The sequence below is a fragment of the Hyperoodon ampullatus genome, assembly GCF_949752795.1.
Source record: "Hyperoodon ampullatus genome assembly, chromosome: 6".
NCBI classification, from domain to species: Eukaryota; Metazoa; Chordata; class Mammalia; order Artiodactyla; family Ziphiidae; genus Hyperoodon; species Hyperoodon ampullatus.
This window is the reverse complement of record NC_136919.1, coordinates 90,039,825-90,111,913: the sequence shown is the minus strand read 5'-3', so window position 1 is coordinate 90,111,913 and position 72,089 is coordinate 90,039,825. Positions and strand designations below refer to the sequence as shown.

Genomic DNA, 72,089 nt, shown 5'->3' with positions numbered 1-72,089 from the left:
TAGCTGTTGGGTGCATAAGTTATAGCCGAATTTTCTTCAACAGTTAAATCTTGACCCTACACGTGAGTATATATGATACTGGCAAGAAAATCTGTTGGAGATTGTGTACAACCTGCTCTGGCCTTCTTAAAAGTCTTTCTCAAAGGTTACAAGAGTTTGCTCTGAAAAATCATGTAATTAAATGAGAATTTCTTTTCTATGATGTCTTTGAACTATCTTAAAACTATCTGTACACATGCAGAGTTTGTTTAGTTACTATACAAAAAACATATCACAAAAAGAAGTCTTTAATCTACTTTTAATTTAAAAATCATTGATTTTTACCTACCTACCCTGCTACCTAAACTTCAAACACAAAGATAAACCAATCATCGTTTTCCAGTCTCTCTGTTTTATGCGGATAGACCAAAAAATATCACACTAAAGCAAAATTATAGAGATTTTCTTACAAATTTTCTTCAATACATTTCCCCTTTAAAACAAAATGTTGTTGACATCTTCAATTTCAACATTTCAACAGTTAAAACCCTTTGAGACATCATCTCATTCAATGATGCCTGGGGTGTATTTTCCACAAGGTAGAAGTTTCCTGAGATACTCTCCACTTCATTGCTTCCCCAGAAACCTGCAGAAAATTTTAATTACTTTTTCATTTGATTTTCTAAAGAATCGAAGGGTGATTTTCTGGAATGTGATTTTAAAAAGAAGGTAGCGGGGCTTCCCTGGTGGCGCAGTGGTTGAGAGTCCACCTGCCGATGCAGGGGACACGGGTTCATGCCCCGGTCCGGGAGGATCCCACATGCCGCAGAGCGGCTGGGCCCATGAGCCATGGCCGCTGGGCCTGCACGTCCGGAGCCTGTGCTCCGCAATGGGAGAGGCTGCAGCAGTGAGAGGCCCGCGTACTGCAAAAAAAAAAAAAAAAAAAGGAGGTAGCCAAAAATCCTATTAAAATCTTTTTCACACTATACCAGGATCATTTTCCCTGAAAACTAGTCCACTTTTGTGCTCCCAGAGCTACAGCCCGCTAAAAGAGCAAACAACCTTCAGATCTGCAAACACTATCTCCTGAAGAAATCTGACCTCAACCCCTCAGGAGATCCAAGAAAAGAAAAGTCAGTCTTTGGGACTTCCCTGGTTGCGCAGTGGTTAAGACTCCACGCTTCCAACGCAGAGGGCCCAGGTTTGATCCCTGGTCAGGGAACTAGATCCCATATGCATGCCGCAACTAAGAGTTTGCATGCCACAACCAAGACCCAGCACAACCAAATACATAAATTAATTAATTAATAACAAAAAAAAGTCAGTCTTCTCTTAATTGAGTCACCACTTAACTCACTGGTTCATCAGATAAGGAAAAAGCTCAGTGAGCTGTGTATTTACATTTATCTCAATTTACATTTTTCATCCCAAAACTTCACTGGTTTCCAGTTCTGGTTCCCTGAAGTATGAGCTACCCTCTCTCACCTGTGTGGATAACATCCCTTTTGGGCAGTACAACTGGCTTAAAAGCTACTAAACAAAACAGAAATAAATGCTGAATGGTTTCTTTAAATGCAAGTGGTACTAAAGAAGGAGCCATAATAAAGTTATTACAATAATCTGCTTGAGTGGACAAGGAGAACCCACAAAGCAGTAGTATCTGTTTACCTCCATATACAGTTTTTGTAGTATTTTCCTAAGACTCAGAAAAAAAAGAGCATTAAAGATAATCTCAATGACCAACCATTGGGCTGGGAGCCCAAGACACAGGTGCAAGCCCATATCTTGCTTATGGCTTCATATCAGCATAAGACTATGTCCACTCTTGGCTAGACGCCTACTTCTCACATGTATTTATAATATTATAAATCCATGTTTTGTGTTTACTTTTCTAAATGACATAATTTCTACAAAGATAATTTAGAATTACAGTGTCTGCTTTGGGGAACGTTCAAAATGAACAAAAGGGGGAAAGGAGTTAAAATATACATAAAAACAGAAAAGGAATAAAACTGCAAAAAATACCAATTTCAAAATGATGGCAGCACTCCAGTCATCTGAAACTCACATATCTGGCACCATGAAGAATCCAAAAGAAGATTGAAAGTCAGGAAAGGATGAACAGCACCCTGTGAGACACCCCTCCTTGGCACAGGACTACATTCAAGGGGGTTTAAAACTCAATTCTAGTATATCTGATCATTTTGCTTTCTGAGTCTTCAGCAAACGAAGGTACTCAGGAAGGAAGGAAGGAAGGAAGAACCAACAATAAGTAAATTGTAACCTGGCAGCCTGACAGCAAAACCAAAAAATGCACACAGGAACTCAAAAAGCCAAGCTGAACTACCATCCCCCAAATCCTGAGGATATCACTATACTACAGTCCAGGATGAAACTCGGCTTCATAATGATGACCCTGAGTTAGCAAGGAAAGCTGAAGGTATTTTGCAAACAGTTATTAAAAGCAAGGCATTGGGTGACTCCATATGCTTACCAAAAGACATGTGACAGACTGCCCATGGTGGCACTCTACGTGACAGCCACAAAGTAGAAAGTACCCAAATGGCCATTAATAGTAAAACGGATAAATGAATTGTGATATCTTCACACAGTGAATACTCTACAGCAGTGGAAATGACAGATCTACGACAACAAGCTCACAAGCATAATGGTGTGTGCAAGAAGCCAAACCCGTGTATAGTAAGGAAAAGAACAGGCAAGAGATCATGCCTGGGGGTCAGGGAGGGGCTGTAGGGATTGGTTGGAAGGGAGCACGAGAGCTTCTAAGTAACATGCTGTTTCCTGATCTGGATGCTGAATATGCGAGCATTCCATCTGGAAAGATCCAGCAAGCTGTACACCAAGCTCTGTGCCCTTTTCTGTATGTGTATTTGTCTCTGAAGAACACATTCACAAAATATTACACAATATACTTGATGAAGTATAAATTTCTTATCTTCGTGGTAAATCCAATCATGAACACTTCACAATTCAGATTTCAAGTAACCAGAGGCAACCCCAGGCAAAATTTGAAGCACATGATGTTTATCTTTCCTCCCCCAGTTCCACATTCTTTCTGGGGCTTTTCTATCTTTTGAAAAGCAACTCCCCCCCCACCACCCTGAGCAAGCGTGGTCACACACCACGCCCTCCCCATTTCTCATTTCCTCAGCAGAGTTTAATACACACACAAATCTTCCAGGGATCCCGTTAAAATGCAGATGCCTCAGTAGGTCTGTGGTGGGACCTAGAGCCTGCATTTCTAGAAAAACTCCCAGGTGTGGCCAATGCTCCTTGAGTGAGGCCTCGAGCTGCAAAGCCTGAGAAAAGACGTGATTTAAAATTAGTGCCTGCCAAGCTCCTGGGTGCTGAGGAACGCCTCATCCCGGGAATATGAGCATGGAAGTTTTAGGACCAATGTCTGGTGGAACATTCTTGGCTTCCCAATGCCTCTCAAATTGCATCCCTATTAGCTCTACCAACTCAGGAACAAAAACTAGTCGTTGGGGACAGTAAAGTAAAAACCTGCTCCTACTCTAGGGAGTTTTGCTCTGTTTCTCATGAAAACTTCACCTTTGGACTTGTTAGCATAGTGCCTTTCCCATAGCACTTACAGGAGGGAGGGAGGGAGGGAGGGAGGGAGAAGAAGGGAAAGAAAGAAAGGAAGTGAGCAAGCAAGCAGTTAGTTTGCCTGGGAAAGTGCAGCAATGTAAAGTGCTGGTGTGACTTGCCAGATGGCTGAGAGGCTGCTTAAATCCAAGATGTCTCTTCCATGAGGGGCTCAGTTTGCAGTTACGAATATTTTCATGAAGAGTAAGGTTGTAGGGTGAGAATGGAGGGGTAGACACCAGGGTGAGTAAGCCCTCTTCTCCCAGGGCATCTCAGAGCCATGAACACAGATAGGGCAAGCCTTTTCCTGGCAGATAGAAAAATGTTAATAACTTTAAAGCCTCCCCAGAAACTTGGTATGTGGTTTTGAAGTGTTTAGGAATTTGGAAGGGATACAAGGGGAATATAACATATGTATAGGGATTTTTCCCAGATTCAAATAAATATTTGAAAATTTTCTGGTGTGTATTTTATAAGATGGAAGCAATAAAAAAGAAAGAAAGAAAGAAATGCTCTCTGATCTCTCCAAAACATTCTCGTAACATAGGGAATCTCGAAAACAGAGTATCTGAAGAACATTTTATTTAGTAGCTGCAATGGTTAATTTTACGTGTCAACTTGGCTAGGCTGCAGTGCTTACGTATTTGGTTGTACGTGTCTGGACGGTGCTGTGAAGGTCTTTTGTACATGAGATTAATAAAACAGATTACCCTCCATAATGTGGGCAGGCCTCTTCCAGTGAGTTGAAGACCTTTAAATGAAAACTTATCATCCCCAAGAAAGAGGCAATTTTGCCAGCCCACTGCCTTCCCTGAGTCTCCAGCCTACCAGCCCAGCCTGCAGATTTCAGACTTGCTAGCCTCCACAATTGTGTGAGCTAATTCCTTAAAATAAATCCACCCCCAGCCTCTATACACTCACACACACACACACACACACACACACACACACACACACTCACATCTTACTGGTTCTGTTTCTCTGGAGAACCCCAACTAACATAATGGGTTATGTCATTGTACTTTCATTGGAGTTAATCACATAAACAAATACACCAGCTTCACAGTGAATAAATGTTAGCACTGCTTAAAAGAGTTGAGTAAGATTATTCAGCTTACTTGGCTGAATAAGTTGAACTCAAGAAGAACTGAATTCTTATTCAGCTGCTGAATGAGAACTTTAATTTTGAATATCATTCAGCAGAATAGGTCACTTTTTAAGGGCCCAAATGCTCACATAATATAACATTTTAATTCTCACAGGGCTCATTAGGATTGTAACAGCCTGTCTAATAGATCAGAGGACTTCTGTGGACAGATTTTATTAGTCCAAAGACAGCTTATTCACTGTCATCTTTTAGGAGAGAGGCAATACATTATCTTTTTAGACCAATATAAAACCTCCAGATCTGTACACATGGAATCAATCGAACGCTCATTTCTGGCTCAGTGCCTTCCTTTAGCCTCCCATGAATTTGTCCTCAAGACTAGGACTGCTCAGACAGAGTGCATGTTCCTAGAGCCTCAATTAGCTCGTCCCCTCGGTCAATAGGTGAGAGATGCAGCAGTGGAAGCTGCATTTCCCAGCATGTCAGTGCTCTGTGCCCAAGTAACAGCCACCAAACGCAAGCCTATTACCGCCACTGAAGGCAGCCAGCTGCAAGTGAACCCAGTGCTAGGCACAGTGCCCACTCCCCGGGGGATTCCTGCTGGCACAGACATTCCACATGCTTTGTGTTTGTTCATTTTGTCCTTGCTCCCGTAACTTGGTAGCCACAACCCATATACCTCCATCCATCAAGTTACCTTCACCGTAAAAAAATAAATAAATAAACTGCAAAACCCTATATTTTCACTGTTTAAAACATCTACAGTTTATCCTGGACTGATATTCTGGACTGCTGCATGTCTCTGTCTATTAAGAACGTAACGTGGGTTTTTTTGGGGAGGGCTAATATCTTATTAGGATTGTTACTGTTTTTGAGTATTCTGGCTGCAAAGCTGTACAGATATGGAGAGGTCGGCCCCATTCCTACTTCTTTTTTAATATGTCTTGTGTGTGTTTGCAGAATATTAGGTTTTTCTGGAATGCACATACTACGTTAGAGCAGAAATGCATGCGCTATTATTCATTCATTAACATCCCCAAGCTACTCATACCTGCCAGACTGAAGTACAGGCTATGCCAACAGATCCCCAAGGAGGAAAAGAAAAAGTATTTGCATCACCAACACTAACACTAGTTTACGGCATATCTGTCAGAAAACATGACATACAAATGTCCTAAAACACGGATTTTCTAAGCAAATGTCAGTTGACTCCTCAGAAATTCTTCTGCCTCAGCCAGAGCAGACTGTGACTCTGCTCTATAGGAGCAAGAATTACAGCGTGACTGTGTCACATCAGGGGATGCACTGTGCGGCCACCACGCCTAAGGAGATGGGCAACAAGCCAGCACATGCTGCCTCAACACCCCTGACCCTCCACCTCGGGACCAGGCAGCCACAGGTGGCTCACAGCAGGGGAGACTTTCACCACTGCATTCAGGTTTCAAAATGAATAACTCACTTGCACTTTTTGTTTTCTAGCCAGACATTAAAACAAACAAACAAACAAAAACACTCTAGGTCAGAGATACTATTATGACAAAATGGCCACTTGAGCATGCTCCATAACTGTGTAGTTGTAAATGATCACAAGTGGGTATCATGGCTGAACATTCCCCAGAATGTCCCCCCAAAATTTTTAAAAATTGAAATAAAAAAAAATGAAATTGAAGAGAGTGGTTGCCATCAGTGTGGGGCGGTGGCAGGGGGCGGGGACGGAGCTCTCAGAATCTCTTTACCTGGAGTGTTTCTGCCTGGTCACCTGAAAAGGACAGGTATGAGGACATTTAAGGGGAAACTCTTGATGGAGCCTGTATTTGGGGCTGACAAAAATTACAAGACACAGAGCTTTTGTAGCTATCCAAATTTCTTATCTCTATAAAAAAGAAATTTGATATTTCCATAGTTTTTCTTTTCTTGTGGTTAAGAAACATGTAACGTGAAACCTACCTTCTTGACAAACTTGTAAGTGTGCAGTACTGTCACCTACATGCACACTGTTGCAGAGCAGATCTCTAGAGCTTGTTCATGTTGAACGACTGAAACTCTCTAACCCACTAACCCAGCCAGCGACTCTTCATTTCCCAATCCCCCAACCCCTTCCAACCACCATTCTACTTTCTAAGAGTTGGCTATTTTGATACCTCATGGAAGTGGAATTATACATTATTGGCCCTTCTGTGACTGGTTTATTTCACTTAGCATAATGTCCTCAAGGTTCACCCATGCTGTCACATACTGCAGAAGTTCCTTCTTTTTTTTAAAGCTGAGTGATATTCCACTGTATGTATACACCCCATTTTCTTTATTCATTCATCTGTCAATGGACACTTCAGCTGTTTCCAACTCTTAGCTATTGTGAATAGTGTTGCAATGATCACGGGAGTGCAGATATCTCTTCAAGATCCTGATTTCAATCCTTTTGGACATACATGCAGAAGTGGGATTGCTGGATCATATGGTAGTTCTATCTTCAATTTTTTGGAGGAAACTGCATACTGTTTTCCATAGTGGCTGCACCACTTTACATTCCCACCAACAGTGTACAGGTTCCCAATTTCTCCACATTCTAACTAGCACTTATTACCTTCTCTGTTTTTAATAACAGCCATCATAACAGGTATGAGGCAATATTTCACTGTGGTTTTGATCTGCATTCCTCTGATGATTAGCGATGTTGAGCATCTTTTCATCTCCTCAAAAATTTTTTTGCCTGAAGGACAAAATATTCCAGCAATGAAAGGGAACACCATTGCGGTACCAGAAAATATGACCTCTCATCACTAAATTCCCTTATTTTTGATCAGAAATCATTCCATTCCAATTGATTTTTTACCTGTCTTAAAACTGTGACAGACAAGTACTTCCAGCTTCAAATGAAGAGAAGGAAAGACATCAGGGGAAGAGGTGTTCTGGATATCTCAGTGCTTTCAGAGCTCAGCCCACCTCCCCCAAGGACACACCTATCAGGGCAGCATAACCTGGAGGTAGAAAATATTGTACAGCACCACCTGTTGAGCCTGAACAAGGTAACTCTGAAATGACAAGAATATCCTAGAGCAAAAAAGAGAGTAAAGATAGACTAGCTTTGGATCAAAATACGATCCCACAAACTTGAAAGGGGAAGAAGTAACATGATTAAAGGTCTAAGGGCACCATGGAACCACATGTTCACGGATCTTCAAAGCAGGATCACAACTGACACTTGAATTTACCAGGGCATATTCGCAGGTAGGAAACTGGAAATGGTATCTTTCCCACCTCACGGAGTATGCAAAATTAGAAATTTCTACTTAAAAGCCGATGTTTCACCATCCTTTATAAGCTGGCATCGCAGGCAACACTGGGCCTACATCATGCCTGTCAGCATCTGTCCGTCCCCCCAGCAGATAAAGCAGAGGCTGCTACTGGACCCCAACTCCATTCTATCGGGTCAGTGTCTGCCTTGTCGCGGAGGCCTCTGAGTATGTGAGCCCCTCTCCATGACATCAGTCACAGGCCACGGGATGGTGAAGATGGGAACCTGAAGATAATCTGACCAGGACCTAGAATCTCTCTTGTTGAAACTGTATCATCACCACACAAGATAAGTGGAGATAAAGTCTCTACTGAAGAGAGAAAAAAACTGCCTGAATTTAGTAGGTGTGCTTGATTTCCGACCCCCAGTGAGACCTGGACCCAGACCATCCACCTCATGATTCTTCCCATTCATTACACTCACTGGTGCCTCTGGAGAGAGAGCAGCTGGCCAAGAAACTTGGATTTTTGACTGGATATGATTTTTAAGCACCCAGTTCCTAGCACAGTCCCAGGCACATGTGGATACAAAAAAAATCTTTTTTAAATGAAGTAATTAAAATGAATGACATAGGAAAAAAGCAAGAAGAGTTTCTTCTGTGGGCAAATGACAAACATGATCCTTAAGACTGGGACCAATTTAAGATGAACTTCTTCCACAATATTTTTGCCCTCAATTTAAATGATGGACAAGATCAATAAGCAATGAAAAATGGAGAAACTAATGTTTTCAATCTTTTATAGTTCTTGAGGAGTTCAAGTCCCTTTAGAACAGTATTTCTCACACTTGACTAACATGTAGACCTTACTAAAGAAAATATCTCCTATGGATTGCAGAGTTGACGTAAATATTGTCTATATCATGTTACGAACTATGAACAAACATAAACAGGTATAAACTGATTATACTTATAGTTCCAAAACATTAATGTGCCCAACACACGTTTGAAAATCAATGGAATGATAATTAACAACATTCATTTAATCCAACAAGGGATGCACTTCCACTGAAACTACATCCCAACAGCTAATGTCAGTAGGCACTGGCAGCTTGTGTGCTGCACTTTTGAGTTACATTTACAAGATCAAAACCCCATTCCCCATCACTTTTCCATTGAGAACACAAGAGACTCCAACACTCTATGTTGTCAATCAGTTTCATTTTACACGGACACATCACTTACACTAAGCCCACTGCTGTGCCTTCCTCATCAGCCCAATGACAAGTGGTGCTGTGGGTGCCGCATAACCAGTCTGAAACAAAGAGGCAGGTTTTGAAATGCTGTAGCCAAATCTGTCATGCAACGGTCATCCAGGTGATTGCAAATGTGCTCCAAATAATTTGTTTTATATTATCATATAATGATAACATAAAATGAAAACAAAAATGTTAAGTCTTCTAAGACTCCCAAGCATACAAGACCCAAAGGGCCCCTGATTGGAGAAACATTCTTGACATGAAATGTCCATAGTCCGAGGATGTGACCAGAGGTATGTTTCCATTTATTATACTGCATCCCAGGTCCTTCAGGTGTTAGAAATTCCTAGGGTTTTTTTTTTTTTTTTTTGCGGTACGCAGGCCTCTCACTGTTGTGGCCTCTCCTGTTGCGGAGCACAGGCTCCGGATGCGGAGGCCCCGCAGCCATGGCTCACGGGCCCAGCCGCTCCACGTCACGTGGGATCCTCCCGGACCGGGGCACAAAGCCGTGTCCCCTGCAGTGGCAGGCGGACTCTCAACCACCGCGCCACCAGGGAAGCCCTACTCCTAGGTATTTTAAAAGGTGAAACAATAAGCTTCTTGAAGGTCAGGGTCACTCTAGTGCCTGGGACACTGGCAGGCACATGAACACTGAGGGAATTAAAGAAACATGTCTGAGCTACTGCATCTATATATCCTTATAAGACATACAAACGAAGGCCTTAAGGTTTAAAATTCACTTTCCTCTTTTTATAATTACTCTGACAAAAGCAATTATAATTTGGAAGACCCCAAACACTTACCAGTTGAAGCAATGAAACTGTTTTTCTTGTTTGTTTGTTTGTTTTTTAAATTTTTGGCCGGGCCGTGTGGCATGTCGGATCTTAGTTCCCCAACCAGGAATCGAACCCTGCCCCCTGCATTGGAAGCATGGAGTCTTAACCACTGGACCACCAGGGAAGTCCCATGAAACTTTTTTTGAGGAACTAATTTCAATGAAATCATATGTGTCATACCACCATTACAACTTTCCTCTGGGAAATAGTGTTTACTTCCCATTTTACAACATGGTATGAGACTAATAGTCAGATAGGAGAAGCCTGAGTACCATGATAAATAATCTCTTCCCATTTCTTCCTTCTAACAATATACCGCAGTCAGGCCCTACCTAAGCTTTACCAAGCTACACATGAAGCAAGAAGGTATATTGTATATACCCTCTTAGGAGAAGAAAGCAGACATCTGAATCACTACAGCATCCTAACCTTTCCCATCATCTAAAAGCTCTCTCCGCCATCAGCCTCTAAGCTTCCATTCACAGCACATTAGCCTGTTTCAACTACTTCCATTTTACAAATGAAATAAGATCATGTAACCTGGGAAGAAACTGAGAAACAGGTAAAGATGTTTACATGCTCAAAGTGACAGGAGTAGTAAAACTGTGAATTTGAACAGTGATACAGGATAGGAGTAAACGAAAACTTCAGGTGAAAAGACAAGCCAGAGAAGAGTCTGCGCTCTTAGAGCACAGTCTTCCAATGATACCTCATTTTCAGCCTTTCTCTTTTTTTTTTTGCGGCACGCGGGCCTCTCACTGCAGTGGCCTCTCCCGTTGCGGAGCACAGGCTCCGGACGCGCAGGCTCAGCGGCCATGGCTCACAAGCCCAGCCGCTCTGCGGCATGTGGGATCTTCCCGGACCGGGGCACGACCGCGTGTCCCCTGCATCGGCAGGCGGACTCTCAACCACTGCGCCACCAGGGAAGCCCCTAAGCCTTTCTCTTTTTGTCCACACCATAAGGCAGAGTAAACAAGCTCTCATCAAAATCTGACAGCAAAGCTCGTAACAAACAGTGAGATCTGAGGGTAAGAGCAGGCCACTGTCCCAATAGCCAACACTGGTAGTCCTCTAAGGATGGGAAAGCCAGAATACCTTTCTGGGGCCAGGAGGTCAAAAAGAAATTACTATCTTGAGATGAAACTCAAATATCAGAACCAGAAGGGGTCACCACCAGCAAGCAGAGCTCAGAAAAACTAAGCCACACACAGATTCCTACCAGGCCCAGGCACACGGTTTGGAAGGTTCAAGGGAGGCTGTGGTTTTCACAGACAGGTAGGCTTCTCCCACTCAGCAGTAATGACACACATAATTGTGACAGAGGATATACTGAAGGGAAAAAACAAAAAGCAACAAGCCAGCAACAATTAGAAAATAAAGATATATATAGACAGATACAGATAAAGATATAGATAGATAGATGGACAGATCTTTATGCATCTGTCTCTATATATCTCCAGTTCTGAATGCATAAAAGGCAGAGAATCTCTGGAAAGCCTGTGGCTAGCACACTGATAGGCCCCAAAGCCAGTGCCAAAGGAAAGCATTACACTCAGTCAAAAACACTCGGTGGAGCAGTGGTTAAGAATCCGCCTGCCAATGCAGGGAACAGGGGTTCAAGCCCTGGTCCGGGAAGATCCCACATGCCACGGAGCAGCACAGCTACTGAGCCTGCGCTCTAGAGCCCACGAGCCACAACTACTGAGCCCGCGTGCCACAGCTACTGAGCCTGTGCTCCGCAACAACAGAAGCCACAACAATGAGAAGCCACCACAAGGAGAAGCCCGTGCATCACAACGAAGATTAGCTCCCTCTTGCCACAACTAGAGAAAGCCCGAGTGCAGCAACAAAGATGCAATGCAGTCAAAAATAAATACATTTTTAAAATAAATAAATAAATACTGTATTAAAAAAAAAAAAACACTCTTCCAGGACCGAGGCTCAACCCACCATCATGCCTCAAGGCTGAAACAAATCTTTATCTCCTTGGAGAGCACAAGATATTACTGGCCATAAGAGTGAAAAAAATATATTTATCTTCAAACACTACAAACACAGTCCAAAGCACCCAGATGCTCACATTTGGAAGATACTCAAGAGCTGAGATCAACCAGAGAAGAGCTGATTTAACTCTCGCATCTCAAGCTGCCTCGGGGCCGTTCTCATTGAGTGGGAAGAGAGGGGAAACTGAGGCACTATCTAATCAATCAGTCAGTGTCTCTCAGGCGTCTTCTGCCGCCTCTCACCCTGTCCCTCTCCCTCTGTGTCTCCAGATCACTCTCTGTGTTTATTTCTCTCTTTGCGTCCACCTCTCCTCTCTTCCGTTCTCATCTTGCAAAGCACCACATCATGTAGGTAAAGTGGGTTTATGAAGCAACTGCACTATTACAAAAGAAGATGATCAGAGGGAAAAGCCCTAAAGTGGAACCCAAGAAAGGGAAATGTAAAGGAAACGCTGACCAATGCTGAAACCATGCCTCTGTGTACTTGTAGCTATGTGTTTTAAAAAATCTAGTGAAGTGGGATTGGTGTTCAACTGTTGCTCTTTTCCTCTCCATTTTAGCCATCATCTTTATAGTTGTACAGACATGCTGAAGTAAACCATTTTGACAACCCATATACAGGTCACACATGGGTAGTTTTGGTTCCTTCTCCATTAAATTTCTTGCTTCTAAATTATTCAACAAAAGAGTCCTCTTCAACACTGTGTATGTAGAAAAGGTGCAAATCACATGAAACAGCTGACAGCATGGGTCCAATTTTGGCACCTGAACGAATCCCACCCTAGCCCTGTCTGGCAGGTCACCAATCACACTAACCCCTGCTACACTAGATGCACCCACCCTGGGTCTGTCCCTGGTCTGGCTATTGTGGCACAACCAGTGCCCATGTACAAACCCAGTGTGGTTCCAGTGCCAGCTGGACCCTTGTGTTTCTGTTTCTAAGAATGCGGGGTTCTAAGTTAATTTATCAACGTGAATCAGTCCACAAATGACACTCGCTATCACTACAAATGGAACTGAGAAAACTCTGAAAAGCTTCAGCTCTGATTAGAGGGGAGAGATGAATTCCTGTTATGCCCTTGCCTCAGTCAAATGCTCAACGTGTGCGTGCGCATACATTTCTCCATCAACTTCTCCAGCAACCAGAGATAAGAAAGTCTACGACCCTGTTTAATTCTGAAAATCAAACAAATGAGCTTGTAAAGTAGTAGGCATCAATGAATATTTGTGTGCAGCAATATAAATGCACAACAATGTCTTGTTTTCTATGTAGTAGCAGGAAAACAGGGAGTACAAAAACTGCTATAGCGAAAGCCAAACTGTCTAACAGCCCGGGTCACGGCTCAGGTGTCGCTCAGGTGCATCCAGGAGGCCTGGAGTACAAGGTGCCGTAATCAAGTCGTTGAGAAGTGGGAGCGCTCCTAAATCAGTGTCTGGGAAGATTCTCCGGACGCTGCGGATTTCACTTTGGCCTGTATAACTAACAAAGTGCCCTTTGCAGGGCTCAGATATGAGCAAGTAAAACTTTCTCCCCAAACTCTGACTCTGAACGCATTCCCTTTCCTTAACGCTAGGGCATCTCGTCTTGGGGAAGTTAAAGCCAGTCGGTGAAGGGAGAAAAAGGAACTCAGAGAGAGACTAGGCGGGCTGCACACTCCACAGTGTAAGAAGGAGAGATGGCAGCGCCCCTGGGAGGACAGGAAACACCACCACCACCTCCCGCCCTCCAAACTACACACGCACCTGGGGATGAACTTGGCCTCGTCCCAGAGTCGTGCCTGGAAGTCCTGCCAAGCCTAGCCAGGGCTCGCCACGTCCCAGGAGGCGGCCAGAGCCGCCGCCGCGTCCTTGTCGCCCTCGTCCTCCTCGCTGTCCTCGGGGTCGGACCCCGCCTGGTTCTTGCGGCCCCCAGCCAAGGCGCCGTCCCCCGCGGCCGGCCCAGCGGAAGCCGAGAGCAAACTCCTGGAAGGTGAGGCGCAGTCGCGGTCGGCTTCCAGCCTCCGGAGCCGGCCTCGGCGTCGGCCGAGAGCACGCGCAGCTCCGCCCACAGCGTGCTGAACTACTTGCGCTCCAGCTGCCCTGAGCGGTTCGCAGGCGACGAAGACGGAGCGCAGCCCGGTCAGCTCTTCCAGGTCCCCGTCCGCCTCCGTCCCGCCTGGTGGGGCCAACCGAAAGGGCTCCGCGGCGCGACGGGGCACGCGGTCCGCCCTGGCTGTGGCGACAGCGGGGAGTCCGCAGCCACCTGCTGCCCCTGGGAGCCGCGGCAAGTTCGGCGACTCGGGCTGGTTTGGCCACTGGCGGGAACCTCCGGGCGGGGCGAGGCGCCTGGGTGGGTCGTAATGGCGCGCTCCGACGCGGCTTCGCGTTCTGCCAGCCCTGGAGCGGTGCCAGCGCGCCCCTGACCCCGCGCAAAAATGCCCGCCCGCGACTGAGACCCCGGCGCGGCCGCACGCGCCTTCCTGGCGGGGCCTGGCTCTGCCCAGCCTGGGAGAAGGAGCGCCCAGCTCCGGTTCCCACGCCTCCGGGATCCCGGCTGTGCTTCCCGTGCAGAGCTCTGGAGCCTGGGTTTGGGGCTCTTGGAGTTGGGGGACCCCGCCGGAGCTGGGAGTGAGGCAGTAGGCTCTTCGGCGTAAACAGTATTTACTCGGGTCAATCAAGAGCTGGCAGGAGCGTAGGGAGCTAACTAACTGGACAGAAAGGGGAAAGGAAAGTAGGGGTAGGATTCCAAATTGGTTAACGTTATGTGTATTTTATTCTTTTCCGATTCCGGAAAATTGGTAAACTTCTGTATATACAAGATTTACCAGAAGACCCCCATTCTCTGATTTTACTGGCTTTCTTTAAACATTAAGATCCAACTAGTTAATGCACATTAGGAATCATAGATCTTCCAGATCCTCAAATCCAAATAATTTTTCACAGTTCTTGTCTCCAAAACCTGAGAAAATTAATAACCAAAATCCTTGAGAGGCAGCAATATTTAAACAAGGACTGAGGTAGCTTTTAAACAAATCTTATGGAAATTATATGTGCAGATGTATGTTACCCTTTGATCTTAATTTCAACAGTACTGTTGTTTCCTTAATACTGGCTGCTTAATGGGTATAAGATCTTTAAAATTCATCCATTTTTATCCTTTTTTTTAAAAAAAAAAACTCGTCTTATTTTCAAGAGACCCTCACTTTGTCCTATGACTTATGTATATGTTCCCTTTGGTGATTCTCATAGCTTGTGAAAATGCATTTGGGTTATTTTTACTTTATCACATCAGTTCCCTCCACTTTTTAGACTTTTTTTATTTATTTCCATTTCTTTTAGTAATGACTCTGTATTCCATTTATTCTCATTCTGAATCCTCTCTATTGCTTATTACTTTGTTTTCAGTGTCATAAAAATAGAGGATTTGACTGACACATTTCTTCAAGCTGATGTTCTTAAACAGAAAGCTAAATGCTACACATCCGAAGAACTGTTTCTTCTTGAATAGTACAATAAATAAGGTCAACACTCACAGCACCCATCAAGCTGTAAATGCCACTGATATTCGCCATCTGTAAATTTAACTAGTAAATTATGAGAGGCATTCTATTTTTTTTTTTTTTTTTGCGGTACGCGGGCCTCTCACTGTTGTGGCCTCTCCCGTTGCGGAGCACAGGCTCTGGACGACGCACAGGCTCAGCGGCCATGGCTCACGGGCCTGGCCGCTCCGCGGCATGTGGGATCTTCCCGGACCGGGGCACGAACCCGTGTCCCCTGCATCGGCAGGCGGACTCTCAACCACTGCGCCACCAGGGAAGCCTGATGTCTGTATTACTGATCAATCTATGACTCAAAATACTGAATAAAATAAGGTTACTTCAAAAAATCTTATATCTTATTTTAATTGGGAAAATTTCTGGGCATATTTAAGTATATTTTCAAAGTCTTTGTTGCTAGAAATGCTATTTTCCTGAAAACATTAGCAGGTAAGGGCAGACGTGTTGTGAAATACTTTGACCCTTTCGTAAGCTTCTTTTATTTTGCACAGGTCAGAAGTGATGGTACAGCTGCAAAGATGGAGAATCTTCAATATAAAAAAAGAAAAGACAAGGCCATAGATTATGTGGAGGAGATACAGTTGAGCCTAGATTCTAAGCATGTTAAATGCATGGAAAGTCTTTAAAGTAACCTTGACTTGTACTTTGTTTCTCAAAGGAGATGCCATCAAACTTGAGAAAACAGATATATATATATATATATATTTTTTTTTTTCGGTACGAGGGACTCTCACTGTTGCGGCCTCTCCCGTTGCGGAGCACAGGCTCCGGATGCGCAGGCTCAGCGGCCATGGCTCATGGGCCCAGCCGCTCTGCGGCATGTGGGATCTTCCTGGACCGGGGCACGAACCCGCGTCCCCTGCATCGGCAGGCGGACTCTCAACCACTGCGCCACCGGGGAAGCCCCAGATATATTTTTAAAAATCTGTCCCATAAGTGAAGGAATAGTGAGAATGTCTGAAGTTAAAGACCACCTGTGTTCCAAAGGAAAGGGTATTAGGCCCTGCTGTGAGAGAGAATCACTGTCCATAAATAAAGATTTTTTCAAACACAGTCTTGCCGATTCACTTTCACGCTACAGGAGCACAGCTGAGCAGCTGCAACAGATACATATGACCTGAAAAGCCTAAAATATTTATTCCCTGGCACTTTACAGAGAAAGTTTGCTAACCTGCTCTGTTTGAAGATGTGAAGGAAGATAATGCATTGGCAAAGAATCGTCTTAATTTCAAACCATTCTTCTACCCTGAAGGTAGCTTCGGTGCCTCTAAAAACTCTTCAAACCCAATAAAAACATAATAATTCAACTTACAGGAGAAGAATTAAAGTCATCACAAGGGAATGGTGATAGGATAAAGGAAGAATGCACAAATTTTATTAATGGTAACTTATTTAACATTTTTTAAAATAAGAAAATACCAACAGACCCGAATCTTGTGCAATTTTGTCTGGTTGTTACGTTTTTCGGTTCCTCAGCAATTTAGAAGAATCCTATGATAAATTCTGCTTAGAATTTATTAACTTTCCCTTTAATGAAGAGTTGCCAAGCCTCCTTTTAGAAGGCAAAAAGGACCAAGGTTTCATGATGTTTCCCATCTTATTTCCCTGCCAGTGATTTCAGCTTACGTTTAGTGTTAAACTGAGGGACTCAGTTTGACCTTGGTTCCATTTCTGCTCTTTCTCTAGTTGGTTTCTGATCAAATTTTTTTTTGTATAATTGTGAATTGCTCAGCTGTATGTACGTATGTGTGTGTGTGTGTGTGTGTGTGTGTGTGTGTGTGTAACCATAAAAAGTCCCAAAGCCTTTTTGACAGTAGGCAGGATTTATAAATTATAAATAATTATAAACAACTATTAGGCAGCTATGTTCATTTTAATCTCAATAATATTGGAATGATAATTATGTCAATATTTCCTTGTTAGCAATTTACTAATTATTGTAGAGCTGCTCAGGACACACTCAACTTTTTCCAAAACTTGTATTCTAACAGTAGGCAGATCATGTCCTAAGACCACAATGAATTTTTTCCTAAGGAAGCCTATGAATTTTATCTCAAATACTCAAAAATTACTTTTAGCTCTAGGGAATGCAGTGTGTGCACTGTTAGATCAGAGATATATTTATATTCATGCAAAATAATGGAGAATGTACATTTCTGTGTGACATGAAAGTTGTTCCCAATTCTATATAAGATGTTAAAATATTAATCCCTTTTTTTAGACCAAAAAAGATTAAAGCTCCTATTCCCAGAAGTACAAAATGAGACAAAAGATCAGTCAGAAAGAGATCTATAAAATTCTAAAACCATTCCTATTCCTCTGGAAAGCATTATATAATTCAGAATTCAAAGGATGAGATATTCAAATAAGGCTCTTTTCACCAATACCCAAGAGACTCGGCTTAGCAATGAACTAAGATACTCATCTTTTACTAATGTAGTAATTAGAAATACAGAATAAGAATTTCTAATGTTGATACATGTATTCCTTAATTTGTAAGTCTTTAATGTTATAGAAGATGCGTGAATAAAATGAAAAGTTAGCTTTATAAAAAGAAAAAGAGGTCACCTTTCCACCATACAATGAGATAGAATTCTTGCCCACCAACACATTTGTTGAGAATGCCATACCTTTAGAGATGATTTTTTAAAATAATGTATATTTCATTGTCTTTTAAGCTCTCATTCGTCTTCCAGTAATAAACAAATTATTAGTTAATTTTTATAAGATATTTACAATTGGCAAAAGGGATTTCCAATATTCCAGACTATTCCAACATGTTGTTTGTTTTGAAACCTAAAAAGTTCCAGGGCCCCACATACAAGTATTTGTTCTATGTATTCCCCTATTTGTTCTATGGATTCCCCCATTTCATGAAAGATTATTACAAAAATATTTGATTTCATTCAAAGAGCTCAGATTTCAGGGCTTCCCTGGTGGCGCAGTGGTTGAGAGTCCGCCTGCCGATGCAGAGGACACGGGTTCGTGCCCCGGTCTGGGAAGATCCCACATGCCGCGGAGCGGCTGGGCCCGTGAGCCATGGCCGCTGAGCCTGCGTGACTGGAGCCTGTGCTCCGCGACGGGAGAGGCCACAATGGTGAGAGGCCCGCGTACCACACACACACACAAAAACCCCAAAGAGCTCAGATCTCAGAGAGTAGACTAGGACTAATAAAATAATTCTTGAAATATGGAACACTTGAAATGGTAGCTTCAACTCCGGTGACTCCTGAAATCTTTTTATTTCCTTAGCTTGTATAATTCTCGTAAATGGTGTTCCAAGGACAGAGGCCAAAATAACTGAAAGGTATTTCATTTAAGTTTTCCAAATATTTTTTCTGAACTTTCTATGAATTCCAAAGTACATTTGAGATGTCATGAAAGCTTGGTTTCGTCTTTTTTTTTGTCTTTTTTTCAGGGCCTAGGTACATGTATTGGTTTGTTTACAAAATTTACTGAGCCCAACCCAATCCTAGCCACTGGGTTCCTCCAGGGCAGCAGCCAAGCCTACATGCCCCATATAACCTGAGCAGCCCAGGAAGGAGGCAAGTGGGAGCTAGGACCAAGGGAGGGGAAGCCACAGCGGTCTGCTATGAGTCACCTTGGTTTAGTCTTTTTTTTTTTCTTTGCGGTACGCAGGCCTCTCACCGCTGTGGCCTCTCCCGTGGCGGAGCACAGGCTCCGGACGCGCAGGCCCAGCGGCCATGGCTCACGGTCCCAGCCGCTCCGCGGCATGTGGGATCCTTCCGGACCCTGCATCGGCAGGCGGACTCCCAACCACTGTGCCACCAGGGAAGCCCTAGTCTTAAATAAAGTTACCAGAAGCTATATTCTGGGAAATATTTAATGATTGCTAGAACTCTGTTAATAAAATGGAAACAACCACGAGGATTTATAAACCACAAACAAATGCACAGCTAATATCACGTTTCCTCTTCACTTCATAATGGCATTTGGGACTGAAAGAGACAGAAGTGGGCAAAATCAACATTCTCTTACCGTCGACAGTTTCTACAAAGTTTTTAAACCACATCCAGGATGACATTCTCACAGAAACTTAATTTCACACATTCCAAACTAATATGACAATAGTTAGCCAATGAGCAAACCCTGGAAAGAAGGAAGAGGACAAAAGGTTATTAGAATAGATTGTGAAATGCACTTTTTACAAAGTTTACAAAAATTCAACCCTCAAATTTACCTTGGCCCTGCATATCCGCTAACCCCACCCCATTGCTCCTCACCTACTGGTCCTGCCTTCCCAACCAGGCTGAGGCTACAAATGGACCTTCCAGAAACACACACAATGAACATACCTAATACAATTTCCAGACCATAAAAATAAAGTAAAAAAGTAAACATGATGGGGGCAAAGATTTAAAGGTGTCAGAGTTTCATTCTGAGATTCTGAGAAAAATGGTAAAAGTAAATAAATCGAGATAATTGTTACAGTGTTATCATTTTGATGTGTATTTAATAATAATGAGGTAAAAGTAATCATTATCTTAACATCTGGCACCAGAATTACTCCCAGAAGGGAACCATCTTAGTTTGGGATACCTTTATTAAAAAAAAAAAAAGATTTATTTATTTATTATTTATCTTTATTCATTTTGGGCTGCATCAGGTCTTAGTTGTGGCATGCGGGCTCTTCGTTGTGTTGTGCGGGCTTCTCTCTAGTTGTGGCGAGAGGGTTTTCTCTTCTCTAGTTGTGGTGTACAGGCTCTAGAGCACGTGGGCTCTGTAGTTTGTGGCGCATGGCCTCTGTAGTTTGTGGCATGCGGGCTCTAGTTGAGGTGCGCAAGCTCAGTAGTTGTGGCACACAGGCTTAGCTGCCCCGTGGCATATGGGATTTTAGTTCCCTGACCAGGGGTCGAACCTGCATCCCCTGCATTGGAAGGCGGATTCTTAACCACTGGAACACCAGGGAAGTCCCTGGGGTAATACCTTGATAGACTCTTGCAAGAGAAAAGGATCTGCAGAATAACATGTAATAGTTCTGCCAATTTTCATAGACAAGGATGGATTTTTCTTCCTCCTGACAAGTGAGTAAGGAAGACAGTGGAGACAAGAGAGACGACAGAAAAATGGAGAAAGGCTGGAGCCAGCAAGGTGAGAAGGCTACTGGGGAGCCAGTGGAAGAACTTGTGAAAGTGCTATAAGCCCTTCCTAGGGTACCTGAAACATTTCTGCTGAAATCTGTTTTGCTCACAAATGAACTAGAAGAAGAGGCTGATGTAACACTGATCATGTAAAAGGGAGCAGGAGCCCAGGAGGCAAGAGAAGACAGGAAGGAACATGAGCACATAGATCCCACCCCAGAATTTGTCAAAATTATGGGCATGGAATTTTGATAACCTTAAGCAAATGTTTACCTAGATCTCAGGAGTCAAAAAGCCTCCTTCAGGACAAGGGATCTCTATAACCTAAATCACAAGTTCTCAAAGGATGGATCCCGGACCAGCAGCAGCAGCAGCAGCAGCACCTGGGAAATTGTTAGAAATTTGGGGGGCTTCACCCCGAACCACTAAATCAGAAATCCCAGGGGTCAGGCTCACCAATCTAACAAGTCTTTCAGGTGATCCTGATGCACAAAAAATCTGAGAACCACTGGCCTGAAAAATGATTCACAGCCTTGGCCATGTATTAGTTTCACCTGTGACATGATGAATAAAAAATACTGATGCCAGAGAATCATTGTCAATGTTTCTGCCAACATAAACAAATTATACTTCAAAGAAACAAATTCTTGAAAATAAGTCTATAGGCAGAAACACCAAAAATCTCTATTAGACATAGCTTCAGGATGGCAGAGGAGTAAGATGTAGAGATCACCTTCTTCCCCACAAATACAGCAAAACTACATCTCCATGAGGAACAGCTCCGACAGAACACCTACTGAATGCTGGCGGAAGACCTTAGACTTCCCAAAAGGCAAGAAACTCCCCATGTACCTGGGTAGGGCAAAAGAAAAAATAGAGACCAAAGAATAGGGACAGGACCTGCACCTTGGGGAAGGAGCTGTGAAGGAGGAAAAGTTCCCACACACTAGGAAGGCCCTTCACTGGTGGAGATGGCAGGTGGCAGGGTCGGGGGGAGCTTCGGGGCCAGAGGAGAGCGCAGCAACAGGGGAGAGCAAAGCAGAAAGATTCCCACACAGAGGATTGGTGCCAACCAGCACTCACCAGCCTGAGAGGCTTGTCTGCTCACCCGCCGGGGCGGGTGGGGGCTGCGAGCTGAGGCTCGGGCTTCGGAGCTTAGATCCCAGGGAGAGGACTGGGGTTGGCGGCGTGAACACAGCCTGAAGGGGGTTAGTGCGCCACAGCCAGCTGGGAGGGAGTCCGGGAAAAAGTCTGGAACTGCCTAACGGCAAAAGACCATTGTTTCAGGGTGCACGAGGAGACAGGGTTCAAGGCACCACCTAAACAAGCTCCAGAGACGAGCATGAGCTGTGGCTATGAGCGCGGACCTCAGAGACAGTCATGAAATGCTAAGGCTGCTGCTGCAGCCACCAAGAAGCCTGTATGCAAGCGCAGGTCACTATCCATACTTCCCCTCCCAGGAGCCTGTGCACCCCGCCACTGCAATGGTCCCGTAATCCAGGGACAACTTCCCCGGGAGAACACACATCATGCCTCAGGCTGTTCCAACGTCACGCCGGCCTCTGCCGCCACAGGCTTGCCCCGCATTCCGTACCCCTCCCTCCCCCACCGGCCTGAGTGAGCCAGATCCCCCTAATCAGCTGCTCCTTTAACCACATCCTGTCTGGGCAGGGAACACATGCCCTCAGGCGATCTACACACAGAGGCAGGGCCACATCCAAAGCTGAACCCCAAGAGCTGTGCAAACAAAGAAGAGAAAGGGAAATCTCTCCCAGCAGCCTCAGGAGCAGTGGATTAAAGCTCCACAATCAACCTGATGAACCCTGCATCTCTGTAATGCCTGAATAGACAATGAATCATCCCAAAATTGAGGCAGTGGACTTTGGGAGCAACTGTAGACTTGGGGTTTGCTTTCTGCATCTAATTTGTTTCTGGTTTTATGCCTAAATTAATTTAGTATTTAGAGCTTATTATCATTGGTAGATTTGTTTATTGATTTGGTTGCTCTCTTCCTTTTTTTTTTTTTTTTTTGCGGTACGCGGGCCTCTCACTGTTGTGCCTCTCCCGTTGTGGAGCACAGGCTCCAGACACACAGGCTCAGTGGCCATGGCTCACGGGCCCAGCCACTCTGCAGCATGTGGGATCCTCCTGGACTGGGGCACAAACTCATGTCCCCTGCATTGACAGGCAGACTCTCAACCACTGCGCCAACAGGGAAGCCCTTTTTTTTATATATACATATTTTTTTTCCCTTTTTCTCCTTTTCTGAGTATGTATGTGTATGCTTCTTTGTGTGATTTTGTCTGTGTAGCTTTGCTTTCACCATTTGTCCTAGGGTCTGTCTGTCCATTTCTGGTTTTGGAGGTATTTTTTAGTATAGTTTTTAGCGCTTGTTGTCATTGGTGAATTTTTTTTTGTTTTGGTTGCTCTCTTCTTTCTTTTTTTTATTACCTTTTTATTCTTAATAATATATTTTTAATTTCTTATTTTAATAACTTTATTTTATTTTATTTTTCTTTCTTTCTTTTTTTTCTCCCTTTCTTCTGAGCAGTGTGGCTGACACGGTCTTGGTGCTCCAGCCGGGTGTCAGGCCTGAGGCTCTGAGGTGGGAGAGCTAAGTTCAGGACATTGGGCCACCAGAGACCTCCTGGCCCCACGTAATATCAAATGGCAAAACCTCTCTCAGAGATCTCCATCTCAACGTGAAGACCCAGCTCCACTCAACAACCAGTAAGCTACTGTGTTGGACACCCTATGCAACTAGAAAGACAGGAACACAACCCCACCCATTAGCAGAGAGGCTGCCTAAAATCATAATAAGTTCACAGACACCCCAAAACACAACACCGGACGCGGTTCTTCCCACCAAAAAGACAAGATCCAGCCTCATCCACCAGAACACAGGCACCAGTGCCCTCCACCAGGAAGCCTACACAATCCACTGAACTAAACTTACCCACTGGGGGTAGACAACAAAAACAACAGGAACTACGAACCTGCAGCCTGCGAAAAGGAGATCCCAAACACAGTGAGTTAAGCAAAATGAGAAGACAGAGAAAAACACAGCAGATGAAGGAGGAAGGTAAAAACCCACCAGACCAAACAAATGAAGAGGAAATAGGCTGTCTACCTGAAAAAGAATTCAGAGTACTGATAGTAAAGATGATCCAAAATCTTGGAAATAGAATGGAGAAAATACAAGAAATGTTTAACAATGACCTAGAAGAACTAAAGAGCAAACAAACAGTGATGAAAAACACACTAAATGGAATAAAAAATTCTCCAGAAGGAATCAATAGCAGATTAACTGAGGCAGAAGAACGGATAAGTGACCAGGAAGATAAAATAGTGGAAATAATTACTGCAGACCAGAATAAAGAAAAAAGAATGAAGAGAATTGAGGACAGTCTCAGAGACCTCTGGGACAACATTAAACGCACCAACATTCGAATTACAGGGATCCCAGAAGAGGAAGAGAAAAAAAAGGGACTGAAAAAATATTTGAAGAGATTATACTTGAAAATTTCCCTAATACAGGAAATGAAATAGTCAATCAAGTCCAGGAAGCACAGAGAGTCCCATACAGGATTAAACCAAAGAGGAACACGCCAAGACACATATTAATCAAACTATCAAAAATAAAATACAAAGAAAAAATATTAAAAGCAGCAAGGGAAAAGCAACAAATAACATACAAAGGAATTCCCATAACATTAACAGCTGTCCTTTCAGCAGAAACTCTGCAAGCCAAAAGGGAGTGGCAGGAAATATTTGAAGTGATGAAAGAGAAAAACCTACAACCAAGATTACTCTACCCAGCAAGGATCTCATTCAGATTCGACAGAGAAATTAAAACCTTGACAGAAAAGCAAAGACTAAGAGAATTCAGCACCACCAAACCAGCTTTACAACAAATGCTAAAGGAACTTCTCTAGGCAGGAAACGCAAGAGAAGGAAAAGACGTAAAGTAACAAACCCAAAACAATTAAGAAAATGGTAATAGGAACACACATATCAATAACTATCTTAAATGTAAATGGATTAAATGCTCCAACCAAAAGACACAGACTGGCTGAATGGATCCAAAAACAAGACCCATATATAGGCTGTCTACAAGAGACCCATGTCAGACCTAGGGACACATACAGAATGAAAGTGACAGGATGGAAAAAGATATTCCATGCAAATGGAAATCAAAAGAAAGCTGGAGTAGCAATTCTCATATCACATAAAATAGACTTTAAAATTAAGACTATTACAAGAGACAGAGAAGGACACTCCATAATGATCAAGGGATCAATCCAAGAAGAAGATATAACAATTGTAAATATTTATGCACCCAACATAGGAGCACCTCAATACATAAGGCAAATGCTAACAGTCATAAAAGGGGAAATTGACAGTAACACTATCATAGTAGGGAACTTTAACACCCCACTTTCACCAATGGACAGATCATCCAAAATGAAAATAAATAATGAAACACAAGCTTTAAATGATACACTAAACAAGATGGACTTAATTGATATTTATAGGACATTCCATCCAAAAACAGCAGATTACACTTTCTTCTCAAGTGCACAAGGAACATTCTCCAGGACAGATCACATCTTGGGTCACAAATCAAGCCTTGGTAAATTTAAGAAAATTGAAATTGTATCAAGTATCTTTTCCGACCACAGCGCTAAGAGACTAGATATCAATTACAGGAAAAGATCTGTAAAAAATACAAACACATGGAGGCTAAACAATACACTACTTAATAACGAAGTGATCACTGAGGAAATCAAAGAGGAAATAAAAAAATACCTAGAAACAAATGACAATGGAGACACGACGACTCAAAACCTATGGGATGCAGCAAAAGCAGTTCTAAGAGGGAAGTTTATAGCAATACAATCCCACCTTAAGAAACATGAAACATCTCGAGTAAACAACCTGACCTTGCATCTAAAGCAATTAGAGAAAGAAGAACAAAAAACCCCAAATTTAGCAGAAGGAAAGAAATCATAAAAATCAGATCAGAAATAAATGAAAAAGAAATGAAGGAAACGATAGCAAAGATCAATAAAACTAAAAGCTGGTTCTTTGAGAAGATAAACAAAATTGATAAACCATTAGCCACACTCATCAAGAAAAAAAGGGAGAAGACTCAAATCAATAGAATTAGAAATGAAAAAGGAGAAGTAACAACTGACACTGCAGAAATACAAAAGATCATGAGAGATTACTACAAGCAACTCTATGCCAATAAAATGGACAACCTGGAAGAAATGGACAAATTCTTAGAAATGTACAAGCTGCCGAGACTGAATCAGGAAGAAATAGAAAATATGAACAGACCAATCACAAGCACTGAAATTGAAACTGTGATAAAAAATCTTCCAACAAACAAAAGCCCAGGACCAGGTGGCTTCACAGGCGAATTCTATCAAACATTTAGAGAAGAGCTAACACCTATCCTTCTCAAACTCTTCCAAAATATAGCAGAGGGAGGAACACTCCAAACTCATTCTACGAGGCCACCATCACCTTGATACCAAAACCAGACAAGGATGTCATAAAGAAAGAAAACTACAGGCCAATATCACTGATGAACATAGAAGCAAAAACCCTCAACAAAATACTAGCAAACAGAATCCAACACCACATTAAAAAGATCATACACCATGATTAAGTGGGGTTTATTCCAGGAATGCAAGAATTCTTCAATATACGTAAGTCAATCAACGTGATACACCATATTAACAAATTGAAGGAGAAAAACCATATGATCATCTCAATAGATGCAGACAAAGCTTTCGACAAAATTCAACACCCATTTATGATAAAAACCCTGCAGAAAGTAGGCATAGAGGGAATTTTCCTCAACATAATAAAGGCCATATATGACAAACCCACAGCCAACGTCGTCCTCAATGGTGAAAAACTGAAACCATTTCCACTAAGATCAGGAACAAGACAAGGTTGCCCACTCTCACCACTCTTATTCAACATAGTTTTGGAAGTTTTCGCCGCAGCAATCAGAGAAGAAAAAGAAATAAAAGGAATCCAAATCAGAAAAGAAGTAAAGGGCTTCCCTGGTGGCGCAGTGGTTGAGCGTCCGCCTGCCGATGCAGGGGATACGGGTTCGTGCCCCGGTCCGGGAATACCCCACGTGCCGCGGAGCGGCTGGGCCCGTGAGCCATGGCCGCTGAGCCTGCGCGTCCGGAGCCTGTGCTCAGCAACGGGAGAGGCCACAACAGTGAGAGGCCCGCGTACCACAAAACAAAAAAAAAAAAAAAAAAAGAAAAGAAGTAAAGCTGTCACTGTTTGCAGATGACATGATACTATACACAGAGAATCCTAAAGATGCTACCAGAAAACTACTAGAGCTAATCAATGAATTTGGTAAAGTAGCAGGATACAAAATTAATGCACAGAAATCTCTGGCATTCCTGTACACTAATGATGAAAAATCTGAAAGTGAAATCAAGAAAACACTCCCATTTACCACTGCAACAAAAAGAATAAAATATCTAGGAATAAACCTACCTAAGGAGACAAAAGACCTGTATGCAGAAAATTATAAGACACTGATGAAAGAAATTAAAGATGATACAAATAGATGGAGAGATATACCATGTTCCTGGATTGGAAGAATCAACATTGTGAAAATGACTCTACTACCCAAAGCAATCTACAGATTCAATGCAATCCCTATCAAACTACCACTGGCATTTTTCACAGAACTAAAACAAAAAATTTCAAAATTTGTTTGGAAAAACAAAAGACCCCGAATAGCCAAAGCAATCTTGAGAACGAAAAACGGAGCTGGAGGAATCAGGCTCCCTGACTTCAGACTATACTACAAAGCTACAGTAATTAAGACAGTGTGGTACTGGCATAAAAACAAAAAGATCAGTGGATCAGGATAGAAAGCCCAGAGATAAACCCACGCACATATGGCCAACTTATCTTTGATAAAGGAGGCAGGAATGTACAGTGGAGAAAGGACAGCCTCTTCAATAAGTGGTGCTGGGAAAACTGGACAGGGACATGTAAAAGTATGAGATTAGATCATTCCCTAACACCATACACAAAAATAAGCTCAAAATGGATTAAAGACCTAAATGTAAGGCCAGAAACTATCAAACTCTTAGAGGAAAACATAGGCAGAACACTCTATGACATAAATCACAGCAAGATCCTTTTGGACCCACCTCCTAGAGAAATGGAAATAAAAACAAAGATAAACAAATGGGACCTAATGAAACTTCAAAGCTTTTGCACAGCAAAGGAAACCATAAACAAGACCAAAAGATAACCCTCAGAATGGGAGAAAATATTTGCAAATGAAGCAACTGACAAAGGATTAATCTTCAAAATTTATAAACAGCTCATGCAGCTCAATAGCAAAAAAACAAACAACCCAATCCAAAAATGGGCAGAAGACTTAAATAGGCATTTCTCCAAAGAACATATACAGACTGCCAAGAAACACATGAAAGAATGCTCGACATCATTAATCATTAGAGAAATGCAAATCAAAACTACAATGAGATATCATATCACACCAGTCAGAATGGCCATCATCAAGAAATCTAGAAACAAGAAATGCTGGAGACGGTGTGGAGAAAAGGGAACACTCTTGCACTGCTGGTGGGAATGTGAATTGGTACAGCCACTATGGAGAACAGTATGGAGGTTCCTTAAAAAACTAAACATAGAACTACTATATGACCCAGCAATCCCACTACTAGGCATATACTCTGAGAAAACCATAATTCAAAAAGAGACATGTACCAAAATATTCATTGCAGCTCTATTCACAATAGCCCGGAGCTGGAAACAACCTAAGTGTCCATCATCGGATGAATGGATAAAGAAGATGTGGCACATATATACAATGGAATATTACTCAGCCATAAAAAGAAACGAAACTGAGCTATTTGTAATGAGGTGGATAGACCTAGAGTCTGTCATACAGAGTGAAGTAAGTCAGAAAGAGAAAGACAAATACCGTATGCTAACACATATATATGGAATTAAAAAAAAAATGTCATGAAGAACCTAGGGGTAAAACGGGAATAAAGACACAGACCTACTTGAGAATGGACTTGAGGATATGGGGAGGGGGAAGGGTAAGCTGTGACAAAGCGAAAGAGAGGCATGGACATGTATACACTACCAAACGTGAGGTAGATAGATAGTGGGAAGCAGCCGCAGAGCACAGGGAGATCAGCTCGGTGCTTTGTGACCGCCTGGAGGGGTGGGATGGGGAGGGTGGGAGGGAGGGAGATGCATGAGGGAAGGGACGTGGGAACAGATGTATATGTATGACTGATTCACTTTGTTATAAAGCAGAAACTAATAAAAAAAAAAAAGGGGGTCCTTCAAGCGGGGCTTGGAAATGTTCTCATTCATGGAGAGGCCTTGAGAACCCAAGAAGGCGTCACCCAGGGACTCACTGTGCAGAGAAGGAAGACCACAGAATAGCTGGCTATATTTCGGCTGCACATGGCCCACTGAGTCATTAGCCTGTTGCCCAGGCATTAGATAAAGGCCACTTAATTCCTTAAGGGCTGAAGAGGGCAAGGCAAGAGCCATATGGTTTGGGATTTGCTGGTAACAGTGTATTTGTTCTGGGTCCATAATGGACCATTCAGAAACCCAGAAGGCCTGGGTAGGCTGGCCAGCCATACATGGACCCCAGTTCTGGTATGAAATGGTCCCAAATCTCTCAACAGAGAACTGAGAAGTATCATTCTGAATGAAAGAAACTGGTTGGTTATATACAGGTTGGTAAAATAATGGTGGATTTGGCATAAGCTGCCTCAGAGACTCTTCCACACGTCTGGGGAGCCCCCACCTCTGGAAATGCATCCATTTTTTTACATGTAGCTCAAGAAGCCTCAGGACTTCAGGACTCAGGGACGGCAGGTGGGCAGGGAGGACAGTGACCGTCTGCAAGGCCACAGGATGTATCAGGGTAGTAATTTCTTGGTTCAGGGTCAGCGGAGAGACCTGGGAATTTAAAGGCTAATGGCCTTGGTTCTCACAGACAAGGTTGAGGTTGCTCTGCATCATCTCCTGCAGCTTCACTGAAACCCTAGGTTCCTCAATCCTTGAAGAAAACATAGTCTCTGGGCCCCTGGGCACCTCTGGCACTTGAAATCCCTGCCTTAGCATGAGGTGTTCAGCCCAGAAATCATGGATGCTGGCTGCACCAGTTGACTGCGCAGTTGACTGGGTTAAGGATTTCTGTGACACTGTGAGGGTAGCAGATGGAAGTGAAAGGTCTTTGGAGTGTGGGCCATGCTCCAGACTCTGTTCAAAAGACACATTAGACATGGACAAAACCTCTAGGCAAGAAGAGCCCTGCGATGACCCCCCTGAAGTGGGGGAGATCAGAGTGTTCTCACCCACCACTACCTGCTGAATCTCCAGAGCCACAGCGTTGCAGGTTTGGCAGCAGGGATCTGCACACAGGATCTGCCGCACGCTCGCCTCCTGAGGAAGCCAGTCCTGGCTGGGAAGGGAAACATGGCAACCGTTTGTAACTGATGGAATGACATCTGCCTCTTTTCAAGTGTGTGGCCTGGAGATTGACACTGCCCCCCTCAGCCCTGTAAACTCTGAGGCCTGCACCCACTGGGTGTTTACTCATCTACTTGTCTTCCTAGGGAAATGTCATTTGGCAAGTTATGGTGTGCTGGGCTGAGAGCCTGGGGCTTGTTGGGCAAAGTCTCAGACAACTGAAAGGAACGCAGGGCCTTGAGAGCCTGGGAGGTGGGTGAGTTCTCTGCTGACCTGTGCTGAGAAGCTGAACTAGGAGAAGGCAACCAGGCAGATGGGGGAGCCCATGGTTACCTGATGGTGCAGCACCAGGAACATCACCAGATAGAACCTGGAGTCAGCCTCATTTGGGGCTACGGAGGTCCTTGTGGGAACTCTGCATTCTGGGGATTACAGGGCATACACAACATCTCTTGGAAGCCAATCCCTATTCTCTAGAGATCTTAAGAGGGGGATAATATGACAAGCTCCTGCCTGAGGGCTGTCCCAGGAACTGGCCTCCCTGAAGATAAAACCAGAGCGGGTATGTCAGCAGGGTCCAGGGGTCTGCCCTTGAAAGGGTCTAGCTGTAAAGAGAATATGAAAATGATGACTGATTTATGCACTTAATTATCTAGCCTCCTAACTTGTCTTGTGGTTGAGTGAAAACCCATGTAGTTTTAAATCCTGCACTAGTCAAATCCTGAATTCCAGGACCTTCGTGAGCCTAGCCCAGAGCAGAACTGCAGGACTCCTGTCTCCTGAGACGTCTGATCCCACCCTCTCCTCTGGGAACCCTCAACCAGTGTCCAGGCTCCACTGTGTCTGGCTACCTCCCAGCCATTATGCTCCTCCCCAACCCTGCCCCAGGCCAAGTGGAGAAATGATCACAGGCCAGGCTGGGAGTTGGGAGACTGCAAAGAGCAAGAGATCACCTTCTCATGACAGACAGCAGCTCCCATGGCTTCTCAGCTTCTTCCCGGGAAAGTCTCCTAGCTGAGAAACCAGGAGACAGTGTTACATGGAACGGGAGAGGATTCAGGGACATCCTACAGGAAGCTGGAGATCTTTGAATGACAGGAGACTGCAAACCCCAACAGCCAGTGCTCTGACGCACGTCTGACTACAACGTAACCAGGTATGATGTGCTCTCCTGGACCTAATCTCCTTTGACCTTCACAACCACACTGTGAGTGAGACAGCATCATCATGCCCATTTTATGGATAACAAGACTGAGAGCTGAAGTGACGTTCACTGGGTCATAAAACTAGTAAATGACACAGTTAAGGACAGAGCCCTTACTTACTCACTCCCCTACTTCCTCTTCACTCCCAGGGGTAAGGTGGAGAATTCGGGAATATTCCCAGGCTCTGATTTCCCACCCAAAAAAGTCTTCTGGGAGAATTTGTCCACTTGGGGAACTGGGCCTTCAGTGGTTAGAGCACTTGGTGCCTGGCACCAGGGGTCATTGAGGGACAGGGTTCATGGGAGCCTCACCCACAGTGGACAGAAGTCAGAGCAGAGACTGGGACGTTACCTCTTGATGTTTTATCTTTAGCCCTTTGTTTGACTCTCCGGTGACGCTGAAAGGCAAAAGAGAGTGTGAAGCTGGGGTGCTCTCTTCTTTTCATGTCTAAACTGACACAAAACCTGCAAATATTTCCCTAGCTTTTTCTGTGTTCCAATTTTACACATTCTCCTACCTTGCTTTTTCCTACTCTACCTTTTTCACACCATCATTTCCTTTCTCTTATTTCTGATTCATTTTTAGGCTCTTCATACTCCATACCTCCACCCCCATTCCCTGAACAAGTTCTGTGGAGAGATCAGGATAAGACAAGAGAAAGGGAGGAACAGAATAAAGGATGGGTGGCACAGTAGCCAAAGGACTTTAGCCATCCAAGGCCCTAAATGTCCACCAACCAGAAGAATCACCCAAATATGAAGCTGTTCTGGGATCCAATGAGGAAATTTCCTCCATTAAAAAAAAAAAAAAAAAAAACAAAAACAGGGGTAAGGGGTTAAGAGTAACAAGAGACAGTGAGGGGATAAAACCTTGTTTAAGGCTTAATTGGTTCAGTCGTAGTCATAGCGTTTCCCTACCCAGCAGCAGCTCCTGTTAGGTCCCAATCTTAAATCTTGGTAATTCTTTCTCACTTGCCAAATAATTAATGCAATAATGATGATGCAGCCATAAGTGTAAAGAGGATATCCAACATCCCACAGAATAAAGGTGGGCCTCAACATAATCTAAACCTCACTAGCCATCCCCCTTTCTAGGCTTCCTAGGCCTTCAGGGTCTTAGAACCTAATGCCTCCAAATTCTAGACCTATCATCTCTGCCTCACAGAGCACAGAACCAGACCAGTAGACTGCATCACAAAGCCCTCCTGTTTCCCATCATGCATAGCATCACAGACCTTTATTTGTCTAGGAGAAACTCATGTGACACAGTGCAGAGCCTGAGCCTAAAGGTGCCAAGTCACAGGAAGCAAATACTCTTTCATGCTCTATTCTCTATATCCTGTTGGCTCAGCCTTCTTCTTTCAGATAACAGTCTGGCATCTATCCCCAGATAACTGAGTCTGCCCTAAAACAGACAGTGGCTACTGTCTCTCTTCCTCCTACTACAGAGGAACTCCATGAACTATATCACCTGTACTGGGAAGATAACTAGAAAACACACAAGAGGACAGTGCACACATTGTCTTGTTAAGTCTTGGACGGTGAAGGTTTTGATGCCACAGGCAATAGGTGGTCAGTATCAAGAGGTTCAGGAAAAGAACAGTGATTAATGTGTCAAGGAAAGGACATAGCTTCTGTTCTTTTAAATAACTTACTGAGAGTTAAAGAAGGAGTCCTCCCAGTCTCATCCCTAAGCTGGACAGTGTCAAAGGTACAAAGACATTTGAGTTATGTTACCTGCCTGCTCTCAAGACACTTAAAAACCTAGTTTCAAAGACAAGATTAATTCACAATCAAGAACCCACCTTATTAAGAGTTGAATCAAGAACCAGCCTTACTAGGAGTTGGGAAAGAGAGGTGTAGGGAGTTATTTAATGGGTACAAAGTTTCTGTATGGGATGATGAAAAAGTTCTGAAAACGGATGGTGGTGATGGTTGCACAGCACTGTGAATGTCCTTAATGTCAGTGACAAGTACACTTAAAAGTGGTTAAAATAGTAAAGTTTATATTGACTATATTTTACCACAATTTAAAAAACAAAAGGCCAAGAAAACCCAATCGTTAGCATGAGGGGATTTTTTGCTACCTATAAGGAAGAATATTCGGAAAATAATTTGGCAAAAAAATGGATTAGTGAATGTTTTTCTTAAATGCCCTTTTTTTGCAGAACAAAATAAATACAAAATAGATCCTTACATTTAAGATAATTTAAGAAGGGTCTCACCCTGAAGACGGGATGAATTTGAGCCATTTCAACATCTTTCCTGAACTTGTAAATTCCATAATACAGGAATGAGAAGACTTTTCCAACTAAAGAGCACTGAATGACAGGTAAACAATAATCAGTGAAAAAGCATCTTGCATCAGCTTTTTAGCAGTAGATCAAGATACGTACAAAGTGGCTCGAATCTTTTATTACTGTTGTTATTCCTATCAAACCAAGCTCCAGCTTCCTGCAGCTGCTGCCGGCCTCTATGCTGCTGCAAAGGTTCTCAGTCTCCCGTTAACCTGACCCGGTATGGCACTGCGTGGTGCTTGGGGTCCTCCTTCCCTGGACTATGAATGTAGGTAATTAATAAACTTCATTCAGTCTTATAGGTCCAGTGTCAGATGTTGCTCGTTCGGCCATCCCCAGAACCCCAGGGTTACCAATGGAATGAAGAGGAGGTGCATAGAACACTATATCTCCTACACAACCAGCTCCTGCTTCCTGCAGCTACTGCTGCAACACTGCTTAGTCTTCCATTAGCCTGACCTCTTTGCCCCAGACAAAATCACCAAATTTGGCAACATTGGCACCAGCTCCAACGAGTATACTATTTACTTAACATATAATCCACAGCCACTGTCATCCCACCAAACTGTTAAAACCATATGCTGCAAACTGCTCTATAGCAACTTATCCACCCTTGCTCCTCTGTCTCAGAGCTGAGGTAGAGTCAAATGACAATCTTATGCCTTTCTGCAGAGCAGACTTTTAGTACTGGTTTATTTATTGATTTGGTACCCACTGACAGAGGGTGCTTGTGTGGATAGGACAGTGGGATCAGCGTCTTCCTAAACAAGGGCACATTCATGTAATGAACACACCATCGTTTTTGTTTTTTTAATGGATCATTTCTTTTTTCTTAAAGTAATTTATTTAATCTATTTATTTTGGGCTGCGTTGGGTCTTTGCTGCGGTGCGCGGGCCCCTCATTGTGGTGGCTTCTCTTGTTGCGGAGCATGGGCTCTAGACGCACGGGCTTCAGTAGTTGTTGCACGCGGGCTCAGTAGTTGTGGCTCGTGGGCTCTAGAGCACAGTCTCAGTAGCTGTTGCACACGGGCTTAGTTGCTCCGTGGCATGTGGGATCTTCCCAGACCAAGGATCGAACCTGTGTCCCCTGCATTGGCAGGCGTATTCTTAACCACTACACCACCAGGGAAGTCCACACACTGTCTTTTTTTTTTTTTTAACATCTTTATTGGAGTATAATTGCTTTACAATGGTGCATTAGTTTCTGCTGTAGGACAAAGTGAAGCAGCTGTACGTATACATATATCCCCATATCTCCTCCCTCTTGCATCTCCCCTCCCACCCTCCCTATCCCACCCCTCTAGGTGGTCACAAAGCACCGAGCTGATCTCCCTGTGCTATGCGGCTGCTTCCCACTAGCTATTTTACATTTGGTAGTGTATATATATGTCCATGCCGCTCTCTCACCTCGTCCCAGCTTACCCTTCCCTCTCCCCATGTCCTCAAGTCCATTCTCTACATCTGCATCTTTATTCCCGTCCTGTCCCTACGTTCTTCAGAACCAGTTTTTGTTGTTGTTGTTTTTGTTTTAGATTCCATATATAGGTGTTAGCATACGGTATTTGTTTTTCTCTTTCTGACTTACTTCACTCTGTATGACAGACTCTAGGTCCATCCACCTCACTACAAATAACTCAATTTCGTTTCTTTTTATGGCTGAGTAATATTCCGTGGTATATATGGGCCACATCTTCTTTATCCATTCATCTGTCGATGGACACTTTAGGTTGCTTCCATGTCCTGGTTATTGTAAACAGAGCTGCAGTGAACACTGTGGTACATGACTCTTTTTGAATTATGGTTTTCTCAGGGTATATGTCCAGTAGTGGGATGGCTGGGTCATATGGTAGTTCTAGTTTTAGTTTTTTAAGGAACCTCCATACTGTTCTCCACAGTGGCTGTATCAATTCACATTCCCACCAACAGTGCAAGAGGGTTCCCTGTTCTCCACACCCTCTCCAGCATCTACTGTTTGTAGATTTTTTGATGATGGCCACTGTTGCTTTTAATGATGTGGGCGTGGACCTTCAGCTTTGCCCTTCCTGCCTCGTGGTGTATCCTGAACGGCAAACAAGGGAGATGAAGTACATCAAAGGCCTCTGTGGACTCTGGAGGGTTACACAACTGTAAAGGATTCAGATTCGTCTGTTTCTAGAAAACTTGGTAAAGCTGGACCCTGCTTGCATGATAATGCTCCAGTGCCACAATTACTATAATAGTAGAATTTCTTCAGGAAACTGTTCGTGATTACTGATTCATATGCACCATGGGTCATATCACAGCCCGATAAAGAAAAATCCTGACAGGACACTGATGTGATTTTGTCCCTCCACACAAGCCTTACTTAGGAGTTTTGCTGTGTCTCATTCTCAGAAAACACTAGTGAATACCTTAGATGTCTCGGGTGATGGGGACAGAGGCATAGCTTCTTCCATTCAGAAGCAACATTTTTATATGCTAGCATTTTTATTAATGCCCAAGAGTTGGACAGGAAGAGTTGGACACACCCCAGAGTAGTATCTGCAAGACCACCAGCGCTTCACAGCAGGTTACTGCGCTACGCAGAAGTGTAGCAAGCAGCCAGAGGCACTAGAGGGCAGCACGTGCCCACCCAATGAGTCCCGAGGACTCCGTTTCAGGAACTTTAAAAGGCCGTCTGTTCCAATGGCTCTCAATCCTGGCCTTACATCAGAATCACTGGGAAGCTTGTGAAAATATACATTTCCTGGCCTCACCCCAGACTTAATGAATCAGAATCTCTAGGGGCACAGTCTTTCAATCTATGTATTAAATAAGTGTCAAAAATAATCCTCAAGCAATAGAGCACTGGGCTTTGGGGTGTGTACTGGGGAGCAAATGGCCTCCAAAGAGCAACAATTCTTCCTCCCACCCAAGTTTTATTGAGATATAATTGGCACATAACATTGTATTAGTTTAAGGGGAACAACATAATAATTTGATGTATGTAGGTATTGTGAAATGGTTACCACAATAAGTTTAGTTAACATCCATCACCTCAGAGTTATAATTTTTTTCTTGTAATAAGAACTTTTAAGATCTACTCTTTCTGCAACTTTCAAATATATTAACTACAGTCACCAGGCTATACATTAGACCCCCAGAACTTATTAATCTTATAACTGGCATTTTGTCCCTTTTGATCACCTTCATCCATTTCTCCCACCCCCACTCCCTGACACTGGCAACCACCAATCTATTCTGTTTGAATGAGTTTGGTGGTTTTTTTAGATTCCATATATAAGTGAGATCACACAATATTTGTCTTTCTCTGTCTGACTTACTTCACTTAGCATAATGCTGTCAAGGTCTATCCGTGTTGTTGCAAATGGCAGGATTTCCTTCTTTTTTATGGCTGAAAAATATTCCATGATATCATCTTCTTTATCCATTCATCTGTCAGTGGACGCTTAGGTTGTTTCCATGTCTTAGCTATTATAAATAATGCTGCGATGAGCATGCGTGTACAGATATCTCTTGGAGATAGTGATATCACTTCCTTCAGATATATAACCAGAAGTGGGATTGCTGGATGAAATTTGAAGCAACTATCTGCGGATGATGTTATAAAAAAAAAAATTCTCCTATAATAGGTGAGTTTGGCCATCTCTGGCAATGACCTAACTTAGACAGTGATCTGTAAATGGAAGTTAAGAATTCAGGAACACAAGGAGGAAAGGAGAATTGACCCTGACTGAGAAAAAGTACTATGTGCCAGGCCCTTTACACACATCACCTCATTCAGTCCTTACCCTCAACCAGACCCAGGTACTGTTTTGCCATGTTATATACAAGGAAACTGAATCACCTGTAAGTAAAGTAACACTAGCCTGAGGTCACGTAGCAACTTAATGATGGATAAAAAGTTTGTTTCTAAACTCCACTAAGTCTTGCAACCTTCAATTCAATCAAGTTGAGAGGAAATGGACATAACATATGATTATAAGATGTTTGAAACTGCAGACTACTCACACGTCCAGTTGTTTTTGAAAAGAAGGGCCACAGTAATAAAAGGACTCTAAAACAGGAGCCAAACAGCAAGGCTGGGTCCAAAGGTGTCCAATGTCGTCCAGGTCATACCTACTTCTCATCAGGTATGTCCCCCAGGGGCAACAGCCCAGTGACATTAGCATCTGAGACTGTCCCATTCACACGCCTGGCTTGATTACAGGCTCATCAACTGCCTTCTGACTAGAATGTAACTTACAGTGTAAATGGACCTATACGAAGAGAATGACCTGACTAGCATGTAGGAGTATTCCAGGTCCCTCGGGATTATATTTCTCAATAGAAATTTGTAAATTAGCATGACGATTTTATGCCTCAGACTCCTTTCAGTTTAATTTCAGTTGGTAATTCAGTTTAAATACAGTTGGTTTCTTCAGGAAACCAACTGGCTCAGAGAACCTTGACAAGATGTAGTCTTTCTACTTGTACAGCTGAGGAACACTGACTCCTAGTTCTCCCTCCTTTCCGTTCCTCCTAGTTAGTCTCCACTCTCCTGACCAGTTGCAGAGGCAGGGAGGGCAATTCTAAACATGAGGCTGCTGCAAAGACCACAATCCCCGGCCTCCTCACAGAGGAGAGCAGCACCACTATTTCTCAGTCTGTGCTACTTTCCTCTGTGTGCCTCAGTTTTTTCCCATTAGTACAGAGTAGTATCTATCAAAGGCTATTTATTGAATAAAGCATTTGGGTGGGGGGGAGAGTAATAAATGTTATCCATAAGTGAATCCCGATGACTTAAAAGCAGGAAATAACAGTTAGTTATACAGAAACACTCAAAACATCTCAGAATGTGCCTGGTACAGATAAACTACTACATAAATCTCCTCTAAAGAGGAGAGAGGTTATTTTTGGCTGAAGTGATCTGGGAAAGCTCCATGTTGTAGAAAATGGCATTTAAACTGGTGCTTGAAGCAGACAGAGGATTTTAATACGTGGAATTTGAAGAGAGTGATCCACATGCAGCAGTCAGCATGGATAAAGCGGCTGGTGCCTCTGTGTAATGATATGTGGAAATAACAGAAGGACTCCTGAGATATTTATTTTACTATGGGTACATTTTATTTTGTATATATTCGATCTCAATGAAGTGAGGTTTAGATTTCTTTTTGTCTTTGTGTGAAAACTGAGGTTGTGGATATCTCCTTGTGGGTGTGTTTTTCTGCATCACGTGGACATGAACTGTGTAGATGGGTCTCCTGAATCTGACCATATGTGTTTCTAGGTATAAATGTCTGCGTGGGTGCATTTCTCTACAGACTTTTTGATCTTTGTGGGTGTGTGCACAGGTAGTCCTGAGGGAATGGGAAGGAAAGAGAGAGGAAGGAGTAGAGGTGAGGAGGAGAAGAAAGAGAGGAAAGGGAGTGAGAAGCTGTTGAGCTGAACCTCTGTCCAAAGCCCAAATGTGAAACTCCTACACATCATTAGTATTTTAAGTAGTTGATAATTGATTGTCCTATTGACCTTGGAAAGTTCTTTTTCTAATAATAAAACATTCATTGGTAAAAGGCTAGTGTTTCAAACTGCTATGTTTTATCCGTCACATTCTATGTCTTTTCATTTGTCCTTCCTTTCACCCAATTTAGTCCTCTTTTTGTATTTTTTTTCCTTTTGGTGTCTTATTTTCTTATCCTCCCAGTCCTATTAATTTCTTTATTGGAGTTTTTTCTTTCTGTAAGTTTTTCCTTTCTCTTCTAACTTATGGAGCTAATACCATACCCCACCCATACCCCAGAAAACAAATGTTTTTACATTGCGAAAGGGGTACTTCTTGTTGTAAAGATAGCTTAGGCTCAATCTTGGTGTTTATCTTCACTGCCACAGTTGAATCAACAGATTTTAATTGGGTGCTTTGGTGTATGTTAAAGGCATTGTTCTAGTTACTGAAGAAACAGAGAAAAATGCCTAGAATAGTCAACCAATTATATTAATGATCATCTTTAACTAAAGTAACCAGCTTTTCTTTTCTCCAGACATAGGAGAAAACTAGAAGACAGAAAAGCAAGAGTGATTTAGGTAGTTTTTCCATGGGCATCTACTACATATCATCTTAAGAAAAACTGAGGTGGCAAACAATCATCTGGTGAATTTGCATATTTTTTCTTATTTGTTAATATACTGTCATTCCAAGAAATGAGGGTAAATCAAAATTATATTTAGTGAGTGGTATTTATGCATCTGTTTCTTAGAAATAGTTCAGGTATCCAAAGATGGTTTATTAACTAACTTAATCATTTGTTTAATGATTAAGCTCTTAAGGTTAAAGATCTGGAAATATAATTTTAGCTTATGAGTTCTAGAATTGTAAGGATTGTAAGGATTTCATAATAATTGTAAGGATTTCATAATAATTTCAGAAACAATGACTTGAAAATTGCTCAAACTTAATAAAAGTCATAAACTTACAAATTCAAAATGTTCAATGAGCTCCAAACAGGACAAATTAAAAGAAAACCATGCCCAGACACATCATAATCAAGTTTCTTAAAAGTTTCTTAAAACCAAAGATAAAGAAATCTTGAAAACAACAAGAGAAAAATACTACATTACACAGAGGACTCAAATCAATAAAATTAGAAATAAAAAAGGAGAAGTTACAACTGACATCACAGACATACAAAGGATCATAAGAGAGTACTACAAGCAACTATATGCCAATAAAATGGACAACCTGGAAGAAATGGACAAATTCTTAGAAACGTACGACCTTCCAAGACTGAACCAGGAAGAAATAGAAAATATGAACAGACAAATCACAAGTAATGAAACTGTCATTAAAAATCTTCCAACAAACAAAAATCCAGGACCAGATGTCTTCTGAGGTGAATTCTATCAAAGATTTAGAGAAGAGCTAACACCTATCCTTCTCAAACTCTTCCAAAAAATCGCAGAGGATGGATAATCCCAACCTGATTCTAGGAGGCTACCATCACCCCGATACCAAAACCAGACAAAGACATCACAAAGAAAGAAAATTACAGGTCAATACCACTGATGAACATGGACGCAAAAATCCTCAACAAAATACTAGCAAACCGAATCCAACAATACGTTAAAAGGATCATGCACCATGATCAAGTGGGATTTATCCAGGGATGCAAGGATTCTTCAATATATGCAAATCAATCAGTGTGATACACCATATTAAAAAATTGAAGAATAAAAACCATATTATCGGGCTTCCCTGGTGGCGCAGTGGTTGAGAGCCCGCCTGCCGATGCAGGGGACACAAGTTCGTGCCCTGGTCTGGGAAGATCCCACATGCCGCAGAGCGGCTAGGCCCGTGAGCCATGGCCGCTGAGCCTGCGTGTCCAGAGCCTGTGCTCCGCAACGGGAGAGGCCACAACAGTGAGAGGCCCGCGTACCGCAAAAAAACCCCCCAAAAAACAAAAGAAACATATGATCATCTCAATAGATGCGGAAAAAGCTTTTCACAAAATTCAACACCCGTTTATGATAAAAACTCTCCAGAAAGTGGGCATAGAGGGAAACCTACCTCAACATAATAAAGGCCATATATGACAAACCCACAGGAAACATTATTCTCAATGGTGAAAAACTGAAAGTATCTCCTCTAAGATGAGGAACAAGACAAGGGTGTCCACTCTCACCACTATTATTCAACATAGTTTTGGAAGTCCTAGCCACAGCAATCAGAGAAGAAAATGAAATAAAAGGAATATAAATTGGAAAAAAAGAAGTAAAACTGTCACTGTTTGCAGATGACATGATACCATACAAAGAAAATCCTAAAGGGATTTCCCTGGCGGCACTGTGGTTAAGAACCCACTGCCAATGCAGGGGACATGGGTTCGATCCCTGGTCCGGGAAGATCCCACATGCCATGGAGCAACTAAGCCCGCAAGCCACAACTACTGAGCCCGTGTGTCACAACTACTGAAGCCCGCGTGCCCTTGAGCCTGCGTGCCACAACTACTGAGCCCATGCGCCACAACTACTGAAGCCTGTGTGCTCTAGGGCCTGCATGCTGCAACTACTGAAGCCTGAGCACCTAGAGCCTGTGCTCTGCAACAAGAGAAGCCACCACAATGAGAAGCCTGCACACCGCAACGAAGAGTAGCCCCTGCTCACAGCAACTAGAGAAAGCCTGCACACAGAAATGAAGACCCAACGCAGCCAAAAAATAAATTTAAAAAAAAAAGAAAATCCGGAAGATGGCACCAGAAAACTACTAGAACCAATCAATGAATTAAGTAAAGTTGCAGGATACAAAATTAATACAGAGAAATCTCTTGCGTTGCTATACACTAACAATGAAAGTTTAGAAAGAAAAATTAAGGAAACAATCCCATTGACCACTGCAACAAAAAAAGATAAAATACCTAGGAATAAACCTACCTAAGGAGGCAAAAGACCTATACACAGAAAACTATAAGATACTGATGAAAGAAATCAAAGATGACACAAACAGATGGAGAGACATACTATGTTCTTGGATTGGAAGAATCAATACTGTGAAAATGACTATACTACCCAAAGCAATCTACAGATTCAATGCAATCCCTATCAAATTATCAATGGCATTTTTCACAGAACTAGATCAGAAATTTTTACAATTTACATGGAAACACAAAAGACCCCAAATAGCCAAAGCGATCTTGAGAGAGAAAAACAGAACTAGAGGAATCAGGCTCCCTGACTACAGACTCTACCACAAAGCTACAGTAATCAAAACAGTATGGTACTGGCACAAAAACAGAAATATAGATCAATGGAACAGGATAGAAAGCCCAGAGATAAACTCACACACATATGGTCACCTTATCTTTGATAAAGGAGGCAGGAATGTACAGTTGAGAAAGGAAAGCCTCTTCAATAAGTGGTGCTGGGAAAACTGGACAGGTACATGTAAAAGTATGAAATTATATCACTCCCTAAGACCATACACAAAAATAAGCTCAAAATGGATTAAAGACCTAAATGTAAGTCCAGAAACTATCAAACTCTTAGAGGAAAACATAGGCAGAACACTCTAGGACATAAATCACAGCAAGATCCTTTTTGACCAACCTCCTAGAGGAATGGAAATAAAAACAAAAATAAACAAATGGGACCTAATGAAACTTCAAAGCTTTTGCACAGCAAAGGAAACCATGAACAAGATGAAAAAACAACCCTCAGAATGGGAGAAAATATTTGCAAATGAAGCAACTGACAAAGGATTAATCTCAAAAATATACAAGCAGCTCATGCAGCTCAATATCAAAAAAAACAAACAACCTAATCCAAACATGGGTGGAAGACCTAAATAGACATTTCTCCAAAGAAGACATACAGATGGCCAACAAACACATGAAAGGATGCTCAACATCACTAATTAGAGAAATGCAAATCAAAACTACAATGAGATATCACCTCACCCTGGTCAGAATGGCCATCACCAAAAATCTACAAACAATAAATGCTGGATAGCATGTGGAGAAAAGGGAACCCTCTTACACTGTTGGTGGGAATGTAAATTGATACAGCCACTATGGAAAACGGTATGGAGGTCCCTTAAAAAACTAAAAGTAGGGCTTCCCTGTGGCACAGTGGTTGAGAGTCCACCTGCCGATGCAGGGGACACGGATTCGCGCCCCGGTCCGGGAGGATCCCACATGCCGCGGGGCGGCTGGGCCCGTGAGCCATGGCCGCTGAGCCTGCACGTCCAGAGCCTGTACTCCGCAACAGGAGAGGCCACAACAGTGAGAGGCCCGCATACCGCAAAAAAACAAACAAACAAACAAAAAACTAAAAGTAGAACTACCATATGACCTAACAATCCCACTACTGGGCATATACCCTGAGAAAACCATAATTCAAAAAGACACATGCACCCCAGTGTTCATTGCAGCACCATTTACAATAGCCAGGTCATGGAAGCAACCTAAATGTTCATCGACAGATGAATGGATAAAGAAGATGTGGTACATATATACAATGGAATATTACTCAGCCATAAAAAGGAACGAAATTGGGTCATTTGTAGAGACGTGGATGGACCTACAGAGTGTCATACAGAGTGAAGTAAGTCAGAAAGAGAAAAACAAATATCATATAGTAACATGTATACGTGGAATCTAGAAAAATGGTACAGATGACCTTATTTGCAATACAGAATAGAGACACAGACGTAGAGACAAATGTATGGATTCCAAGGGGCTTTTGAAAGGGGTGAGGTGGGAGGAATTGGGAGATTGGGATTGACACATATACACTATTGATACTATGCATAAAATAGACAACTGAGGGGAACATACTGTATAGCACAGGGAACTCTACTTAATGCACTGTGGTGTCTTAAATGGGAGGAAAATCCAAAAGGGAGGGGATATATGTACATGTATGGCTGATTCATTTTGCTGTGCAATAGAAGCTAACACAGCATTGCAAAACAGCTATACTCCAATAAAAATTAACAACAACAAAAAAGAAAAATACTACGTTACAGTTTGAATGACTGAATTTCTCATCAAAAACCATAGAGGCCAGAAGACAGTGTAACAACATCTTTAAAGTGTTAAAATTCCACATTCCAGCTAAAATGTCCTTCAAAAATGAAGATGAACTAACATGCACCCCAGTGTTCAAACTGTCAAGATATGGAAGCAACGTGTCAATCAACAGATGACTAGATAAAGATGTGGTATATATATACAATGGAATACTACTCAGCCATAAAAAAGAATGAAATTTTGCCATTTGCAACATGGATGGACTTAGAGGGTACTTATGCTAAGTGAAATAAGTCAGACAGAGAAAGGCAAATACTGTATGGTATCACTTATATGTGGAATCTAAAAAATAAAACAAACCAGCGAATATAACAAAAAGGAAACAGACTCACAATATAAAGAGCAAACTAGTGGTTACCAGTGGGGAGAGGGAAGTGGGGAGGGGCAAGATAGGGATAGCAGATTAAGAAGTACAAACTATTATGTATAAAATCAGGGACTTCCCTGGTGGTGCAGTGGTTAAGAATCTGCCTGCCAATGCAGGCAACATGGGTTTGAGCCCTGGTCCGAGAAGATCCCACATGTCACGGAGCAACTAAGACCATGCGCCACAACTACTGAGCCTGCACTCTAGAGCCCACGTGCCGCAACTACTGAAGCCACACACCTAGAGCCCGTGCTCCACAACAAAGAGAAGCCACCGCAATGAGAAGCCCGTGCACTGTAACGAAGAGTAGCCCCCGCTCACCACAACTAGAGAAAGCCCGTGCGCAGCAACCAAGACCCAACACAGCCAAAAATAAATAAAGTTTTAAAAAAATTAAAATAAAATAAATAAGCTACAAGGATATATTATACAAACACAGAGGGAATATAGCTAATATTTTATAATAACTATAAATGGAGTATAACCTTAAAAAATTGTAAATCACTAAAAAAATTATAAATCACTATGCTGTACACCTGTAACTTATATAATATTGTACCTCAACTATATCTTAATTTTAAAAGTTTTTTTAAATGAAGATGAACTAGAAACATTCTCATAAGAAAGAAAACTAACAGAATCTGTCACCAGTAGACCTGCTCTAAAAGATATTCTAAAGGAAGTTCTTCAGGCCTAAGAGACATGATCCCAGAAGGAAAGCTGAAACTTCAAGAATTAAGGAAGAACAACAGAAAGGGTAAATATCAGGATAAATAGACTATTTTTCTACTCTTAAGTACTTTAATATATGTATGAATGTTGAAACCAACAATTACAACATTGTATTTATAGATGTAATACATAAGACACTGATAAAGGGACATGATAAAGGGAGCTTTGTGGTTGCAAGGCTCCCGTGTTTCACTCGAAGTGATATTAAATCTAAATAGACTGTGAGAGCTGGGTATGTATTATATATTATAATCACTGGAGCGACCACTAAAAATGATGCAAAGCTACATGGCCAAAAGCCAGTAAATAAGTTAAAACAGAATATTAGTAAATATGCACAAATTCCAATAGAAGCCAGGAAAGAGGGGCAAGAAACAAAGACAAACAGGAAAATAATAAAATGTACAACTAAATCTAACCATTTCAATTATCACAGTAAATATAAATGGTCTATACATACCAATTAAAACAAAGAAATTCTCACATTCAATTTTTAAAAGACCAAACTATATAACAGTATGCTGCTTTCAAGAAACCTACTAGGTAGATAGATAGGTAGATAGATAGGTAATGCAAACACTAATCAGAAAAAAAGCTGGATTGGCTCTTTCAATGTCAGAAAAAGCAGACCTCAGAACAAGGAAAATTACCAGCAGTAAAGAGGAAAATTTTATAGTGAAGAATGGGGCAACTACCCAAGAAGAGAACAATTTTAAATGTATATGCTCCTAAGAACCCAGAGCTCCAGAATACATGAAGCAAAAACTGATAGAAAAGAGATAGAGACAAATCCACAAGTACACCTGGACATTTAAATACCGCTCTCTCTGTAACAGGTAGACCAAAAATTAGCAAGGATATAGAAGACCAGAACAATACTATTAACCAACTTGACCATATTGACATTTATAGAGCACGCCACCCAACAGGAGCAGAATACACATTCATTTCAAGTGCACATGGCGTATTCATCAAGATAAGCCATATTCTGGGCCGTAAAACAAACCTTAACAATTTTTTAAAAATTAAAATTGTACACAGTATATTGTCTGATCATAAAATAATTAAACTGCAAGTCATTATTTAATGAATAGAAAGATTTCTGGAAAATTCCCAAATATCTGGAAATTACAAAATGCTGATGGAAAAAAATTGCTGATGAAACAAATCAGAGAAGATCCAAATAAACAAAGAGACATATTAAGTTTAAAGACTGGAAAATTTAATTTAGTTAATGTTTCAATTTTCCCCAAATTGATCTGTGCATTCCCAGCAGGATTTCTTATAGATTTATATGGAAAAGCAAAGAAAGTAGAATACCCAAAACAATTGAAGAAAAGGAAAGTAAAGTGGAGGACTCCCATTACCTGATTTCAAGGCTTAACTACAGTGACCAACACAGTGTGGTACTGGAGAAAAGAGAGACACAAAAGTCAATGGAACAGAATACAGCAGGGATTGGCAAACTGTGGCCTGTGGGCCAAATGTGACCGACAGCCTATTTTGAAAATAAAGTTTTATGGAACATAGTCATGCTCATCCGTTTACATGTTGTCTATAGTTGCTTTCATGATAGAGTAACTGAGTTGAGTAGTTGCAACAGAGACCATCTGACTTGCAAAGCCTAAACTATTTAATATCTGGCCCTTTAAGGAAAAAATAATAGTCAATTCCTAAAACAGGGAGTCCAGAAATAGATCCAACACATAAATGGACAAATGATTTTTGATCAAAGTGAAAAGCCAAATCAATGGAGAAATGATAAGACTTTTCAACAAATGGTGCCAGAATAATTGTGCATCCATTTGCACCCCCCTCACAATAAAGACCAACTGATTCTTGACTTATACCTCACACACTCCAAATTAACTCAAGACTGATCACAGACCTAAAGGCAAAGTATAATACTAAAACTCTTAGAAGAAAACACAAGAGAACCTTTGTGATTCTGAGCTAGGAACAGAGTTTTTAAATATACTATCCAAGCAAGATTCATAAAAGATCACATTGATAAACTGTACTTCATCAAAATTCTGAACTTCTGCTCTTTGAAAGATACTGTTAAGAGAATGAAAAGACAAGCCACAAATTGGGAGAAAATATTTGCAAATCAGATATTTGACAAAGGACTTTATCCAAAATATATAAAAAAAACTCTCAAAACTCCACAGTAATAAAACAAACAACCCAATTTTAAAATGGGCAAAAAAAGATATACAGATGGCAAATAAGCACATGAAAGATGCCCCACATCACATGTCATCAAGGAAATACAAATTAAAACAATGAGGATGGACCTAGAGTCTGTCATACATGGTGAAGTAAGTCAGAAAGAGAAAAACAAATACTATATGCTAACACATATATATGGAATCTAAAAAAAAATGGTTCTGATGAACCTACGGGCAGGACAGGAATGAAAATGAAGATGTAGAGAATGGACTTGAGGACACGGGGATGGGGAAGGGTAAACTGAGACGAAGTGAGAGAATAGCGTTGACATATATACACTACCACATGTAAAATAGCTAGTGGGAAGCAGCCACAGAGCACAGGGAGATCAGCTCAGTGCTTTGTGTCCACCTAGAGGGGAGGGATAAGGAGGGTGGGAGGGAGACGCAAGAGGGAGGGGATATGGGGATATATGTGTATGTATAGCTGATTCACTTTGTTATACAGCAGAAACTAACACAACACTGTAAAGCAATTCTACTCCAATAAAGATGTTAAATTAAAAAAAAAAACAAAAAACAACAATGAGATACCACTAAACACCTATTAAAATGGCCAAAATCCAGAACACTGACAACACCAAATGCTGGCAAGGATGTAGAGGAACAGGAAATAATCTGTAATGTTTTGTAATGGACAAAAGCCTTGAACAGACAGTTAACCAAAGAAAGATACACAGATGACAAATCAGCACGTAAAAAGATGTTCAATATTATTAGTCATTAGGGAAATGCAAATTAAAGCCACAATGAGATACTAGTCTAAACCTAATAGAATGCCTAAAAACCAACCCAAAACAACAACAACAAAAAAACTGATGTTACCAAGTGCCAGTCAGGATGTAGAACAATTGGAACTCTCATTCTCATACATTGCTGGTGGAAATGCAAAATGGTACAGCTACTTTGGAAAACATTTTAGCAGTTTCTTATAAATTTAACAGACTTACCGTACAGCCCAGTTATCCCAGTCCTAGGTATTTACCTAGTGAAATGAAAGCCTCTGATGACACAAAAACCTGTACGTGCATTTTTCTCATTTTTCTCTCATTTTCAGCCTTGATCCTGCCACCAGATGTCTCAACTGCTTTTGGCTTCTCAGCTTGACTCTCAGTTTTTCTTACAAACTTTCTTTATAACTCTTCCTAATCATCCTGTTCTTTGCTGCTTCAGTAAGTTACGCATCTTAGCATCAGCCCCTGGAACATAACCCCTAGCACCAGCAAATACTCCACCTAGGACTACTAGTTTCAATTATAAGCATGATGTCATGCAAGCCCATTGCTCTGTTTTATCCATAAACATTTTTTTTAAATAAATACACAATAGCATGTACTCTCTAATGGGCCCTCTACTAATTTTTAACACACTGGAAACTACCAAACTATGAAGTTTTACAAAAATTGGAATAAAACTTCTCTAATGGCTCTGTTTAACTGAAGAAAATCCTGAGACTGAAAGACAGTACATAAAAATAAATTGTTAAATTTTACAACCACTTATCTATATATATAAGGACTTTCCTAATGCTCTTCAAAACAAGTCAGAAATACAAACAAGGGGGCTGGGGCTCAAATGTAAGATTAGATCAGCTTTTTTTTTTTTTTTTTTTGGCAGCACCACAGCCTGTGGAATCTTAGTTCCCCGACTAGGGATGGAACCCGGGCCCTCAGCAGTGAAAGTGCAGATTCCTAACCACTGGACCGCCAGGGAATTCCCTAGGTCAGCTTTTTTTTTTTTTTTTAAAAAGCTACTTTTTTTGGTGTATGTGTTCGAGTTTAAAATTTTTGACCCAACCTCCCACCAGCACTATATTATCACACAAAATAAATATAAAATTACAAAAAGTGCTACTTAGGAATAAGAAGGGTATCCTGATGTGTACAGGACTGACATGCAGCCTAACCTTGGGGATATGGCTATCAGGGAAAGCTTTGCAGAGGAAGTGACATTTAGGCTGAGACTGAAAGAGTGAGTTTATTTGAAGAAGAACGTTTTAGACAGGGAAGTACACAAGGGGGTTGAAGTGGGAAAGCACTTGCACTATGAGGAACTGAAACAGACAGTAAGTACAGTGTGGTGGTGAAGTGCCCAGGTTCCAAAGTCAAATGGCCTGGGTTTGAATCCCAGCTATGCCCCCAACTTGCTGTGTGACCTTGGAAAAGTTACATAACGTCTCTGGACCTTGGTTTCCTCATTTATACCTACCTCATAGGGTGTTTGTAATTGTTCAGTAAATATTAGCTTATTACTATTCTGACTGGTGAGATTAAAATGAAGCGGTACTACAAGATGTTGGAGGGCCACAATATCACAGAGGTTTTTAGGCCCTATTAAAGATTTAGGATTCATTCTAAATGTAATGGAAAACTATTGAAGGATTTTAAGTAGGGGCGTGGCATCATGAAACTTGTGTTTTAAAACATTAATCAATTGACAAATATTATGCTTCTGCTTTGTGGCAAAAAAAAAAAGACTCTCATGAGCTAAACTTTTCCTATCAGTCCAGGCTTCTTTTCATTCTCTCCTTTGTCTCTTGATCTTCTCATATGTGATAGTCACTTTCTGGTAAGTATTAAGCCAATTCGAAGTTCAGCCCTCATAGGAGTGTTCTTCCCTTTCCCCTCTCGCTTCTCAAACACAGTGTCCCAGTGTCAGGGAAAGTCTACTACTCTTCCCTGGAAACATGGGAGTACAGCTGGTCTCCGTACTCTTTTTCTGCTGGTCTTCAATTGAGCTCTTTCACCCTGTTTATCTCTAATCCATCCCTGACTGTTAGTTTCTGTCCTTCTGGAATCCACTTGGGATCAACAAGCACCACCAGCAACCTCCATTACGGTCATCATCTCAGTGGCTCCGGTGTCCCTTGGTCTTGCTGTCCTCACAGTACTCTAGGGCTACACAGGGACTGTTGAATCTCTGCATTCTAAACACAGACCACTGAGAACGAGCAGCATTTGGGGAGGAGTTTTACCCAGACACTTGCCTTCACAGATGCTCCTTCGTTGCCTACTCTCCCCTTCCCCACCTCCACATCAAACTTAGAGCTTCTCCAAGGTTTGTACCTGCCATCAGGCTCAAAGGGTCTCAGATCACCTTCGCACTATCTGAATATTTCTGTTACATCCTCCCACCTCCACACCCCTACTCTCAATGAAAGTGCTTTCTTTTACTTCATCATTTTCTCTGGAGGGAGTTTCCCCTCTATCTTATGGTTCTTTATGGTGGAGAACATACTGGTGGAATGGCTACAAGGGAATACGACTGGATTTGGGAAACATGATTGGGGTTAGGATGTCCGTGAAACAAATCCACATTAGTTTATTATTAAAATACCACCTCCATTTAAATTATTTGTCTATTGTCTGTCTCCACAAGATACAAGCTCCAAGAGGGGTGGGTCTCCCTTGTCTGTCTTCTTTACTGCTACATCGCCAGCACCTAGCACAGACTGCTACTCAACAAATATTTGTGGAAAGAATGAAAAAAATAATATGAGCAAACCAATAAATAATGAGTGACTTGTGCTATTGGCACTAGGATCCATTGGAGCACTCTGAGCAGAGGATTGAAGCAATCAGATTTGCAGGTTATCAAATGTCTTTGTATGGACTAAATGTCCCTTACAAATTCACATTTTGAAACCCTAACCCCAATGTGATGGTATTAGGAAGTGGGGCCTTTGGGAGGTAATTAGGATTAGATGAGGTCATGGAGGTGGAGCCCTCATGAATGGGATTGTACCCTTATAAGGGTCAGGATAGAGCTTGCTTCCCCCTCTGTTTTCCACCATCTGAGATTGCAACAAAAAGATGGCCATCTAGGAACCAGGAACTGGGTCCTCACCAAACACTGAATCTACTGACTGGCACCTTGATTTGGGCTTCCCAGCCTCCAGAGCCAAAAGAAAAAATTCCTGCTATTTATAAGCCACCCAGTCTATGGTATTGTTAGAGAAGCCCAAACGTACTAAGTCTTCAAGTTGTCACGTCATCATACGCAGCAGTCTGTATTATCCTCCCAAGTAACAGTTATTAATTCTCAAGTATACGTATTTCAGTGGGAGAACTCATTACTGTAGATATTCAAATCTAAGAACAACTTCCCCAGAAGAGCTGAGGAGATGTCACAAACCTAAGACTGCCTCCTCCTCTCTCTACATCACCTATTTTTACCCACTCCATCTCCTCACATCGTAGCCCTTTAGTCAGCTGCACTAGTTAGCCATTGTAGCCCTTTCCGAGAATTTCAGCTGAGATCTGGATACACAGCCCACTCTGATGTGGTATTTGCATTTCGTGCTTAATTTGTCTATAACATTACAAATTCCACACTGCTACATTTCTACTGTTATAATCATAATACTATTTTGGTACTTCTCTTCTGCAAGTGAGATTAGCATTTCTATGTAAAATAGAAAAACTGTTGGTCGTCTCCCTAATGTGTCTAGGGGCTTCATCCAAGCCTGAAGTTTAAATTCTCAGCACCTGGGACAAGGCATCTGTTTATGCAGGTTTCTCAGTGCACTGAAGTGCTGCTGTGGACTCCTGCCTGGGTCTCTTCATGTCAGCGGATGACCTGGCTGACTTTTCCTTTGGTAACATAGAAGGAACCTGAGATCAGAGACACCATTTGGGAGTTTTCTCCTAAAACAACATCTCTTGTTCCTAAACCTTATAGGATTTTCCAACAGAATGACAAAGCATGCAGGCTGCACCATTAAAGGAGGTGCCAGGAAGCCAGTGGGCCTAGTGTCCAGAATAAAGAAAGCTTAAGGGCTTTGCAGCTAGTGCTCACACCCAGAGCAGAATCAAGGGAGTGTCTCAGGAAGGGGCCTAGAAGAAGGCAGAAGAGCCCCCAACACATTTCCATCAAGATTGGGAACATTTACTCCTGATATTCATGAAGATTTCTGGTATGACTGTTGGTGACTGTGTGACTGTTGGTCTCATTTTATGAAATCTTGCTGTCAGAGAACTAAAGTTTTAAGCAGGACAAAGAAACAAACAAACTTTTCAGACAGGGTCAGGAACATGGAGAGAAACTTCCCAGATGACCTTTTTGGGCATATTTTTCAATTCCATAACTCTAATTCTGACCTTAAAAATCTACAAGTTGTTCATCAACTCATTTCAGTGTCCGAAGAGTGAGGAATAAATTGGGAAACTGCATCAAAATTTAGATGTATCCAGGCAAGAACCCAGACTGAGAAGACATTGGTGGAAGCTGGAAAAGAGGGCAAGAGGCCAAAATCACAGATTGTGGAACTCCAAATTAACTCGTTTCAGGGTCATCTAAGCAAGGACTCTGGCTTGCATGTCAATCCACAGCCCTAATACCCTAACAGAAAGAAAAGTGTTAAGTCTTTACGTTGCAGGGGTAGGGGCAGCTGTTTCCCCAGAAATCACCTGAGGTTGAGAAAGCAACAGTGAGAACCTGGGGCTCCTCTCGACCTCCAGAACCTTCTCTCTGGTCTTCTGGCACCTGGCATGTCCCAGGGACTTAATTCTGATCCAGTCTACTCATCTTTACCTGCTCTTTTTCAGCATGGCCAATATTCCTCTCCCTTTACCTCATCCCTTCAAAGCAGGCTCTGGGCTAAGGGAGTTCAGCATGCCTTTAGGTGATATCCTTTCCCACGGCTGCCATCCCACTGAGCTGTCTGCCGCTCCAAGGCATGCCCAAATGTCAGGAAACTGAGCCCATTTTTCCTACGTTGAAGCAGGTGACTTAAAAGGAATAATATTGTAATGAAATTATAGATACTTTTTCGATCTTAAAAAATTTCAGTATGGTGGTATTATTATTTATATTATAATAAATAAAATAATATTTTCTTTAAATATTTTATAAATTCCTAAGTATATTTTTCCTAAAATAAAATAAACAAGTCTATATTTAAATACTTTTATATCAATAGCTTAAACATAAACACTTAACCTATTGCTATAACAAAATACTATTTTGATATAAATGTTTCAGGAACAAGTTTTTCCACACATATTCTAAATATACCCTCATCATGCTTCTATTCTCTATCCCAGCCTAACTCCCATTAGAATGTAAGTCCCTCCTCCACAATGATGTGAGTCCTCCCCATCCTGCCAGAATATAAGCTTCATGAGAGCAGGCACTCCTTTTTTGTTCACCGCTCTATACCTAGCTCCAAGAACAATGCTTGATAAACAGTGGTCACTCAATAAATATTGCTGAATAAGTGAAGGTACATCTGCATGCATCTTTACCCAAAGACAGGAACACGAAAGAAAGAAATCAAGTGGAGGCAATAAGAATGCATATGTTACGTGGGTCTTGTTACAGTATTAATAATGGATAACATGTATTAAGCACTCATTAGGTAAATACGTTAGGCACTATGCTAAACACTTGATATGTAAAAATATGATATAGACACTATTATTAATTTTATTTTTTTTAAATCTGAAGAAAACAATTTTTGAGTAGTATTGTTATTATGTACCTATATATAATATCTTTTTTAATTTAGCAAAGTACTAAACCATCTTCATGAGTTACTCTTCATAATAAAATTAGAGAATAAAACAGTGTTCAAGTTCTTCTTATTCGGATTCTCAAAGTCACAAAGGAAGTAAAAGAGGTGCAATAAGGATTTTGATTCCTTAATTCTAGTATATGGCCAAAGCAGCTCAAAATTCTTCCCAGAAGACAAATACAAACATCTGTGGTACTGTTGCCCATGTCACAAGGTTCTGGTGCGGAAAAGTTAGTAAGCGATTACAAAATTCTTTGTAAATACAAAGTGCTATAGAAATGCAAAACATCTACAACAACAATAATTAGTTCTAATCACCATCTCTCTTCTGTGTGCAGCTGTCTCTCAGAATTCACTTTGGGAGTTGAATCACCCCATCTCAACAAATAAAGCAACCTCCCTCTTTCTCAGACCTTACTAAGAAGCCGTCCCTCATTCCTCCCCCCAGCCATGCCCAAGCCACCCTCCACCCCCTACACACATCCTTCTCCCACATGATGAGCAAAGGCTGAATGCTGACATTAATGCTCTCCTGACAGCAGAAAGCAGTGATCAGACAGGTTGAATGATTCAATGGAAATTTAATCTGATCTCATTTTAGCTATGTGTAAGAAGCAACCTGCTGTGAACTAGAATTGTAATGCTGGAAGTTATCTGATTCCTACAGGCCTCTCTTCCTTCTCTGCCCTGGTGAATGACTGCTAAAGGAATTTAAAGCATGTAAAACATGATAAACATTGATTTGTTGCCTTGGCCATTGAACTGGACATGTTGCCTTCTTGCAGGTAAAACTGAAGAGGAGTATGACAGATCCTAAATTTTATTTATAAGGGTGAAGCTTTTAAATGTACTCACTTAAGTTGCTTCTTGAGGCAGTAATGTCCTATTTCCTTCAAATTAGACTTCCAGCTTTGAACCCAGTTTATAAAGCAAAGCAAAATGAAACAAAAACCTAGACAAAGAAACCTCTGTCAGTAGAACACTTTAGCAAAGACTGATGACCTGAAGAAAAGGGTTGACAAGATGCGATTGGTCAGTTCACTGCTCTGAAGGAGAGGCATCCTTTATTTGTGGCTGCCTAGGGAAGGCCAGTTACAATGCAGAAAAGCTAAGAAATGGTAGGAGAAAGTGGAGAAACAAACAGGAAAAGAGTGAAAAACTGGACATAAGAAAAATGGAAGGTATAGAAGAAACAGCAACTTTCACAGTTGATTGTGCCGCAGTTCAAGAAGAGCATAGCGACCACTGTTACACTGTTGGCCGCCCCCCGTGATCTCCCAGTATTTGCCTCTGTGTAGTCCTCTTTCTTAGAACCTGAGTTGGGAGTATGACTTATTTTAATTAACTGGAAGTGGCAGAGTCATGCTCTATCAGTTCTTGTTCCAAGCCTTAAGAAGTTCTGCTTTTGTTCTCTTCAGAGCCATGATCTGCTTTATAAGAATTCTGTTAGCCTGCTGGAGCTATGTGGAGAGGCTGTCAGAAAAGCCACATAAGAGGGAGAGGCCCTGAGAGACAAGCCTGGCCATCCCAGTGTCTCAGTCAAGCCCAGGACCCTGCTGACCTGCCAGCTGGATGAATCCACGTGAGTAGCCATCAGTAAGATCAACAGAAGGGTCACCCAGCCAAGCCCAGCCCAGATTGCAGAATTATGAGCAAATAAAATGTTCATTGTTTTAAGCCACTGATTTTTGGGGTGGTTTGTTATACAGCAAAATACAGCTCCTGGCATGTTAAAATGAAGTCAGTGATCAACACCCAGTGACTCTACTCTCTGAGACAGTATTGTGTGGACTGAAGACGCACGTCTGGGACCAAAGCAAGCTTGGTTCAAATCCTTACTTTTTCACTTTTTAGCTCTTATGGCCTTGGGCAAGTTATTTAATCTTTCTGGGGCTCAGTCTTGTTATCTGTGAGTGAGAGAAATATTTCTTCTCTCACAAGATAGTTAAGAAATGAAATGAGTGAAAGTTTGGGGCACAAATTAAGTACCCACCAAGTCTTATATTATTTGTTATATTCCATTTCCTTCCTGTCCTTCCCTCACCCCCTGAGGGGATAAAAGTGATCCAAACTACATTAACTCTTTAGGGTAGCCCTGTGACCTGCTAAAGGCAGTTCTGTCATAGGTCAGTTTTGCACTGCATATGTATATTTGACAAACAATTGTTGTGTTTATATGAAAAAGAGGTAAACTCCTAAAATACAGGTGATGGAGTTTTAAAATGATAGCAGGTTTGTGGGGCACTGCTGGAGACAATGCACATTTGTGTCCATGTCCCAGACCGCCTACACCTGCTCCTCTGCAGTATCACAGCTGTTTATTAGACTAAGCTGGGGTCACCAAAGAATACTGAAGTTACATTCAGCTTATTTTACTGCAGAAGGCATGAAGGTACATGCTGTATTTCCATTTGGTTTTCACAAAAATGCATTACTATCTCAATGGTTTGTGAAGTTCACTTAGGCAAAAATTGCAGATTTCGAGGTAGTACTGCATAAACTTTGGTGTTTGTTGAGTCCTTGTCTTCATACTGGAAAGAAGAAAGTCCTATATTGAGTGACTAAATTATGTGCAGACACCAAGAGAAAACACACACATGCACACACACGAAAGAAAGGATTAAGGAAGAAAGAAATAAACCTGCTCTGGCCTCAGTTTCCAATTTGTAAAATGAGAAAGCCAGACTAGAAGGTTCTCCAAGGTCACTTCCAGCTCTGAGTTTTAGCAGACATCTCAAATTCTGTGCATTTATTAGCCCTTTGTGAGATTAAAAACACAGGTTGTTCTCCAGCAAAACTTTAATTGCAGAGCTTTAATTAGAAAAAAATCGAAATACTCTTTCAGATTATGCTTTTTTAATTTTAGTTTTAATTGTGTTTTTATTGTTTCCATATTATTTTAAAAGAGAGATGAAAGCTGCAGTTTGACAAATTGCTACATCCGTCTCCTTGCCGTACGACTGCCCTAGCAAGTTAACTTAAAACAACTTTCTAAAATGTACTTTTTTTTTTTTTTTTTTTTTTTTTTGCGGTACGCGGGCCTCTCATTGTTGGGGCCTCTCCCGTTGCGGAGCACAGGCTCCGGATGCGCAGGCTCAGCAGCCATGGCTCACGGGCCCAGCTGCTCCGCGGCATGTGGGATCCTCCCGGAGCGGGGCACGAACCTGTGTCCCCTGCATCGGCAGGCGGACTCTCAACCACTGCGCCACCAGGGAAGCCCTAAAATATACTTTTAATGAGAAACTTAGACCCCTGAAATTTGTATAAAACATTTTTTTCCTTCAGACTTCTTATAGAGTTTCTGTAGAGTTTCCATACCTCAGTGCCAAGAGCATGGCAGAGGAATTTTGCTCAGCTTACTAATTACCTTGTGTTAGTCTAGCTCAAAGTTGTTTTTCTCTTAATGGCTTAAGAGAGCCATTCAAATGCTTTGATTCTAGTAATAAAAGTTTTAATGGGCAAGGTAGGTGAATGCCCATGTAATGTTTAGCCTATTAAACTGGCCATATCCAAAGCTTATGCAGAGTAAATTCTTACTAGGGACTCTGAATAAGGGCAGATCAACGTGGAAAAAAGCTTGAGAAAATAAGAGAGCTAAAGTAAGTCTGGGAATGTCCTTCCTCTCTCCAACTAAGATCCCGATTATAGTGGACATTTATTTTTGCCTTCTTTCATGGCGAGGGGGAAAGAGCTCCCCAAAGTCTCCCTGTGTGCTTCCAGAATGTTGATTCACCCGCAGGCTTCACAGTGGACCATGTATATGAGACCATGGTTTCTCAGACTATCTGTGGTGAAGGACCAGTTTGCTTCATCTCCCACACCCCCATCCACTGTGGACTGGTACTTGTATAAAATATAGTAAAAATGAATCACTGGAAAAATGACACACGAACTATGACATACAAAATATAAGCCTCAGTTTTTATTATTAAATTTAATGACTCTCTCAAATTGCAGTACAAGTTTCTAACCATCCTCAGTTTCTATACTTTTTTTTTAACATCTTTATTGGAGTATAATTGCTTTACAATGGTGTGTTAGTTTCTGCTGTATAACAAAGTGAATCAGCTATACATATACATATATCCCCATATCTCCTCCCTCTGGCATCTCCCTCCCACCCTCCCTATCCCAACCCTCTAGGTGGCCGCAAAGCACCGAGCTCATCTCCCTGTGCTATGCGGCTGTTTCCCACTAGCTATCTATTTTACATTTGGTGGTGTATATATGTCCATGCCACTCTCTCACTTCATTCCACCTTACCCTTCCCCCTCCCCGTGTCCTCAAGTCCATTCTCTGTGTCTTTATTCCTGTCCTGCCCCTAGGTTCTTCAGAACCATTTTTGTTTGTTTAGATTCCGTATCTATGTGTTAGCATATGGTATTTGTTTTTCTCTTTCTGACTTACTTCACTCCGTATGACAGACTCTAGGTCCACCCACCTCACTACAAAGAACTCAATTTCGTTTATTTTTATGGCTGAGTAATATTCCATTGTCTAAACTTATCTTGTTGTAGATGGTAACAAAAATGTGGAAACAGGCATTGGTCCACGGACCACACTTTGAGTAGCACTGACCTAGACTAGGCCAGTAGTATTCTCTGGTTCCCAGTAATTATTTCATGGGTGTTCTTATGACCTGAGCTGGTCCCAGTCACTTGAATGTTGGGACTTTGGTTGAGAAACTGGGACAACAATTCTGTTTTTCCTGGCTGGATGCCACCTTGGGACTCTAAGAGAAGTGGCTTGAGAATGAGTCAACACCAAGAAAGCAGAACCAAGAGGTAGCAAGTCAGAAACTGAATCTGCTCCTGTTATAGAGAAATAGAAGCCAATAAATTAAAAATTTTGCTCAAGCTAGAATTCATTAGGTTTTCTATCATCTGCAAGAGAAAGAGTCCTATGTGATATAATTTGCATGTTTCCCCCTAACTGTCAGTCACCTTGCCAGTCATCTTTCCAAAACAGAGATCTGGGAATGCCATTCTTCTGGTTATGAAAACCTTAGCTTCCCACTCCCTTGGTCCAGAGTTCAGGCTTCTTAAACTATCATTCAAAGTCATTCACAGTTGAGTCCCCTTCTTTCTCAGCCTAATTTTTTTGCTACTCTCATCCTCAGACACATGGCCAATGCTTTAGTGTGACCACACATGCACTTTTATATATGTTATAGGTTTGCTCATGTTCACTTTAGCTGGATTGCACTTTCTCTTCCCACACCCTCCTCTGATTTTCTAAGAATAGGAACTTGAGAACATAAGGTGTTCATTACTTTTAAATGTTAAGCATTATGCATCACCATCATTCCTGCTGACTCAAGGGCTAATTTTGAGAGTGTTGGCAGGAGGGCAAATTGATGCACCCAGACATTTGACAAAAACTGCATTTAGACTCCAAAGCTTTCATTTCATAGGGAGTCTGATATGGTTATATTACCAAAATCTCAGAAAACAACAAACTTAGACAAAGGGTGACTTTAAGTAATTGCAAAAATGAATAAGCAAGAAATGAAAACATATGTCTGCACCAAAATGTGTACACAGATGTTCATAGCAGCTTTATTCATAATAGCTGAAAGTGGAAACAAACCAAATGTTCATCAGCTGATCAGTGTATAAACAAAATGTGGCATATCCATAAAATGAAATATTACTTGCCATGAAAAGAAGTGAAGTGCTGATACATGTAACAACATGGACTAACCTTGAAAACATTACGCTAAGTGAAAGAAGCCAGATATAAAAGGCCACATATTGTATAATTCCATTTATATGAATGTCTGGAATTGACAAATCTATAGAGAAAGTCGATTAGTGGTAACCTAGGGCTGGGGAGAGTGATGAGATCGAAGGGTGAAGGCTAGGGGGAACAGAGTTTCTTTTCTAGAGTGATGAAAATGTTCCCAAATTGATTGTAGTGATGGATGCACAACATTGTGAATATACTAAAAGTCACTGAACTGTACACTTTTAATGGGTGAATTATATGGTATGTGAATTATGCCTCAACAACGTGTTTTTTTAAGAAAAAGAGTTTATAGGAGCTTTATTCATAGGTGCCAAAACTGGGAAGCAACAAGATGTCTAAGGTGAATGGATAAATCAACTGTGGTACATCCAGACAACTGAATAGTATTTATTCAGCACTGAAAAAATGAGCTATTAAGCCATGAAAATACATGCAGGAACCTTAAATGCATATCACTAAGTGAAAGAAGCCAATCTGAAAAGGCTACCTACACACTGTGTGATTTCAACTATATGACATTCTGGAAAAGGTAAAACACTGGAGACAGTAAAAAGATTGGTGGTTGCCAGGGGTTAGGGTGGAGGATGCAGTGAAGAGGCAGAGCACAGAGGATTTCCAGGGCAGCGAAACTACTCTGGATGATACAACAATGGTGGATACATGTCACTATACACTTGTCTAAACTCATGTAAACTATGGGCTCTGGGTGATAATGATGTGTCCATGTAGGTATGATTGTAACAAATGTCCCACTCTGGTGCTGGATTTTTTTTTTTATTTCCTTCCTCCCTCCCTCCCCTCTTTCCTTTCCTTTCCTTTCCTTCCTTTCTGCTGTGTTGGGTCTTCTTTGCTGCACGCAGGCTTTCTCTAGTTGCAGTGAGCGGGGGCTACCCTTCGTTGCAGTGCATGGGCTTCTCATTGCAGTGGCTTCTCTTGTTGCAGGGCACGGGCTCTAGGTGCGTGGGCTCCAGTAGTTATGGCTTGCGGGCTCAGCAGTTGTGGCTCACAGGCTCTAGAGCACTGCCTCAGTAGTTGTGGTGCACAGGCTTAGCTGCTCCGTGGCATGTGGGATCTTCCCGGACCAGGGATCGAACCCATGTCCCCTGCATTGGCAGGCGTAACCACTGCACCACCAGGGAAGTCCTGGTGCTGGATGTTGATAGTGGGAGAGGTTGTGTGTGTGTGTGGAGGGGTGTTGGGGGCGTCAGATGGCATATGGGAGCTCTGTGTTTTCTGCTCAGTTTTGCTGTGAACCTTCAACTGCTCTAAAAATTAAAGTCTAAAGAAAGAAGCAAAGGAGGGTGAGGAGGAAGGGGGTGAGGAACAGGAAGAGGGCCAGGGCAAGGACGGAGAGGAGGAGGAGGTGACCTCACAAGGCCCATCTCAGTTGGCACCACGTCTGAAATTTTCCCTGCCTCTCTCTCGTCTCCCTCCTGGCGGAAGAATTAATTGCTCTTTTATCTGTGTTTTCATTGTGTTCTTATTCCTACTTCTTTTATAGTTCATATCACTTTATTATAGTTGTTTGCAGGCCTTACTTACTGAACTATGACCTGCCTGAGGGCAGAGGCAATGCCTTATTTTCTTGATATTTCTACTAGGAATACTACATGGTAGAGTTCAATGGAAGTGTGGTGTGTGTATGAACGAAGAACATCTTAAAGCGGCAGTGTTAAGTTCAGTTTTAAAGGATTCTACTCTAGAATCTGTTGTTCTTCAGGCTTTTTGGTAACCTAAAAAAAGCTCCCTCTACGTGGCTCATCCCTGGGACCGTGGCCAGGATGTGAGCGAGAGCACTGAGGACATGTGACAATCCTAGACGAACGACTTATCCCTACTGAGTCTCCTCCAATAGGCAGCGTACTATTCTAGTAGAGCTTTTGGAAAATACTCTTTCTTGGGGATAATCTAACCATGTGCAGCCTGAAATCTGGGACCAGACTTCTGTGTAGTGATGAAGGTCAACTGGGAAGATGTCATTGGGCGGAGAGGAGAAGATCTCACTCTACTGAAAGCCACCACTGCCACCTCAGGATGGCTGCCTGAAATGCTCTGGTGAGAGCTTTATTACAAGGCTTTGGGGTTAGATATATGTAAAATGTGTGACATGTGTTCCTGGGAGGGATGACATTTTAAACTTTTATTATTCATTTATACCTTACTGAGAATCATATGTAATAGAGTTCTTCAAAGTAGGTTTTAAGAGGGCAATAGAGAAAACTTATCAAGATACTGGTGCTGAGAATGAAAAGGAAGAGGTACCTAAGAGGTGATAGGATGCCAAAAATAGCTTTTCTTTACTTCCCAAATTTGGCCTCATTTAATGGATAAAGTGAATATTCTCAATCACATAACCACTTTAATTTTAGTACCAGGGCATACTTTTTAAGAAGTCACTTATTTATATTGTTTAAAATAGTAACATTGAGAATGTGAGGAATTTAGTAGGCAGGGCTCTACTACTTACTTGCTGAACGATCTAAGGAAGTTTCTTCCCGTCTCTGAGCTTCAGTTTTATTTACTGATAAAATGGGCACAATAATACCCGTACTGTTTACATCACAGGATGTTTGTGAAAATCCACTGAGATCGCTGAAAGCAAAATGTTTTATAAATTAGACAAATAAATTTATAATTTATCATTGATGTTAGTCTAGGAAGGATAAGTGCTGTGAACTTCTCCTACTAAATACCAATGGAGTTTATTTGTGGTTGGTACAAAAAGAAAAAAAAAGAAAAAAAAAAGTGCTGTACATTTAGTCCTTTGTTTCTTTCAATTTTGAAGGAGCTCTACCAGGTTCTGAAAAGGAATCTTATTAACATTTTGGGAAAAGCCTTTTTATTGAAACTTCTTGTAAATTTTACACGCAAGGCACACACATGTATGTAAGGATATCTAGCCAACATGCGCCCTTTTAAAAGAGAAAAGCTCTTCTTTAACCATCTTCTCCAAGAATCGTTCATTTGTATCAGAAAATTGGAGAGGCATGCAGGGATACCTTCCTAAGGAGCATAAAACGTCTGAGCAGTTATCACCCATAGCATCTGTCCCTTCTCTGATCTATTCCAGAGATCACTTGCCAATTCACAAATGCCATGGGGGACCTCTCCTGTGCGGTTATGTAACTCTTGACCTGTGTAGGGCTTGCCCCTAAAACTGCACCATGAGGTCCTTAAGGACAGAGCCTGCGACTTACAGGTACTTGTGTCTCCTAGTTTCCAGCAGTAAATATTTATTAAATGAAAACTTGGCTGAGGTTGCATATCAAGGTCAGGAGGAAGTGGTGCCTCTTGGCAGATTTGATCCTCAGGGTAGTTTACCTGTTCCTGCATAATTGAAAGAAGACTCTGTGGGTTTGAAGGCTGTCTAACCCTTTCACAGGAGATCAAGTAACTGTGCTAGGCCATGGGTGTCAAATAAAGGGCATCACAGTTTAAGAAAGACATGAGAAATTAGGAGACAGTTCAGAGAACAGCTGTCATGAAGATAAAGAGTTTAGAAAGGAAGATATAGGAAGAGGGGAGGGAAGTACTGGGATTATTTAAACCTGACAAGAGGAGCCTGAAAAAAAGCATGGCAGGTAGTTGATTTTCAAACATTTATGGGGATGATTATATAGAGCAGAGCTTCTCAACCTTTGTGGCAAGGCACACTTAAGAAAAGATTATATTTACAGGGCCCACAAGGATAATCAGGTAAGGCTGCTCAAGACTCGATTCTTCTCTAAGGCTTTGACATTCCTAGGTCCCACCGTGCCACCAGAGGGCTTAGCACAGCCTTTGGGTAGTGTTATGGACAGAATATTTGTGTCCTACCAAACTCATATGTTGAAACCCTAAGGCCAATATGATATCACAGTATTAGGAGATGGGGCCTTTGGGAGGTGATTAGGTCATAACAGTGGAGCCTTCATGAATGGAATTAATGCTCTTATAGAAGAGACCTCACAGAGCTCTCTCACCCACTTTTTCTGCAGGGTTCCTGGGAGAAGACAGCTGTTTACGAACCAGGAAGTAGGCCTCACCAGACACAGAATCTGCTGTTGCCTTCATTTCGGACTTCCCAGCCTCCAGAACTATGAGAAATAAGTGTTTGTTGTTTAAGCACCCAGTCTATGGTGTTTTGTTACGGCAGCCCAAACTGACTAGGACAGGGATTTGTGCACATCTTAGAAAATTGATGTCCCCTAATCAGGGACTGTCTGTATTTTAGGTAGAGTAGGAAGAAGCAGGGTCAAAACAAAAGATGGAAGATTGGAATAAAATGAGAAAACACTTTATTCTTAGATTTGAAAATACCAGATTGGTTTGTCAAAGGGTGTGTGTGTGTGTGTGTGTGTGTAGCATGTCCTAAAAGTCTTTATGCAGTTTAAGCTTCACTAACTTCAGAAAAATAAGTGCTACAGACTTACCCTCAAGATCTCGTGAAAGTTTAATTATTTACATTTATTTTATAGTAACTTTAGTTTTGTGAATGTTGAATAACGAATTATTCATTTTAATTATTTGAGTCAGCCCCTCTGACTGAAGATGGTAATGGCTGACTGCAACAAAAAGCAAAATTCCCTAGTCAACATTCACAAAACTGGATAAAAGAACTTTTAAGTTCTTTAGAACTGGGTTTGCGTAGTGAAAAGATTCTATAGGGAAGATGGATTTAAGGACATATATGATCCTGAGTATAAATGTGTGGGTACAAGCAAAAATTCCAGACAGTATTTCAGACACTTAAGGCAGTGGAATTGGTGAGACCCAAGTCAAGTTTCTATCAAACAGTAGAGGGGACCCAGGTAGTATCTGGTTTACAGATGGGACAAGCAGAAAATTTCATTACTGTAAATATATGAAACCATGAAAGGATGGAGTTGGAAAATAGGATGGCAGGGTAGGGCAGAGGGACCTGGAAGGCCCAGCAGGGGCGGAAGGGGTTGCTGGACTGGTGGGTGGGGGAGGGGCTGTGGACACACCCTCTCCATGTTGTCCCCTCCCCCACACTCAGAAACCCTTTGTGACTCTTCAGTGCTCTGTGATGCAGGCCTGGGACTGCTCAATAACTTCAGTAACTTCAAGCAGCCTTGTGATTCAGAAAACGGAATTCAGAAAATGGAACGCTCTCTCATTTTTGAACAGCTTACGGACCCATGTCCGAGCTGTGACTCAACATCCTTGGATATTGACCAAAACCTAGTCGTCCCGTGTGGGTTGGGGTTGCTTCTTCTGTTCCTGTGGTACCTGGTGCGCTTGCCATTTTCATCTATCTTTAGTAAAACCAAAGACATCCGAAAGGTAAGCAGCCCTGGGTGAGCCCCCAGTGGAGATTCTTTATTGTTGTTTCCATTTCTATTCCCACATTTTAAAATGAGTTTGGTTGGCTCAGAGAGACACCTAAGATGGGAAGTTCAAGGAGAGGAGAGAACATCACCCTCCTAGGGAAAGAAGCCAGGCAGGGCTAGGGGTTCAGGGGGACCAAGGCTTCCAGTTGAAGCCCATGTCCCATCTGAGTGTTTGGAGGACTCCAGGATAAAATCCCAAACAGTAATTCTGTGGCCCTGGGTTGGGTTATTTAGAGAGTTTGGGATCTCTGCAGGAGGACAGAGTTCCCCATTGCTTGATCATGCCTCACATTCTCACGTCAGGCATCACTTGACAAAGCCTTCCTTTGTGCTGGGCTGATCAGAGCAGCAATGCTGAGCCTCTGACCATAGGCTGGAGCCTGAGCTCCAGGATACAGGGTCCTATCTGAGGGACATGGACGTGACTGTTGGCCTCAGATGCTAGGCCCTCCTTGGGCAGATGACTTCTGACTGAGAATATCAAGTGTGGACCTCATAGTCGAAAGTCCTTCTTTGAGTTTGTCAAAGAAGAAAAAAATTGAAAGCATTTTAAACCTTTAAAATTGATAAAAAGAAGGAACATAAAGTTCTGTTAATTAAAATAGAGTCATATTATTCATGGATAATGAATATCTGAGTTTCCTAGAGAAGAGTGAGAGAAATGAGCCCCAGCCCTTCATTCTTTTCTTTTGTTCTCAGCATCAGGGCAGAGCCAAGAGGAGAAGGAAAGGTGGAACACCAAAAGGTAAGGTTCTGCCTATCCCGCCTGAACTCTCCAAGGGTGACCCTTCCTGCCTTTTCCATGAGACCCAAGGTCCCTGATCTCTGCAGATGTCAACTGCTAGATACAGTTTCTCTCAGAGACCAGAGTTCTCAGAGGAGAGGCTTGTGGGAAGGCAGTCAGAGCCTGAGACACTTCTCAGATTCCCTGCTCTGCTCATCGCTGGGCATGAAGCAGTGATGGACCTGGGCAATGGGTGTTTCCCAACAGGTGGCCAGGTGAGATGTCAAGAGTCAGAACTTCTGTGTCCTGACTCTGTAAAAGTCCTTTGACTTCCTGGATGATCAGATCCCTCTCTAAGGCAACACTGATCTCTAGGCTTCACATGGTGGTTTTGAGCATCACATGAGATAAAATGCATGTGAAAGTACTTTACAAGAAGCAACATACACATGTTAATATCATTGACCATTTGACCTCATCTACTAATTCTTGGGCCTTTCAGAGTCTAATATCCCAAGGGTTTCCCATAAGGGGACTCCTTTATTATACCTATGCTTCTACCTTCATTACATATAACCCACTCTCCTGGTTTCTTGGGTTGGAGATGTCACCAGACAGAAACAGAGGAGAAAACGCAGCTGATTTCTATTCTGAAAAGGTGACTCTTCCCCCTTCTTTCCTGATCCCCCCTTAGCATGTTCTATGCAATTCCAGGGATTCAGTGCAACCTGCTGTAGTCATGGCAGGGGGCAGCATAGGAATGAGTATGTGATGAAGGCCTTGAGGTGAGGGCTATTGAGCATGTTGTGAACTCATGGATGTGGAGGAGCAATGTGAAGGGGCAGCAGGCTTCCAGTGACCCCACCCCTGCCAGGCCAGCAGGTCCCCCTTTCCTTGTTCTGGTCCTGGTTGCATCTTTGTACTTCCTGTCTTCTGCAGCGCCCTGGGCCGGCACGATGACACCACCCACTTGCGTCAACTCTTATGTCCAGACCCCTTCTGTGAGGTGTGTAATAATGCAACTGCTGAGGTCAGTCGGCTGCTACTCCCAGAGGCCCTGGAAGATTCTACTTCCTCTGTGTCCCCGTTGGCTTCCACAGCTCCTGTGACTGAGTCATCGTTTACTCTGTCCCCTGCCTTCTCAACAGTCCCTCCAAGGGACCTAACACCAGCCTCTCTGCTTGAGCCTTCCCCACTGCCCCCCTCCGTTCTCTCCCCTAACCCAATGACCCCCTTAGTTGACTCTTTTTCACCCTCCCCATTGGGTCATTCTCTGGCACCAGAGCCTTTTCCTTCCTTGGATTCCAAATTCCCTGTGGACTATTCCCCACCCCAACCCCTTGCCTTTCCCCGTCTCCTACCACATGACACTCAGACAGCAGGTCCTGTTCTCCCACGAGAGGCCACTCTGTCTCCGGATACCGTTTTCTCTCTTGACCCCACCCTTTCCCAAGATATCAACCCCTTATCAGATTTGTCCCAGGCAATGAATCACCCCGATTCTTTTGCTTGTCATCATGCACCACCAGCTCTGTCTGTTTCACCACAGCCAGACTGCACTTTATCTGTCACTCAATCTAAATCAATTGCCATCTTACTGAAGCCTGTTCCTGAGAACTCACTTCCAGAAAGCCCTGGTGTAATGTTCCAGCTAGAGGAAGATGTGGGGAAAGATCTGGGACACAGCCTAGAGAATGGCCCAAAAGATCACCTGTTGAATGACCCAAAGAGCTCTTCAGGTAAGGATCTGGGGTATGACTCTGAGAAAGACCTAAACAGTCAGATGGTGAGTCTCTCAGAGAAAAATTCAAGGGTGTCAGCAAAGAGTCTAAGTCGGAGACAACTTGAAAATGTCCTAAAAGTACATTTGAGCAAGAAGTTGGAGGAAATAAATGAGGGTCGGCTCCCTGAGACTGTGCGTAATTCATGGCATGCTATCAAGCAAACATCGCTTCTTTCTGTGACAAACAAAACAGAGAAGTTTGCCATCATCAGTGGGTGAGGCCTACTCCCTGAATACCTTCCAGGACCTGACTTTTGTTGATTCCAGTCCACAACAGATGCTGGAAGCCCATATTAAAAGGTTTCATATGAGGATGTTGTGGGCCCTTCCCCGCAAGGTCCTTGAATCCATACAGATCTTTAAATTGAAAGATGCCTCATACCAGTCCTTGTCTCATGCCAACTTGCCCTCCTCAACCAATGTGATTTCTGAGGCAGACTCCAAATCTAGGAGCTTCAAGTCCTTTAGAGGAAGCTCTAAATCTCTCCATGGAGACAAAGTGGGAACAATAAATTCAGCCCCTGTCCTGGATCGTTCTCTCCCTGCCACCTCACCTGTGGGCAAAGGAGGACAGAGGGTCCTGAGACAACCACGCTCTGATGTCAACCGTGGGCTGGCAGAGGGTGTTCAGAGAATTAAGGATGCCAGACAGACTCGTCTGCCTGTCTCCCTCTGCATCACAGGGAAAGCAGGTCATAGACAGACTCAACCAGCCAACAGATATCCCCAAAAGCTGCTTGCAAAGCAAGCTGGGGCCAGATATGAGCCGAAGCATAAGAGTGTGAGTTCCAGCGATAAAGGAGAAATCCAACAGGGCAAAAAGGTGGAGAAGTCAGAACCTGTTTCAATGCCCAGATGGTCTAGGGAGGTATTCACGGCTGAGGAGCTTGATACTCTTCAATTAAAAACTAGTGACATGTTGGCAACTAGCAAGCCAGGGAGCTCCCAAATGATAAATGTGAATGAGAATAAAGTAGAAACTACCGTGACCACTGGAAGCCCCCCACCCAAATTACCAGTTCCCCAAGATCCTAAATCATTAGACCTTAAAGAACAACTGTTCAGTGAGTTAAACTTTAAACTGGAGAACAGGGAGCATAGCCAGGCTCAAGGCCAACCCACTGACACATCCCTTGCTTCAGATAACTTGACTTACGAGGCCTCACTGACTCATGCCCAGGGTGTCTCAGGTGGGGACATGGGAGCTTCCCAGGTGCTGCGTGTCCATTTGGAGGACAGAGGAATCGGGATGGAGCAGCAGCAGGAACCTTGGGTCCCTAAGCATGCCTTAAGGAGGTGCCAGGATAAGAATTTCCCACCAACTGCAAAGAGAGTGAGCCCTCTGGAGCCCAAGGCAGAAGAGCTTGATCGAGGGGATAAAGGGTTCGGGACATCCCAACTTAGGAGGAAGAGTTTCCCTACTCAGGAGATGGTACTAGAGAAGACACTTGCGAGCAAGTCTTCCCAGATCCTATCACAGAAGGGACAGCCTCTTCCTGAAGGCCATATCAGAAAAAGAATGAAGCACTTCTTGCAATGGCTTTTTTCTGGGATAAAATACAAAAGGCAAGAAGATGCCCAGGAAAAGGGCAGCCCCATATCAACTGTGCAGAACAGAGGCCTAGTTAAAAGTAGAGCTGCCTTTACTGGGACAACTGAAGCTCAGAAAATCGCGACAGACATCAGGAAGTTCCTAGATGAGAAACCGGGGTGTCAGTATGCAATGGATGTCACCTACTCTCAAGAGCCCCTTCCTTCCCCAGTGCAGTTTAGGAAAACCCAGCAAAAGGCGCAAGTGCAGGTCTGGACAGAGCCTGTCCAGGGGCATCCTTTCAACCACAGGGCTCCCTCCTGTAAACTGACAAATATCAAGTCCTGCTATCAAGAAGCTATCTTTGCTGGCCAGAGTTATCCTCCAAGTAGTATAAGACAGATCAGAGATAAGAAGAGACACCCCCAGAAAGTTGTGGCATTCAAGGACCAGCGACTGTGTCACAAACATCCCCCACCAGTGTCCCACAGGGAGCCTGTGCCCCATCCAAGCCCCACCCGCAGGCGTCAAGCTGGCCAGGCACCCACCACTGCGCTCAGCACTGCTGAAGGCCCTGTGTTCAGACATCTGTCTCTACTGTCTAGACAGAAAACACTTCCCCAGAATTTCCAGGGATGAAGACTTCCCATCCAGAAATAACTCCTTCCTTGTAGAGATTATTGATTCTCCCCAATAAATATTTATCTAATAATAGTGTATCTTTTCTGTGTACTGTGTACTGTGTTGGGGGCATGGGTTTTGGGTAACTCAGGGCTTATGTGTAAGGGAAAGGAAGGAGACAGTTCAGCTCTTACTGATTGCTTCCTTTGGCTTTGGCTAAAAGGTGACCAGTCCTCTGGAGTTCTTGCTGAGAAATAGATATTGTGCCCCTTCCACCCCCGCCACCCCCCCGCCCTGCCCCAAAGCCCATTTCCTCCCTGATGAAATTTGAGGAGATGGGCTTTGTCTTCTGCCACTTAGCTTAGTCTTAATGAAAATGTATAGCAGCCCACATCTCCCCCCTCACTGAATGTTTTATATCCTTTAGAGAAGTAGGGGAGATAGGTCTTTTATACCTGAGGAGCATTAAGTACAGGTATACTTTCTGAAAATAATGCTGAAGAAGAAACAACAGCTTAATCATTATTTAGAACTCAGTGACCAGAGGCTCCCACAGGGGGCTGAACCCTGAATGGCACTATTTGGGCGGAGGTGTTGCTCTACTGGACCCTGGGCTACTTGCCGTAGGGTCCAGGAACAGCACAGCAGCTGCTTAAGAATCTGTTATGTGGGTCATGTTAATGTATCGGGAGAGCATACTTTAAACTTCACATGGAGGTTTCCTTACTAGAAAGGCACCCTGGGGAAGTGGTTCCCCTCCCGGGGTATTTTTTCAGGCTGCTCAGTTGATGACTGTTTTTTTTTTTTTGCAGAGGAAAAGCACCACTCAGCTGTCAGTGGTAGGAATGTTGACCAGGCAGCCACCTACCTCCCAGGGTAAAATACAGCTGAGAGTAAGCAAAAGATGTCTTAAAGTGAGTGGGAAAGTAAGAAAAAGTGAAGGGAAAGAATATCCTTACTGGTGGAACAAAGTTCATGCCTCCTCATTCCCATATTCTGACCGTGTCCTGCTCCCCCATTCCTCAATCTGATCCAAGCACCATGTCCTTGAGGCTGACCAGAGAACTGCACGGCACACTGATGCCTTATATCAAAAAGGCATGGGGGTGTCTTTGAGTACTAAAACAGTATCTCCAAGGATGTCATCAAGATGGCATCCCCCTCTTTGGGGAAGGTGATCATGGTGCTTTCCTTCCATCTATGCTTGATGGAAATATACAGGATATTGCCCTTAGTGTGTACAGTTCACCAATCAAGATGAAGGTGCCACCACTGATATTAATAGCCTTGGTGGAGCCGTGGTACACCTCCCCAGGATACCTGCAGCTCATGAACCAGAGGTGAGTCCTAGACTATGCACTGGGGTATCAGACATTTGGGGGCTTACCATGGACCTCCTTTTTTTGGCCAAGGCTGCACACATACCCACCCTTACAATGAGGTCTAGAGGGAAGGCAACTCTACTTGTACAGACTGGGACTCAAAAATAGGGTGAGTATCCTAGAGAGCACCTGAGGTAGTTTTTCCAGAAAGACTTATGGATACTGGGTGTTAAAACAAGAAAACAAAAATAGATGTCCACTACAGCCTTCTCTCACTACTTTTATTTTCTTATCCAGAGTTATGACATTGATCCTACAATATCTGAAGCTTATGGTCACACAGAGAAGGCAGATTCCGTGGAGCCCCCGGGGGAGGGACAAAAGGTGGGAGGGGGCCCAGGGTGGGGAACATGAAGAGGTGAGGAGTGGTGGAGGGCTCTAACCTCCACGTGGATAGACCTGTCAGTAACCCAGCTTCCCTGTTCCTACATCATCTCATTTTTACTTCCATTCCAGTCCAGTCACTGCCACACTGTAGAGCTTATTACCAGGAACACTTCTGCCATCTGGAATAATACAGTCTGACATTCCACCCTTTGGCCTCATCCTCCATCCTTCCAGCTTATATACTACTTGTTAATTTTTCAACTTTAGGTCGTTTTTCCACTTACTCTTCCTCTATCCACCAAGCTCTTGTTTTCTTTTTCTCTCTCTCCAAGGTAGGCTTGGTGGTCTATCAGGTAAGCAACATTTAAAAAGCTCCACTACAAATAGGTCCCATCCAATCACCTTTAATCCTTCCCGTCTGGCAAAATCCCCTATCTCTGCCTTTTCCAGAAATACCTTCCCATAAGTAGCTGATGACTATTGGATTAAATCTCACAATCAAGTCTACTGATGCCATGATAAATTCAGCCCTCATGCTACCTGGAAATAATGCATCCATTCCACAAGTTCTTA

General features: G+C 42.4%; 1 protein-coding gene across 1 annotated transcript; it reads left to right on the top strand.

Annotated features, from left to right (window-relative positions):
• Positions 1-35,674: 35,674 nt before the first annotated feature.
• On the top strand, positions 35,675-69,863 carry LOC307054852 (spermatogenesis-associated protein 31D1-like; the record flags this gene model as incomplete). The annotated part of the gene is given in 8 exon segments (XM_079706725.1): positions 35,675-35,811; positions 61,094-61,178; positions 64,815-64,944; positions 64,947-65,101; positions 65,848-65,893; positions 66,470-66,530; positions 66,812-67,840; positions 67,842-69,863. Coding segments are annotated over 8 exon segments (3,627 nt in total). The 3' UTR covers positions 69,826-69,863.
• Between the last annotated feature and the right edge of the window lie 2,226 nt (positions 69,864-72,089).